The following is a 72,089-nucleotide window of genomic DNA, read 5'->3' as shown; positions in this document are numbered from 1 at the left end:
ACTTGATGGAAGATTCCTGGACACTATGTCCAAATTTCCCAACCAGAAAAGATACATCCGAAGGCTTCTCTCTACAAAGGAGAAGATACCAGATTCTAACAAAATTCCACTGAGTGAAGAATGCTCTGTATTACTAAGGAACTCTCTACCACCAAAGCTAGGAGATACGGGCTGATTCGTTTTCCCTTGTTCAATCTACCAATCTGGAACCATTCATGCGCTAGCAGATTTAGGAGCAAGTATCAATTTAATTCCCTACTCTCTCTACAAGAGATTAAAGTTAGGAGACTTGTCACCAACTAAAATGACAATCCAACTTTCCGATCGGGCATAGTTGAGAACGTCTTGGTGAAAGTCGACAAATTCTTGTATCATACGGATTTATTAGTGATGGATATCAAGGAAGACCTACACACACCAGTAGTGTTAGGAAGACCTTTGATGAATACGGCTAGGACTGTCATTGATGTGTACAATCAAACCTTGATCTTACGATCACATGGGGAGAGTGTTACCTTCAAAATTGACCGACCAACCGATCTTTCTGGACAGGCAGAGATGTTTGCTATTTCCACCAGACTGATCACTTCCGATGACGAGTCTTCACCACCAGCCGATGATATCGAGATGGGTGTCGAATCACAGTCTGTAGATGACCCAGAAATGGAAGAAGAGGACCCAGCGAAGAAATAGAGGAAGAGGAGGAATCTGAAGAGGAAGAGGAAATGGATGACGTAAAAGAAACTGCGACAATACCCGCTCTAAGCGTTAAACGTCATGAAGAATTAATGAGGCTTGAGACAGAAGATCACAGTTTAATCATTCGCTTCAAGAAGAAGACTGACAAGGCTGAGGTTAAGGATATAGAAATTGATCTTGCAAGTATCAAAATGGAGAATCAGAATACTGAAGAAACCCGTTCATCAGACGCATCCTCAGAAGAACAATATACCGATGATGACAAGGAAGAGCAACATGAAGACATTCTGAATAACTCACACTCTCCAACCGAACCAAATCAAGGGGAGCTGGACTCTTCTTCAGATTGGATTCTGGTCATATCCACACACGCAGATATGATAACCTTCATCAATGATACTGATGAATTTGAAGATATTCTCGAAGCCATCCGTAAATCAACAATTGATTTTTCGCTACGCTTAACAGAACGAATCATGGCTATCCGAGAAGAACACAACCTATATCTCCGAAGAGAAGACAATGATGTTGAAATCCTAGAAGAACGCATTTAAGACTTTATCAATTCTCTTCACGATCAAATCTACCAAGAAGAAAGGCAACGAGAGCACAATTCAGTGGTTTGAACTATTCTTGAGACAAGATTCTGCGAGATCAGAAGATCATTTACTCTAAGGTTTATAATGCCTTAGCTGCATCTGCACTTCCGTTCTCAGCAAACCAACGAGCACTACTGACTCTCATCCGGAAGCATATGGATCTTTCCACCGGACGCCCGACTTATCACTCTGATTTACAAATGATCGAGGATATTCACAGCTTTTTTGCTCTCTGGGAAAGAGATAATTTCGAAAGCACACCAGACAGGCTAGTGATTTACGTAACAATTGATCACCTCGCTGATCTGATTATCAAAGAGTTACGAGATGCTGTTACGGAAGAAGTAAGGTGAAACAATCCGTTCTCTCATCTTGAACTAGATCGAGTCAACATTGCCACCTATGTTACGAAGCAGATATCACATATCTTCCACGAATCCACAGATCCTAGTTTCACATTTAAAGCTGGATGTCGGGAGATATACTCAAAGATGGTGAAATTGATGCTCGGATTAGGATTGTTGTTCACTTCTTTTCAGCTTCATATTTTGACAAATCTGTGCAAAGCTACAGACTCTTACTGTGGAGATCACCATTCCGAAGACTTCGAGATTCTAAAGATACAATTTCTAACATTATTTGAAGACCTACGAAATAAGCACCCCATCAGAGAAACAATCACCACCAGCACTGCTTCTATGATTGACATTCATGGGTCAACCAGCAGAGCCGTGGATCATATTCTCATCGGACTTCGAGACTTATCAAGAGTCGAAACTGTGCACTATTTATCTTTCAGAAGATCTTCAAGGCAAGTACCGGATCTTCTACCACTATTGGTTCGACACTTTCTCAGGATTTACCTGCCAAGACTCACATTCCCTCGAGAAGACCAAGATTACAACCATCAGCAAGGAATGTTTGCTTTTTAAAGCATCACTACGATCGAGCCAACGACCTTAAACAAAAGCGCTTCTCGTGAGGCAACCCGTGTAATAAAGTAGAGTAGAAGAATAAAGGATGACAAATGAGCCGATCAATAAAAAATGCAAGGATTGGAAGCTAGTCGAATGAAGGTTTTCTTAAGGGTCTCACTAATAGTCAAAGAACATTTCATACTCTCTTTTCAAAGCAATAATCTTATTTTGCCGAACCTTATCCATGCCTTCATAGGTAACATCAAGATAGTCTATCATAAGCTTAACATTTAGCTTTCCCTTAATCAGTTTGAACAAATGGTTAGGTCAAGTTATAGCTAAAAGGGTTCTGATCTTAGGGTCAAGTCCAACACGACGTTTATCCTCAGCATCCCATTTAGCTGGAGTGAGAACAACTTCTCTGCCAGGAATGAAAGGAGTGTCAGCTGTAGCTGGAACATTATCAATAGTCTCAGTGGGGATAAATGGACCATCTGTGGCAATTCCAGGCATGAGTGAGTCAATAGACTCAAGGTGAAGCATGAACCTTGCTTTCCAAGTTTCATACTCATCATCAAATTTGGGTGGTCTATTGGATGAGCCATTTTCAAGGTAAGGTGTATTTGTGTATGCAGCCATGTGAGAATTCAGATCCAAGATATTAAATTATCAAGACTGAAGCTCTGATACTAGTTGTTGGTCCCTTGATAAACAACGGGTATTGTGGGGGGGGGTGAATACAATTCTTCTATCACACCCCCAAATAGGGCCTGGGTGAATGTGACATTAATATTAAAAATACCAACATATTATATAATGAGAACGACACTATATGATAAAAACAAACTTTATTTAGTACGCAGCGGAAAATAGAATGTCGTTACAAGAATTGAAACTACAAGAATGTAAATAAATGCATAAATAATAAATGTGACTCTTTCTTCAAGTCCTAGAGTCCAAGTAGCATCACATAGATAAGAGCAAGCTGATCAATCGTAACCTGAGACAAAACATGCTAAAGTGTCAACCAAAAAGGTTGAGTGAAGTTCATAGGTTTAACAAAATAGTTGACCGTTGTTTAGACCACAAGATTTTTATTTATAAAAGTAGATCTCACAGGGATCTAAAAGTAGTGTCAAGTTTTTGATATTTAGACTAAATAGTTTCAAAGTTTGCCCCATGACAAGTTGTACTGTCCTTGTCGGTTTGAATCATTATTAAGTAATACAATGACTTGATCAAATGTATCGGGGACGTTACTCCTGATAGGCCTACCCTCAGTAATTAAGAATACGTTATGTAAAAGCAATTAAAAATATCACAGTGGGGACTTGCAGGACATAGCCAGATATAGCACAGTTTAATAGTTGGTACTTGTGTCTAAGTTGTAAATATTAAAAGAAGCATGTGTCTCACCCCAATAAGTATAAATAAATTGCGCAATAGTAAGTGGGGCTATGAAGTTCACCTTAGTAAGTAGGAGAAGAGTTTGTTATTCCACAGAATAGAAGAGTTGGATGAACGTGAGCAGAAAGTCAAGCTAATGACATTTAAAAGTAGTTAAATGTTTGCCCAAGTTTAAGTTAAGTAAGCAAGTGTTTAAGTGTAGTTCATTTTACTAAGTTCCCATTTTTAGTAAGTTTCCACTTTTAGTAAGTTTGTGTTGAACACTAGTGAGTTGTTCTTAATAAGTCCATCACTTATTAAGTGTGTAAGTGACTAGGTGTTGTTCACTTAGTGAGTGTATGATTACTATAGTCGGGTTTGATATTGTGCACCATACCCAAACATCTATGCCACTGCCGAGTCACTTGAATGATCTATTGTTACCTGTTGGCCCAGGATCTCTTGACCAAAATCTAAGTCTTGGCATTCAATATCCACAAGCATCCCATAATGGTACCAAGGATCATCCTAGGCCTTAAGTAGCATTGAGTTCGAGTAATCACACGTTATCGTGAATGAATATTGTAATCGTAGGTCATAATTTTATAATATAAGTATTATAATATAAGTAGTATATTATAAGTGTTAGTAGTAGTATAAGTGTATAAGTGTTAGGTAGTAGTATGTAGTACAAGTAGTAGTATTAGGGTTTAGTAGTAAGTAGTATTAATTAGGTAGATTTAAATTAGGGTTTTAATTAATTAGAGTAGTTAGGTTTTAATAATTAATTAATGATTAGGAAAATATTATTATATAATTAGGGTTATATAATTAATGTTTAGGGTTTAGTAAAGTAATGACTTGATTTAATGATTAAATGATTAGGTTTAGTAATTATTATATGATTAGGGTTTAAGTAATTAATATTTGATAATTAAAAATGAGTAGGTTTTATAAAGTAGGGTTTAGGTAGTTTAGGGTTATATATATATATATATATATATATATATATATATATATATATATATATATATATATATATATATATATATATATATATATATATATATATATATATTTAGCCGTGTATATATATGTATGTATATATAATTTTTTTTATAAATATATATGTATGTGCCGTATGTATATGTATATATACATATATATACTTTTTACAATTAATAAACATGTGTGATAACATAAACATGATTAGGTTTTAGGGTTTTGAAGCTCTAAACATTTTTTTTCTAGCCGTATATGTATGTATATACATATGTTTATTATATTTTTATATGTATATGTATACGTGGTATATGTATATGTATAGATGTTTGTATAATTTTACAAGATCATGAGTCTGAATGAACAAGATCAAGAACATAAATGAATTAAATTATGAATTGAAAGAAAGATTTAAAAGTTTAAGATCTTGGATCATACCTTGTTAATGATGACGAAGATTAACAAGAAAACAAGAGGAAAACTTGAAGATGAAGATTAAAGCACTTGAAAATCAAGAACACGTTTGAAGATCACGAAGAACGCGATGAACATGCTTGAAGATCACCCGGAAAGTACAAGCAATTAACCAAAATATCAAAGTGGTGGTGGTGGTGTTCCTTGGCCAAAATCCTCAAAGAGAGGAGAGGGTTTTAGTGGTTTTTGAGAGATGATTGTAGATGTGATGAATGATGAAAATGAGCTAGACTTCACCTCCTTTTATAGTTGTAATTGGAAGAATCTAGACCTAGGGACAAAATGCTTGGTGCAAAAGTCAAGCTTTAGGGTTAGGTTTATGGTGGTGATTATGGTCGTGACCTAGGAGGGGTAGAATGGTCATTTTGCCCTCCTTTTTATTATTAAAAATTGACTAGGGCATCCCATGAAGGAGTTGGAACTTTTTCATTCTAGTCCTTGCCCTTTTGGTTGTTTAAAATGGCTCCTTTTAAGTTCAAGTTTAATTATTTAAACACCTTAAGTTTTGGGTTATTACTTTTTATTCACAATAGTTCATAAGCTCATCATTTTCATCTTTTATTAACTTTCAATTATTGCACAAAGTTGATTAGTATGTTTTATAACTTTTTATACTTAACAATTGTTGATTAAAGTTTAATCGTTAAATTTTAATTATATTGTTTGGGCATTTAATATTGGAAGAAAATATAGAATGGAAAAATGAGGGTCGTTATATCTTCTTTATTAACTTAATCAGTTAAGACGGTTTAGTATTCAAGCAAGTAAATTAAATAGAATCAAAGGTAATTTTCAACGGTTTATTCTTTATTGATTGAATTACAAAGAATTACAACTATCCTTGGCGGAATGATAGTTGGTTGATACAGATTTACCTAAGTTATAGCTATTGAGGATATTCTAAAGCTATTACAAGTATGGACTCTAAACAAATAAACTCACACCCCTAGTTGTTAAAATAGTAGATACATCAATTTATAGTAGTCCTATTAACCGTGTAATTGTTCTATTGTCTATTGGTACATAAGATGTCTGTACTTGTGGGGACAATTGTGTCAGAGAGTGTGCTCCCTTATTTCCTCTTTGGTAGCTATTTGCAGGAACACCCCAATTCATTTTGGCACCACTATTTGATTAAACAAATAGAATGTTGTGTTCCCTAGGCATTGATAAAGGATAACACATGTCTGCATATGCGTTAAACTTCTGCATTCCCACGTGGTCTTGTAAGGTCACTTGTCAGCCGCCGACGTTTGTCCTTTTTCTGTTCAACTTTGTCTTTGACTTCTGTTGAATAATACAATTGATGTAGACCACTCAGGAAACCACTATGCTTATAATGGAGCATAGCTGTCTTGTGTTGTATGCTGCTTTCCAGCCATGCTGGTTCTTCTATGCTGAGTCACTTGATATTCTTGAATTGCTGGGTACACATCATGTGCTGATCGAAGAATACTGTCTACCTTGTGCTGGTAGACTAGGCAGTATACTAGACACTCGACATAGCAATATTTGATGTCTATACATAAACAAATTTGTGCTGGTTGCACATTACATTTTAGTGCAAATAAATTTCTGTTTTGTCATAATTAAATCCTTGATCACTTTGGGGACTCAACAATTAGAAAATCGGTTTCTAGCAATGTGCCTAATTTATTAAACAATACAAAATTTGAAACTGTGGTTGGTTTTGGGGTTTGTACTCGTACAAATGACCTTAAGCTTGTCAAAATTACTCATATTTCAAGTTCTCAATTCAAGCCGGAAATATGCATCCCTTCGCAAGTTGAGCTTTTTAGTTTAAGTTCAGGGTCTTGGAGGAGTTTGTCTATGAATGTGCCTCGTCAATCAATTACATTGAAACCTAAGCACGTATGTATTGATAAGTTTATTTATTGGGTTACCATTGACAGGACTCATGAAATACAAAAGAAGTATTTGATATTGTCATTTGATATTACAAGTGAAGAATTTGCAGAAATAGACCTCCTGAATAATTTGGCATACTTAGATAGCAATTGCTTGTTACCATATAAGTTACAGACATCTCTTGTCATGCTTGAAACCGAGTATGTCGAGTTATATTTTGAATATTGTGTATGGAGAATGGAGGATGGGGTTCCAAAATCATTTACTAAGCTATTCGATATTAAGTCACTACCTGAATCATTTCAAGTAGTACTTGACTTTAGGAAAACCGGTGAACCTATTATCCGAATGCTTGATGAAAATGAGTCAGGAGAATTCGGAAATGCATTAGTTTGTGTTGGTGCATATTTAGTCCCCGAGTTCATTATGATCAGTTTAAAATGCTTTATTGTTTAACTTTCTCTGTTGGATTGCAACCGCACGGTTGCAGGCATGCAACCTTACGGTTAGACAGGCAACCGAACGGTTGCAAGATGCAACCGAACGGTTGCAAGATGCAACCGCACGATTGCACGTGATGTGTGTATATAATGGGTATTTCGGGTTCATTGTTAGGGTTACGAATCCTAACCTATTCTACACGTACATTCCGATACCCTGGTGTTCTAGCATTCACATTAGTCGATCTTTAACATATCTAAGTCGATTTTGTCATTAAGATCATAGGTTTTCATTGGATTTTGTGAAACAACCCATCCCGTATTCCATACGATAAATTAAATTTTATATATATTTTTTAAATAATACACATTTACGCACCAATTAAATATGTAAACCATTCCACACATTTCGTTAAAACATACAACAAGTTTAGTGTTTACAAAAGGCACAAAAGCCATTAACGAATGTGATACAAGTATGACCAATACAAAAATGATAGTTTTAAACCAAACAACACATCGAGCATGGTTTGGGACTAAACTACCCAAAACGCTAGGCCAACTTCCAAAAGCTCCAACATAACATCATCAAGGGACACCTAGTGCCCAACAACCCCCTTGCCCTTGCCCACACCTGCATCTAAAAAGATAAACAACGAGAGGGGTAAGCTAATGCTTAGTGAGTGCAACAATTATACGTTTACATATACAACCTACTTACTTGCAATCACTTGCACATTTACCGCATACATGCTAGCAATATAAATAATCATACCATCCCAAGTATATTACCAAACCTTCCACCATACAAGCTTGCATAACAATAGCATATAGTTTAAACAATATAATATGCTACAATCCACACACAACCATGGTTAACCAATCGAACGAGGGAATGGTGTTTAAAGACCGTTGGAGTTCATAACAACCATTAGTGCACTTAACACCTCGTACACTAACCCCACGGGTGGCATCTTAACACTTCGATACTTCACCCCGAGTGGCATCTTAACACCTCGATGCTTCACCCATCTATTATACGAAGTGGTGCCTTAACACCTCGACACTTCACCCCTAGGTGGCATCTTAACACCTCGATGCTTCGCCCATCACGTGAGAAGTGGTGTCTTAACACCTTGACACTTCACCACTCATACTACACAAATAAATACATCATATATGCACGCATATAATTATTCCACTCACCTTAACACTTCAGTGGTGATTTAATGCTTCCGTAGGCTTCAAAGCAAAGTACCTATTATATAAGTACACATTCAATTACACAACTAGTGGAATTAACCACATTACACATACTTGAGCATTTAATGACCCGATTCGCATTAAATGACTCAACCACACCAAAACCGCCCTTAAATGGCCAAGACCCGACTTTGATCACTAAAGTTAGTGAATTAAAGTCTACTAACTTCAACTAACACAAACTTATGGCATTTCATACCCATTCCACCCAATTAGGTCAACTAGCACATTTTTGACCCATTTTAATTACTTAGACTAACAATCAAGTCAAACTCACCCATTAACACTTCTTTCATTAATCTAAAAGTGTATTAGTGACTAACAACACCATTTGACACTTACAACCTCAAATCACAAGACCAAAACCCTAGATTGTGACTAGTAGGGTTTCATTACAACAACATAACCCAAATTCACCCATTTTACCCCCAAATGGGTCATACAAGTCTCTAGTAACCAAAACCCTAGCCATTAACCAAATAAAACTTAAAACATAAAGTTAGAACTTACCAAGACTATCCTCTTATAGCTAGTAACAAGGAGAACAACTTTAATTCTTGCTCCTAGGTTTGATTCACAAATCTCCAACTCCAAATCTTAAGTTTAATCTAAATGGGTTTTGTGTTTTGGGAGAGAAATTGGAAAGAAAAGAGAAAAGAAATTAAATGAAATGGATAAGTGGCTGGGATTTAATGCTCCCATCAGATTTATACGCCAAATTACCAATTTGCCCCTTAAAGTCATTTAATTTGAGCTAGAATCGGAGTCTGTCCAGCAGTATTGCCGCGGCGCGGCTTAATTCATCGCGGCGCGACGTACAACGGGAAAATCAACCTTTCTTAACCCACTTTCTGATCCTGGTTTGTTTGATATGCCGCGGCGCGGACCACTTTGTCGCGGCGCGACTTAAGGCTGCATCAGAACAGCTCGACCACTTTAAACAATTTTCGATCTTATTTAATTCGTACACTCCAATCCCGCTTCCTATATTCACCTAGCCTTCAATTATAGTCTCACAAGACTTAACGCTATCGAAACCCCAGTAAAAACTTATAGATGCACACATTATCAAGTATATATATATATATATATATATATATATATATATATATATATATATATATATATATATATATATATATCTACACATATATTCATACATTTACGCATAAGCTAACGAGTTATAACGTACAAATGATTAAGTATGTACCTTTCAATATGTACGAGAAAAACGGGATGTTACATTTTGAGTATAAAACCCAATAACGAGATTTTCCGCACTCATTATTGAATCTAAGATCGTTTAATCATGTTTACATGATCCTACAAGTGGTATCAGAGCTTGTGTGATTGATTGAACGATCGGTTTTTGTCAAACTTTGTTGAGAAATTGTGTTTTTAGTGTTTTTGTCAAAAACCCATTTAAAATCCTAATTTTTCTGTGTTGATTCGTGTTTTTATTAAGTGAACGTGTTAATCTGGTCAATAACTATATTATGGACGTCAAACAAACGTTGGTTTTGTTCCAAATTGAGTGCTAGATTGACCAAAACATTAAACCCTAGTTTCTGTGCAGTTTCATGCCCAGAATCGACCAAGCATACAACCGCACGGTTACATTCTGTAACCGCACGGATACTTCTTGCATCCGTGTAATCTCCATCCGTTTAATCACAACCGTATAACATCACAACCGTATGGATATATCCTGTACCCGTCCGGTTATACCTTTCAACCGTATTACATCATCCGGTTACACTTTGCAACCGTGTAACTTACATCCGTGTCAAACCTTGTATCCGAGTAGTGCAACCGTATAAACTTCTGCAACTGTGTCGTGCAACTGTACAGTTACAATGTTAGATGTTTTTGAATCTCCTGAAATGCAATCAGCTCTTGTCGGTGCTTTGTCGTCAGGTCTTCATCACTTATTGAAGACAAAAAATGAGATTGGTAGTTCTTATCAAGTACCTAGGCTTGAATCTTTGGATGATTTTGCAGAATGGAAACCTAGGTTTTTGATTTCGTTAAATGGAACAGATTCTAAGTTGTATAACTTCTTGAAGGTTGAATATATTTTTCCAACTAAGGATCTTAGGGAAACCAAGACACCCATGGAATTGACTGCAGGTGAACGTAAATATTATAATCTTGAGTGCAAAGCATACAGCCATCTTACTCAAGTGTTGTCTAAGGAGATATTCCATCAGTTTGAAACGCATTTAACAACCTATGCATTGTGGAATGCTCTAGAGAGTGGAAATAAGGGGACAGCTGAGTATAGAAAAACAAAAGGAAAGGTTCTGAAGAAAGAAAGGAAGAACTTTGTTGTTCAGCCCGATGAATCTTTAAAAGATGTTGTAGCTAGATATCGTCACTTGTTAACCGAATTTAAATGTGTTGATATTGTTTTTCCTACCAAGAAGCTAGTACAGTGCTTTTGTGAGGGTCTACCGATTAAGTAGGATACAATGATTGTTGAGATTGAGAAGTCTTTTGCTATCATGGATAATTCATTGAGTGCGTTTGTTACTAAACTACAGGCAAAAGAACTCGAGTTTCAAGAGAGATTGAAGAGGTTAGAGACTGTTCATAATCATGTAAAGTATAAAGCTCCAGAAATTGGTTCAGTCGAGAAGAAACACGCTCAACCACAAACAGCTTTTACTTCAAATACTGAGAAAATAACGTCAAGTTATGTCACTCCTGCACCTCAAAGTGTTCTTTATCAGACAACTTCAAACAAGGAGGTAAGTACCAAGGTTTTGAGAACAGAGAATATTCGCTTGCGTACGATTAAAAGAGTAGAGGATGATATGGTGTTGGTCTCTATGGTGGTGAATTCTTACAACGATCTGTTACATGGTAGAATCGGTAACAGTCATTTGGAACAGGAAGACAACGATCAGATATATGAGAACGAGATGGAGAAAATGGACATTCTCTAGGCTATGGGAAGTGTAATTCGCAGGGTAAAGAGATACATTGAAAAGACTGGGGAGAAAAACTTGGGTGTGAGCAAGAATACCAAGTTTGGCTTTGACATGAACAAAGTAAGGTGTCACAACTGTCACGAGTTAGGTCTTTTCAAGCGAAACTGCACGAAGTCGAAGCAACCAGGATTCCATAATCCATTTCATAATCAAAAGCGTGAATCAAAAAATACTGTCAATGTTCCTATTATGGATGAGTCATCAAAGGCTTTAGAAGTTACATATGATGATGAGTCCTATGACTGGTCTATCGATGTGACTGATGCTTTTGATCGTCATGCAAATGTTGTTAGGATTCAAATGTCTGAGGAAGAGGAAGCAAAAGAAAAGGTTGAAAGAGAAAAGATGGGTTGTGTTGGAAGAGATAAACAATGCAAATGCCTTGGATGTAAAATGGAAGAACGATTGGACATGGCATGGTACTGGGCTAACTATTTGCGTAGAGGGTATGTAAATAAGAGGGTTCTGTAAAAGTTTAAATGGGCAAAGCAAAATGATGGTGATGTATGGACTGACAGCGATTCATCCAGTTCGGACGGTGAATCATGGAAGTCTTATGAGAAAATTCGTCAGAGTTCGGGTAGTGAATCAGAAAGGGTTAAGTTTGAGAAAAAGGGCTCGTCGGATTTTGGTTAGGATAGCTCAAGTTCGGAGTCAGAGTCAGAATCTGAATCAGAGTCTGGTCAAGCTAATGAGAAAGCTCCACGTCTATATGCATTTATGGCTGACTCGTCAAATAAAGCTAAGGTAACACTTGAGACTGATTTTGTTTGTACTAATTGTGTTAGCTTAGATAAGCAGCTTAATGAACTTAGAGAGTCTGTAAAGACATGCAATAGATGTGTAACACTAGAGGATCAGGATAAAAGATTGTCTAATATTTGCTTAAACTGTAATAATTGTGTTGCTTTAGAACAGGAAATAGATGTCCTTAAAAAAGGTAATCAGCTTCTTAAGAAGCAATATGAGGACAATTTGTACTTTAAGAATAAAGAAAAAGAGTTTAGGGAGATAATTAAGACATTAGATGATCAGGTGACCGATTTGAAGTCAAACGTGCTGTTAAATACTCAGACCATAATGAGGAAGATTAATGAAATAGATGAGCTTAAGAGAGATAAAGTATCCTTTAAGATTATTTATGAAACTGAAAAGGATAAGGCTTATATCTACAAGAGATCTGCTTTTGTGCTAGAGTATTGTCAGAATGTAGGAGGAAAAGAAACTAGTGGTGATTATAAACAGTGTCCTCCTCCATTTGAGCATGACTATAGTTTCTCACCTCCTGAGAAAAAGTTTGGTGAAGATTATGTTCCCATTCAACCGACCGAACAAGATAAGGGTAAAGGGATAGGTACATCAGAGGAGGCTCCTGGTGTAGGGGTAGATAAGACTGAGAAAGTAGAAAAACCTAACCCTAAAACCGTTAAAATTTTGAAAACCCTGCAAATCAGAGACCGATAAAGATTAGGAACCGGTCGCCAATTAAATTTGTTAAAGGTCCAAAATTTGAGGAGGAGGACTTCTTAAAACCAGCTTGTAATTCGCAAACAAAGTATGTTCCTCCACCGAAACGGTCTCCTGATAGAACTCCTGAGAGATCCCCTGTGAACAGAAGGTCTCCACCCAGATATTTAAGAAATAGATCTCTACCTGCTCGTAGACCTATCTTCAATTCCTATTTTAGGGATGATAATATAGAAATTGTGCGTTCATGTTTGCATTGCGGGTTGGGAGGTCATAGCGTGGTTCACTGTTCTAAACGATTTATAGCACCCAGAAGGAAGATTGAGTTGAGTCCCCCTAAAAGTTTTCAAAACTTTCGATCAGTGTCTCCTCCTAAGAATCAAATGCCATCTAGACCTAACTCTCAAGGGTCAAGTCAACATGTGATTCATGAGAATCCGTCAAAGACTGAATATAGTAAAAGGATTAAGCAAGATAAAGTTTACTTTAAAAAAACCCTTACATAAAAGCCAAATATGGGTTACAAAGGAGGGTTCTAATGGGGCTTGTGGTTCGGGTACCACTGTCAGGGAAAATGAAATGGTTGTAAATGTAAATGGGAAACCCATTGCCGAAAAGGCATGGGTATCCCCTCAAACAAATCATTTTTCAAATTGTTTGTGCAGGTCGGCTACAGTCCAAACAAAAACACTTGGATTGTTGATAGCGGGGCGTCCAGGCACATGACAGGAAACATGTCTCTACTGAATGATGTTAAATCTATTAAGGGTGGACCTGTTTCTATTGCTGCTGATCAAGGAGTATTTATAACTGCTCAAAGGATGATTTCAAATTCCTCGGTCAGTTTTGACAAAGTGAGTTATGTAAAGGAAATGTCCAATAACCTGTTATCTGTCTCTCAAGTGTGTGATAAGAGGCACAAAGTTTTATTTGACGAACAACAGTGTTACATCATGCGAAAAGATTATAAATTTCTAGAAGATATGATTCTTATGATGGCACCAAGATGTCAAGACTTGTACATTCTGGATATGTCAAAGGCTTATGTGAATGCAGCTACATGACATCAGGCTTTTGTGTCCAAAGCTTCTGAACAAGAGTCTATGTTATGGCATAAAAGGATGGGTCACTTGAGTTTTAGGAAAATGAACCATTTAGTTCACAATGGTTTAGTGGAAGGGGTAAATGTAAAAGGGTTTCTGGCTCCTAATGGTTGTGTGCCGTGTAAGAAAGGGAAGCAATCTAAGAAACCACACAAGGCTAAGAAACATCATTCCATTGATACTCCTCTTGAGATGCTTCATATGGATCTATTCGGTCCAGTTAAGAAGAAGAGCATCACTGGACATTCCTATTGCTTAGTGGTTACTGATGAATACTCATGGGTTACGTGGGTTGTGTTTTTAAAAAGTAAAGCTGATACTTTTGAACAAATCAAGTTGCTGATCATGAGGCTTGAAATGTTGCATAAATTGAGGGTTAGAAGGATCCGAATAGATAATGGGACAGAGTTTAAAAATAAGAAGATGGAAGAGTATTGTAATGAAAGAGGAATCCAACAACAGTGAGTTCACCTTACACTCCGCAGATGAATGGTGTTGCTGAAAGAAAGAATTGTACTCTAATTGAGACTGCTAGGACCATGTTGGCTGACTCAGAATTACCAGTTACCTTTTGGAGTGAAGCAGTTTTGAATGCGTGCTATACTATGAATATAGTGCTTGTTGTGAAACGTCATGGCCAGACATGTTATAAGCTGCTACTGAAAAGAAAACCACACATTAAACATCTCGAACCATTTGGTTCTCTTTGTACTATAATGGTTAGAGATACATGTGAGAAATTCAATCCGATAGCTGTTATAGGTAGGTTCTTAGGTTATGGGAATGTGTGCAAATGGGTTTATAATTTGGAATCACGATGCGTTGAAGAATGTACCGAAATTAATGTTCAAAGACATGCAGCAATTCTAGCCGGTAAAGGGTATATGTGGCAGTTTGATTATGATAAGTTGTTTGAATCATTCAATCTTCCAGAGGATGACTCTGATGATGAAGAGATAGCTACAAAAATGATATATAACATGCATATATCTGCTGAACGTATGTCTGATGTGCGTATGCAATCTCAAGTGCCTAGTGCAACTGATAATAAAGCACCAGTGACATGAACTAATGATGATGACTCATATTCCAGTGATTCAGTTCCGGCATTAGAGGAATCGACTTTACAATCTGAGGGGGAGGATATGTATCTAGATGAAGTTTATGAGGATTTGGTGGATGAGGAACCCACTAGAACTGTGCTAGAGGAACCTATTCAACATGAGGAACCTTTACAAACAGTTACTGTGGATCCTTTACAAACCAATACAGATGACACCACTGAATCAGGCTGACTACGATGGTCTGGCCGATCGGTATCTTTTCCTAAACGTTTTGATGTTTATGTGATTAACCCTGCAGGTGTTTTAGGTGCTAATACAGGTGAATCTTCTGCTTTGGACGAGCATGTAACACCCTCTGCAAATGTTGTTACTGCTTTTTATACTCAATTGAATCAGACCGGAAGAATCTTCATGAATGCGTACTGTGTGAAATGTCCCGTTCTTATTGATTAAAAACGTTCCATATTAATTGATTTCGTTGCGAGGTTTTGACCTCTATATGAGACGTTTTTCAAAGACTGCATTCATTTTAAAACAAACCATAACCTTTATTTCATCAATAAAGGTTTAAAAAGCTTTACGTAGATTATCAAATAATGATAATCTAAAATATCCTGTTTACACACGACCATTACATAATGGTTTACAATACAAATATGTTACAACAAAATAAGTTTCTTGAATGCAGTTTTTACACAATATCATACAAGCATGGACTCCAAATCTCGTCCTTATTTAAGTATGTGACAGCGGAAGCTCTTAATAATCACCTGAGAATAAACATACTTAAAACGTCAACAAAAATGTTGGTGAGTTATAGGTTTAACCTATATATATCATATCATAATAATAGACCACAAGAATTCATATTTCAATACACATCCCATACATAGAGATAAAAAATCATTCATATGGTGAACACACCTGGTAACCGACATTAACAAGATGCATATATAAGAATATCCCCATCATTCCGGGACACCCTTCGGATATGATATAAATTTCGAAGTACTAAAGCATCCGGTACTTTGGATGGGGTTTGTTAGGCCCAATAGATCTATCTTTAGGATTCGCGTCAATTAGGGTGTCTGTTCCCTAATTCCTAGATTACCAGACTTAATAAAAAGGGGCATATTCGATTTCGATAATTCAACCATAGAATGTAGTTTCACGTACTTGTGTCTATTTTGTAAATCATTTATAAAACCTGCATGTATTCTCATCCCAAAAATATTAGATTTTTAAAAGTGGGACTATAACTCACTTTCAGAGATTTTTACTTCGTCGGGAAGTAAGACTTGGCCACTGGTTGATTCACGAACCTATAACAATATATACATATATATCAAAGTATGTTCAAAATATATTTACAACACTTTTAATATATTTTGATGTTTTAAGTTTATTAAGTCAGCTGTCCTCGTTAGTAACCTACAACTAGTTGTCCACAGTTAGATGTACAGAAATAAATCGATAAATATTATCTTGAATCAATCCACGACCCAGTGTATACGTATCTCAGTATTGATCACAACTCAAACTATATATATTTTGGAATCAATCTCAACCCTGTATAGCTAACTCCAACATTCACATATAGAGTGTCTATGGTTGTTCCGAATTATATATAGATGTGTCGACATGATAGGTCAAAACATTGTATACGTGTCTATGGTATCTCAAGATTACATAATATACAATACAAGTTGATTAAGTTATGGTTGGAATAGATTTGTTACCAATTTTCACGTAGCTAAAATGAGAAAAATTATCCAATCTTGTTTTACCCATAACTTCTTCATTTTAAATCCGTTTTGAGTGAATCAAATTGCCATGGTTTCATATTCAACTCTATTTTATGAATCTAAACATAAAAAGTATAGGTTTATAGTCGGAAAAATAAGTTACAAGTCGTTTTTGTAAAGGTAGTCATTTCAGTCGAAAGAACGACGTCTAGATGACCATTTTAGAAAACATACTTCCACTTTGAGTTTAACCATAATTTTTGGATATAGTTTCATGTTCATAATAAAAATCATTTTCTCAGAATAACAACTTTTAAATCAAAGTTTATCATAGTTTTTAATTAACTAACCCAAAACAGCCCGCGGTGTTACTACGACGGCATAAATCCGGTTTTACGGTGTTTTTCGTGTTTCCAGGTTTTAAATCATTAAGTTAGCATATCATATAGATATATAAAATGTGTTTAGTTGATTTTAAAAGTCAAGTTAGAAGGATTAACTTTTGTTTGCGAACAAGTTTTGAATTAACTAAACTATGTTCTAGTGATTACAAGTTTAAACCTTCGAATAAGATAGCTTTATATGTATGAATCGAATGATGTTATGAACATCATTACTACCTTAAGTTCCTTGGATAAACCTACTGGAAAAGTGAAAAATGGATCTAGCTTCAACGGATCCTTGGATGGCTCGAAGTTCTTGAAGCAGAATCATGACACGAAAACAAGTTCAAGTAAGATCATCACTTAAAATAAGATTGTTATAGTTATAGAAATTGAACCAAAGTTTGAATATAATTATTACCTTGTATTAGAATGATAACCTACTGTAAGAAACAAAGATTTCTTGAGGTTGGATGATCACCTTACAAGATTGGAAGTGAGCTAGCAAACTTGAAAGTATTCTTGATTTTATGTAACTAGAACTTGTAGAATTTATGAAGAACACTTAGAACTTGAAGATAGAACTTGAGAGAGACCAATTAGATGAAGAAAATTGAAGAATGAAAGTGTTTTTAGGTGTTTTTGGTCGTTGGTGTATGGATTAGATATAAAGGATATGTAATTTTGTTTTCATGTAAATAAGTCATGAATGATTACTCATATTTTTGTAATTTTTATGAGATATTTCATGCTAGTTGCCAAATGATGGTTCCCACATGTGTTAGGTGACTCACATGGGCTACTAAGAGCTGATCATTGGAGTGTATATACGAATAGTACATACATCTAAAAGTTGTGTATTGTACGAGTACGAATACGGGTGCATACGAGTAGAATTGTTGATGAAACTGAACGAGGATGTAATTGTAAGCATTTTTGTTAAGTAGAAGTATTTTGATAAGTGTATTGAAGTCTTTCAAAAGTTTATAAATACATATTAAAACACTACATGTATATACATTTTAACTGAGTCGTTAAGTCATCGTTAGTCGTTACATGTAAGTGTTGTTTTGAAACCTTTAGGTTAACGATCTTGTTAAATGTTGTTAACCCAATGTTTATAATATCAAATGAGATTTTAAATTATTATATTATCATGATATTATCATGTATGAATATCTCTTAATATGATATATATATATATACATTAAATGTCTTTACAACGATAATCGTTACATATATGTCTCGTTTAAAAATCATTAAGTTAGTAGTCTTGTTTTTACATATGTAGTTCATTGTTAATATACTTAATGATATGTTTACTTATCATAGTATCATGTTAACTATATATATATCCATATATATGTCATCATATAGTTTTTACAAGTTTTAACATTCGTGAATCACCGGTCAACTTGGGTGGTCAATTGTCTATATGAAACATATTTCAATTAATTAAGTCTTAACAAGTTTGATTGCTTAACATGTTGGAAACATTTAATCATGTAAATATCAATCTCAATTAATATATATAAACATGGAAAAGTTCGGGTCACTACACTGTGCTTTTGAGTCGCAAATCGAACCTGATGACATCAAAGATGCATTGCAGTATGATGAGTGGGTATCAGCTATGCAGGAAGAACTTCAACAATTTAATCATTTGGGTGTTTGGAGGTTGTTAATACCACCTACAGGTTGTAAATCGTATGGCCTGAAGTGGGTATTGAAGAATAAGAAAGATGATCAAGGTATCTGATCTGGAACAAAGCAAGATTGGTTGTTTGAGGTTATCAACAAATTCCAGAAGTTGATTATGACGAAGTATATGCTGCGGTTGCCAGACTCGAGGAAATACAGATGTTTTTGGCATTTGCTTCGTGGAAAGGTTTTAAAGTTTATCAGATGGATGTTAAGAGTGCATTTTTATATGGTACTCTCCAAGAGACCGTGTTTGTGACTCAGTCGCCGGGCTTTGTTGATCCACATCATCCAGAGAAAGTGTATCTCTTAGAAAAGGCACTTTATGGTCTTCACCAAGCCCCAAGAGCTTGGTATGCTACTCTGTCAAACTATATGATAGAGAACGGTTTTAGACGAGGGGTCATCGATCAGACTCTATTTATTAAGGAAAAGGGTGACAATATTATGTTGGTACAGGTATATGTGGACGATATCATCTTTGGGTCAATCGATCAGAAAATGGTTGATGAGTTTCAGGATGTAATGCAAAAACGTTTCAAGATGAGTTCACTAGGAGCCATTAATTTCTTCTTGGGGTTGCAGGTTGATCAAACAGAAAAAGGCATTTTCCTACATCAATCGAAGTATGTAGCTGACATCTTAAGCCGGTTCCAGATGGAAGATGAATGAATTTCTAAGAATCTTCTGTCGGTGAATCACGGGATTACACCAGAGAATACAGGGCCAAAAGTCAATCCAACTCTATACAGGGCTATTATTGGTTCTTTAATGTATCTTACGGCGTCTTGCCCAGATACATTGTTCACGACTTGTTTGTGTGCTCGTGATCAGGCACAACCGAATGTGAATCATATGTTAGCAGCAAAGAAGATCATGCGTTATCTGAAGGGAACTCCAAGTTCGGGCTTATGGTATCCAAGAAAGGATGGGTTCGATCTAACGGTATTTAGTGATTCTGATTACCGAGGTTGTAAGAGAGATTTCAAATCAACCTCAGGTGATTGTCAGTTTCTAGGTAGCAGGTTGGTAAGTTGGTAGTGTAAGAAACAAACGAGGTCGCACAATCAACGTGTGAGGCTGAATATATTGCAGCGGCAAGTTGTACTTCTCAGGTTGTCTGGATTCAACAACAACTTCGGGATTACGGTTTGCAAATTTCTAACACTCCTATATATGTTGATAATACTACTGCTATTGCTGTTACGAAAAACTTTGTTAATCATTATAAGACCAAACACATAGGGATCAAGTACCATTTCATTAGGGAATGTTATGAAAAGAAATTAATCGTTGTCCTACAAATAGGTACAACAACCCAAAGGGCTAACTTGTTTATGAAAGCATTTGACCGACCTTGTTTCCTATTCCTGTTAAGTGTGTTAAGAGTGAAAGATAAGGCGGAGGTTGTGTCCGACAGGGAGTTATTGAAGTAACCATCCGATCTGTATCATTTGTATATCTGCATTTGTATTTTGCATCATTTTTGCATGATACTTAGTTTATTTTCATTTTTGCATGATCATTTTATTTTCTGTTATGCATTCTTAAATTGAAAAACCAAAAAGATTGCGTTTATTTGCTTTCTGTTAAGTAGAATAGTTGAGAAAATTGCTTCATCAGAAAATACAAAAACATTGAAAAATGAAAAAGCCATAAAAATCAGTAAAATCAGAAAATGAGAAGTTGCTATGTGAAAATGGGAAATGATTGTATTACTGGACTTGCATGTTAAGCGTTCTGCGTAAAAAGTAAGTAGTACATGATTAGTTAATGAATGTTGATAAATTTTGAAGATTGAATTTTGGAATGAGAGGTTCACTTGTGCATAAAGTAAATAATCTTGACAAGGAAATCGTGGAAAGGTTTACAGCGGTTGATGGTAGTCACCTACCTATCACTGAGAATGTATTGAGAAACGATTGTTCAGAAAATCAACACACGGTTGAGGTTTCCCCTACTACAATTTATACTCTAGTGAAGGATTGCCAAGTAAGTCCACAATGTGAGTTTACTCTGTTCGAACCTATACCAGTTTCTATTTACCTTTATAGCTTGGGCCGAAATGCTTTAGGTTAGTCAGGTATCCAAAGGGGGTGTTCTCACTATGAACGGGTCGAAAAGTGTAATTCTGTATGATGTTATGCGAGGGGTATACGAAATAATATTAATTTTTACAAGGAAATACTATTAAATACGATACAATTTTACACAAGTTATTTATTTATTTATAGAGTGGATATACCTAAACCTTGCTACAACACTTATAGGCAGTGTACCTAATCGTACAGTAGTGTAGTTTTTAGTAAGTCCGGTTCGTCCACAGGGAACTCGCCAAGCTTAATGCTATATTTTTAAAACTATATTTGTATAAATATAAATATATATATAAGTAGTATTATTATTATAAAAGGGGGTTTTTACCGTTTAATGACCGGTTTGTCGATTTTAAAACTTAAGTCGCAGTTAAAACCTAATGTAAAATATTAAATATATAAAAGACTTAATTTAAAGCGTAAAGTAAATAACGATAATGAAATTGCGATAAATAAAAGTGCGATAAATAAAATTGCGATAATTAAAAAGTACGATAATTAAAAGTGCAATTAAATAAAATGACAGTAAATAAAAGTGCGATAATTAAAAGTGCAATTAAATATGAAATAAATGAATTATGCTTATTTAAACTTCCGTAATCATGATGTTCGACGTGTTGTTTTTAGTTTAGTACCATGGGTTAATTGTCCTTTGTCCTGGATTATTTAATATGTCCATACGGTTTTGTCCATAATAGTCCATCAGTCATAAATATAAAGTGCGAGAGTCTTCGTCAAATTATCCTTATACCCAAAGTCAAATATTCCAACTAATTGGGGATTCGAATTGTAACAAGGTCTTAATACTTTGTTTAATGAATACACCAGGTTATCGACTGCGTGTAATCCAAGGTTTTATTACGTTGTTAACAATTACACCAATTACCCTTGAATGTAATCCACCCCTGTTTCAACTAGTCCATTAACTATTAATCCAGTTCTGTGTCCGGTAAAATGAACAATTATTGGTATTTATAGATATCCCGCCCACCGTACCCAGTCAAGCGTATGTGATTATATATAAATACGTCAAATTATAAGTCTATATATTAAATTAACGAGGTATCATTTAGTTAATATAAAGCCCATTAATAGCCTATAGTCTAATTTCCACAAGTGTCGTTCTTTTATCCAAACCCCAATTATGGTACAAAGCCTAATTACCCAATTTTAATATTTAGCCCAACATCACGATTACTTCGGCTTAAATAAGCATAATAATAACTTAGCTACGAGACATTAATTTAAAAAGGTTGAACATAACTTACAATGATTAAAAATAGCGTAGCGTTACACGGACAGAATTTCAACTTACACCCTTACAACATTCGCTAACATTCCCTTATTATTAAAATTAAAATTATAATATATATATATATATATATATATATATATATATATATATATATATATATATATATATATATATATATATATATATATATATATATATAATACGAGTGAGAGATAAGAAGAGAAAAAGATGTGTTTGTTCGATCACCAAACTGCGAATTTATAGGGGTGTGGCCAGAAAAAGTGACCCATGCGATCGCATGGAAATTGCACTTCCAGGCCATGCGATCGCATGGCCTGCTTTTCCAGCTCACATGATTTTGTTTACTTCTTGCCGACGGTTTAATAAATAAATATAATATATAAATAATTTTAAGAATTATTTAAATATTATATTATATTTATGTGCATAGTTGACTTGTAATTTTCGCTCCGTTGCGTCGCGCGTTGAGAGTTGACTCTAGTCCCGGTTCCGGATTTTCGAACGCCTTTTCGTACAATTTAATATCTTGTATTTTGCGTTTTGCGGCTCGTACTCTTGTAACTTTTAGATATTTCTCATCATTAATTTGAACCACTTTGATTGTATTTTGTACTTTTGAGCTTTTTGGTCGTTTGCGTCTTCAATTCGTCGAATCTGTCTTTTGTCTTCACCTTTTATTATTTAAACGAATATCACTTGTAAATAGAACAATTGCAACTAAAAGCTTGTATTTCTTGAGAGATAATGCTATGAAATATATGTTCGTTTTTAGCATTATCAAATATTCCCACACTTGAGCGTTGCTTGTCCTCAAGCAATATAGTCTTGAAATACAAATACAAGAATTACTTCTTTATTCTTCACACTTTGTACATCAGTGATTTCTATACCGCGGTATGAACAATGATAGTAACGTTGTGGTTTACAGTCCCACATGACTATGAAAATTTAGATCCTTAAGGAAATTGGATCTTTATGAAAACATTTGATCTTTTGAAAATACAATCTAGCTTTTACCCTAGATAAGTTTTCCGGAATAACCCTTCACCGGTGTTTGCAAAATTGTTTTTGTAGGTTTTGTGGGTTTCAGATTTGAAAATTTTGGCTTAAAACTTGTGGTTTTGTGTCACCCACTTGCTAACCTTGTATTGAAAAAGCAACACGTCCAGTATACTTGCTCCGTATATTACCTTTCGGTAAACTACCGTCTGGTTGTAAAGGAAAGCGTTGAACAAGCAACTGTTAAGGCAATGTCCCCTGACATGCTTTTAATTATGGTCTATAACGTGTCGGATGCAATTACTATCCTTGGTAGGAGCAATAGTAAAGATCACCCTATAGTTTTTTGGTCTGGCACAAGGTCCTGTCTTTGACCATGCTATGCATCCACCGTTCTTACGGTTGACACCCGATTTGGTTCAGGTGACCTAATGAATTCCAGGTGAATTCCTAGGATTTTACGTTCAATGGTAATGAACGCATTGAAAATAGGGTTTTCAGAAAAAAATCGGTTTGCAATTTTGATCAAAATATTTTCTCGTTCAAGCTCGAGTTTAGATATCATCGAATTCCATGAGTTTGTAATTCTCAATCTTTAAAGTCAATCTCAAGGATTGAGTAATATTAGTTTTAAAAGCTGATTTTTGATCTTTTAAGGAGATTATCCTTTCTGGGGATCTGATTCATTAGTCTTATCAAGCTAATTTGCACGGTGCCCTCCCCATTTTACGAGACAGATCCTCTCATGGTTAGGATAAGTCTGACCACTTGGCGACCCTGTTTGATGCTGAGGTCCGTGGATTTCCAGCTGATTTTTGAGAAAACTTTTCAAGGTTTTTCGTAGACTCTACAACTGGTCTAGACGACAACTTCCTGACCTAAATCAAGAAGCGCGTGTCTTTTTCGAAAGACTTTACTTCCTTTTAATGATGGAATTGATTCATCATGTAGATCCATCTTTTCATTCAAATATATTATAAGAAATTGGGTAAAACTGATAAAATTGTCCAAAACAAAAGTTTCTTCAGTTATTTGTACAAAAATATGTGATATATGTTTTAAATAACTTGGTAAATTTTTCCCACACTTGGCTTTTATTTTCCTTTCTTTGCCTTTTTATTTTCCTCTATTCTATTTTTAATGAATTCTAACATTTTGGGTTGTTTCTCAATTTATGTCCTTTCCGAGGTAACAATAATTTCGGTGTTAACACCTAGTTTTATCGTTCATAAATATGTATAAACATGATTTTGAATTCATTTATTTGAAAATTTTGTAAATTTTTACTACAATTGGGTAGTCAGTATATAAGACTAGGGCTGTTCTTTATTATCAGAGAGCACTAGATTCTAATACAACTACTGCGTTACTAGTATTTTTAATGGTAACAAAGTGTATAAGTTAAAATTTTAAAAATCCGAAAGAATTTAACCCCTTCCCACACTTAAGATCTTGCAATGCCCTCATTTGCAAGAAATCAGTAATAATTTAAATTATTGAGGGTGATTAGCGTAGAAGAATGATTAAATTTTACCAAAGTTTCCAAACATATTGGCGTTTGTTTGCTGAATGATAAAAGGTGCACATCATTTGTTCATTCCGTCTTGTTGATACATCACATTTGTTTTTCGTTTTGTCGTCAAAATTAGTAGCTTTTGCTGAACTTAATGCCAGTCTTTGAAAATGCGATGTTTTACCATGTTGTGTACAATTGACAATATACATACATACAAATAACATGCATGGTAATTTGAAATGGGACTTAAAATCCCACTTTCAAATCAAATATGAAATATTAGTACAACATAATAAAAATATTAAACATTACAATAAAAGTATCAATATTTGTATGTTTAAACATAAATAAATAAAAATAATAAAAATCATAGAAATCATAGAAATCACCAACGGAACTATATCAATCTGGATAGGGGTTCCAGTTCATGTCGTCGGTTAGGTTCCATGGTTGGTGATAGGTGTACTGGTAGGCCTGGTTAGGGTCGTAGAGAGTATATGGTGGTCTCATCTTGGGCTGGTGTGGAGGATAGTAAGCGGGTCGGGTCGGTACGTAGTGATCCTGAGGTGATAGCCGGTTCATGATCTGACGCTGATGATAATCCCATCTATCATGCTGTCGTTGCCTGAAATGCTCGTACTCATTTCGGGCTTGCCACTGCTCGTACCGTCTATGTCTCTCCTCGTTTATCATTTCTACCTCATCTACACGCTGGTAGACGTCAGTCATAGCCTCCCTAATGACATCCCTAATGTCATCTGCTTCCTCCATCTCCTTATCTGAACCTCTTTCTACCTGTGGATGACGACCAACATAGGGTACTGCCTGATTGCGTCTGCTCTTTAATACCTTAGTACCCTGATAGACCCTCAATCCTAAAGGCTCAACCTGTTCCCTACATACCAAAAGTGGACCCCCTTGATCCCTATCTACACCCAAATACTCTCCAATGAGAGTAACAAAAATACCTCCCCCTATTATTCCCCGTTCCTGTATTCCTTCCACCATCTTAGACAAATAAAAACCAACATAGTAAGGGATATTAACAAAGCCTCTTGGGTCTCGAATACACTTTAGGTAAAATAAATCATGTAAGGTCATTTTCTACTTGTTGTGACCTCTCTGTGTAATCGAGTTAGCCAGAAATCTATGAATTATATGAAGCTCGGCTCTTTGAATATGTAAGTAGGTATGTGTTCCTGCCCGCCCAAAAACATTATAATCTGACATACGCCTCCAGACGGCGTTAGCATCAAAATTCCTATCTACCCTTTCACCATGATAAATCAAATTCATACAATCGGGTAGTAGTAATTCAGCGGGCGTATATATCTGTAAAGACCTGGCCATGTCCAGCATGGACATCATGTACATCCTACGGCCAAGTATAAATCTAAGAAAACTTCTATCATCTAACCTATCTACATCCGCATTTAACGCTATAGTACTCATAAGCTCAACACACCATTCCATATATACAGGTCTACGAATGGTGAATAAACGTTCCCAATCGGAAAAAGAAGAGCTGCCATACCTTTGGATCAAATGTTGTCTAACTGAGTTAGCAAGTTGGACCCTTTCCAAAGGCTCCCAATCGATTACCCTCTGCACTTCTACATTTTTCGGTACCAGTTTGAATTTGTTACTTTGATATGTCAGGTAATCTTTCCAGCTTCGATCAAATCTCAAATTGGGATGCAACTGTTCTTCATGAATCGTTGGGTGTTGTACTATCGGATGCATCGGAAATACTATGAAGGCATCAACATATTCTTGTTACGGATCATAATAAGATACGTGTTGATCAGGTTGTTGTTGTTGTTGTTCCTGTTGTTGCTCCTGTTCAGGTTCATATTGCATTTCTGGTTCAGGTTCTGGAGCAGGTTGTCTAGATGATGATGATGCACCATCAGTATTAGAAAATCTCTGCAAAACACATTAAACACAAATTTTGTGCATCCAAATATGCATTAGTGTTAGCAAAATAACAACTTGAAACAATTACAATAACATGTTCAATCAAAATTAAACTTATACACATTTTCACAATTTTTACAATTCTACACTTTTTCAAATAAGCATATATGAAAATGTTTACAAAGTTCATAAGCATTTAACTCAAATAACATGTTAAAATAACCATTACTAGTAATTAAACAAGTTTCAAATGGCATTTACATCAATTTAATCAAGTTCATGGATTTTATACCTAAAAAGTCCACTTTAATTCTCAAAAATCATGTTTAGGATCAAAGTTTGGATCATTTAGCTACCTAAACATGTTACATTAGTTAATTTAGCAATAATTCATGACAAAAATCGGTCATAACCTGTTTATATCAAAACGCCCCAAATTGCTCAAGAACACAAACCCTAGATTCATAAAATTTTTGAAGTTTTTGGCTTCAAATCATGTTAAATAGCATCAATCTAGGTTATACATGCATAAAATATTAACAATTTAACTCTAATTACACTAGAAATTAACAAAATCAAATTAGGGAAAATATAGCTCAAGAACACTAAAAATCAAATTTAAAGAGGTTTAGGGGTGAAATTGTTACCCTTCTTGATAAACTTCTTATCAAATTCATGATTAGAGCGGATTGTAGAAAGAAATTTGGTTGATTTTGGTGAAAAACTGATGAAATTAGGGGTGTTTTTGAGTGAATGTTCGTATGTGTTTATGTGTGTGAAGTGAGATAGAAGCAGCAGCTCGATGAACTTGTAACCTGACTAGTTTTTTTGACACCATGCGACCACATGGTTTTGAAGGCCAAACCCCATGCGATCGCATGGGGTCCGATTTTTTTTTTTTTTTTTTTTTATAAAAAACCTTTACTAATAAAACATATAATTAATTAAAAATTAAAATTTTGTTTCTTTTTACTAATAAAACATATAATTAAAATTTTGTCCTAGTCCGTCTCTCAATAAAATTTTAAAATTTGTCAATTCAAAGCGTTGTTTTAAAAGCAAAGATTTTTGAGTTTTTTAAATGTTTTTGGCTTACTTTAATTCAATAAGATTAAAAATAATGATAATAAAAATTCTCGTCCCTCCCTTGAGTAAAGCAATTTTGGTTCAACGACCTAGTTTTCAACTCACGACGAATTTTAAAAATCATATTTTTAACTTAGTTAAATAAAGAAAATTTTTGTTTTAAAATTCACACCAAACTTATATTATATTTTTGTTTTTATACATACAAACTTATATTAAAAATATTAATTTTTTAAATATTTACAAACTTAAATATATTGATTTTAAAAAGTTTACAATAATAATTTAATATTAATTTTAAAAACAAAGTAAAAATAAAATTAAAAATCTTTTTGGTCTTTTATCCCACTTTAATCAATCAAATATTATCAAAAATATACGCCCCTCTTTTCGGTAAAGTAATTTCGGTTCAACGATCTAGTTTTACTCCTGACGAATTTCTGAAATATTTTGGGTTGATTGATTAAAGATATTTATACCTTAAGAATAAACGGTAAATTTCGCAGTGATGTAATAAATTTTTGTATGATATCAATAATTTCGGTTACGCATACCTAATTTTATTGAATGCCAATTTAATACTTTATAGCGAACGATTCAGCGTTTATTATCAAAAGGTTAAAAGCAATAAAAATAAAAATAAAAACTGTACATACTTACCTGTGAGAAAGAATTCTCAAAGACCCGCTTTAGCCGACTCATAGGAGAGTCGTGTGATTTGGTTCTCCATTGCTATGTAAGCATAACCTCGAATCTTCAATATCTTTTCTTCTAAACATATAAACGGTCCTTCTCTGCATAGAGTAACAAATTCGGTATTTGAATATGTTTGATTATTTGAACATTTACCTTCGTGTGACCATTTTCCGCATTTATAACATCTTTCAAGGTGTCGTGCTCTTCTTTTCGTTGCGGATTTTGATTTTCCTTTACCAAAATGTATCTTGTGATGATCTTTCATGAGTTCTTTTCTTACTCCGTCCATTTTATCTCTTATGAATGATACCAGTTCACTCGGAAGTGTGTCATTATTACGTTTAGTAATCATAGCATGTAGCATTAGACCATGGTTCCGATCAAAGGAATTCTTCATCTCGTAAAACCTAAAAATAATAAAAATTCAGAATGGGGGGAGAAGACTAGTTCTTTAGGGTCTGCTAGGGAAAGACCATTCGAATTCCATTCTCGAGAACTACACGAAAACAGAAAATCTAACTCTAACAGAAATATATATTACCCTAAAAAGATTCGATTCTCCCCACACTTAGTTAGCTGTGGTATCGAATTTGTGATTAACTTCATTGTCAATGGGTTCATCAACAACTTGTATATCTCTGACTTTTGCTTCAATCCATTTGTTGATTTCCTCCGTAACTTTCACAAATTCAACTAACATCGCCTTTTCTTTTGGCGATAAATTGGATACTAATCGGTTACAAAACTTAAAGTTTCCCTTAATCCTAGCATCGTGAATCTATTTATAAAGTTAGGGTCGTAGAGAGTATATGGTTAGGTTAGGTTCCATACAAAATATCTGGATAGGGGTTCCAGTTCATGTCGTCGGTTAGGTTCCATGGTTGGTGATAGGTGTACTGGTAGGCCTGGTTAGGGTCGTAGAGAGTATATGGTGGTCTCATCTCGGGCTGGTGTGGAGGATAGTAAGCGGGTCGGGTCGGTACGTAGTGATCCTGAGGTGATAGCCGGTTCATGATCTGACGCTGATGATAATCCCATCTATCATGCTGTCATTGCCTGAAATGCTCGTACTCATTTCGGGCTTGCCACTGCTCGTACCGTCTATGTCTCTCCTCGTTTGTCATTTCTACCTCATCTACACGCTGGTAGACGTCAATCATAGCCTCCCTAATGACATCCCTAATGTCATCTGCTTCCTCTATCTCCTTATCTGAACCTCTCTCTACCTGTGGATGACGACCAACATAGGGTACTGCCTGATTGCGTCTGCTCTTTAATACCTTAGCACCCTGATAGACCCTCAATCCTAAAGGCTCAACCTATTCCCTACATACCAAAAGTGGACCCCCTTGATCCCTATCTACACCCAAATACTCTCCAATGAGAGTAACAAAAATACCTCCCCCTATTATTCCCCGTTCCTGTATTCCTTCCACCATCTTAGACAAATAAAAACCAACATAGTAAGGGATATTAACAAAGCCTCTTGGTTCTCGAATACACTTTAGGTAAAATAAATCATGTAAGGTCATTTTCTCCTTGTTGTGACCTCTCTGTGTAATCGAGTTAGCCAGAAATCTATGAATTATATGAAGCTCGGCTCTTTGAATATGTAAGTAGGTATGTGTTCCTGCCCGCCCAAAAACATTATAATCTGACATACGCCTCCAGACGGCGTTAGCATTAAAATTCCTATCTACCCTTTCACCATGATAAATCAAATTCATACAATCGGGTAGTAGTAATTCAGCGGGCGTATATATCTGTAAAGCCCTGGCCATGTCCAGCATGGACATCCTGTACATCCTACGGCCAAGTATAAATCTAAGAAAACTTCTATCATCTAACCTATCTACATCCGCATTTAACGCTATAGTACTCATAAGCGTAACACACCATTCCATATATACAGGTCTACGAATGGTGAATAAACGTTCCCAATCGGAAAAAGAAGAGCTGCCATACCTTTGGATCAAATGTTGTCTAACTGAGTTAGCAAGTTGGACCCTTTCCAAAGGCTCCCAATCGATTACCCTCGGCACTTCTACATTTTTCGGTACCAGTTTGAATTTGTTACTTTGATATGTCGGGTAATCTTTCCAGCTTCGATCAAATCTCAAATTGGGATGCAACTGTTCTTCATGAATCGTTGGGTGTTGTACTATCGGATGCATCGGAAATACTATGAAGGCATCAACATATTCTTGTTACGGATCATAATAAGATACGTGTTGATCAGGTTGTTGTTGTTGTTGTTCCTGTTGTTGCTCCTGTTCAGGTTCATATTGCATTTCTGGTTCAGGTTCTGGAGCAGGTTGTCTAGATGATGATGATGCACCATCAGTATTAGAAAATCTCTGCAAAACACATTAAACACAAATTTTTTGCATCTAAATATGCATTAGTGTTAGCAAAATAACAACTTGAAACAATTACAATAACATGTTCAATCAAAATTAAACTTATACACATTTTCACAATTTTTACAATTCTACACTTTTTCAAATAAGCATATATGAAAATGTTTACAAAGTTCATAAGCATTTAACTCAAATAACATGTTAAAATAACCATTACTAGTAATTAAACAAGTTTCAAATGGCATTTACATCAATTTAATCAAGTTCATGGATTTTATACCTAAAAAGTCCACTTTAATTCTCAAAAATCATGTTTAGGATCAAAGCTTGGATCATTTAGCTACCTAAACATGTTACATTAGTTAATTTAGCAATAATTCATGACAAAAATCGGTCATAACCTGTTTATATCAAAAAGCCCCAAATTGCTCAAGAACACAAACCCTAGATTCATAAAATTTTTGAAGTTTTTGGCTTCAAATCATGTTAAATAGCATCAATCTAGGTTATACATGCATAAAATATTAACAATTTAACTCTAATTACACTAGAAATTAACAAAATCAAATTAGGGAAAATATAGCTCAAGAACACTAAAAATCAAATTTAAAGAGGTTTAGGGGTGAAATTGTTACCCTTCTTGATAAACTTCTTATCAAATTCATGATTAGAGCGGATTGTAGCAAGAAATTTGGTTGATTTTGGTGAAAAATTGATGAAATTAGGGGTGTTTTTGAGTGTATGTCCGTATGTGTTTATGTGTGTGAAGTGAGATAGAAGCAGCAGCTCGATGAACTTGTAACCTGACTAGTTTTTTTGACACCATGCGACCGCATGGTTTTGAAGGCCAAACCCCATGCGATCGCATGGGGTCCGATTTTTTTATTTTTTTTTTATAAAAAACCTTTACTAATAAAACATATAATTAATTAAAAATTAAAATTTTGTTTCTTTTTACTAATAAAACATATAATTAAAATTTTGTCCTAGTCCGTCTCTCAATAAAATTTTAAAATTTGTCAATTCAAAGCGTTGTTTTAAAAGCAAAGATTTTTGAGTTTTTTAAATGTTTTTGGCTTACTTTAATTCAATAAGATTAAAAATAATGATAATAAAAATTCTCGTCCCTCCCTTGGGTAAAGCAATTTTGGTTCAACGACCTAGTTTTCAACTCACGACGAATTTTAAAAATCATATTTTTAACTTAGTTAAATAAAGAAAATTTTTGTTTTTAAATTCACACCAAACTTATATTATATTTTTGTTTTTATACATACAAACTTATATTAAAAATATTAATTTTTTAAATATTTACAAACTTAAATATATTGATTTTAAAAAGTTTACAATAATAATTTAATATTAATTTTAAAAACAAAGTAAAAATAAAATTAAAAATCTTTTTGGTCTTTTATCCCACTTTAATCAATCAAATATTATCAAAAATATACGCCCCTCTTTTCGGTAAAGTAATTTCGGTTCAACGATCTAGTTTTACTCCAGACGAATTTCTGAAATATTTTGGGTTGATTGATTAAAGATATTTATACCTTAAGAATAAACGGTAAATTTCGCAGTGATGTAATAAATTTTTGTATGATATCAATAATTTCGGTTACGCATACCTAATTTTATTGAATGCCAATTTAATACTTTATAGCGAACGATTCAGCGTTTATTATCAAAAGGTTAAAAGCAATAAAAATAAAAATAAAAATAAAAACTGTACATACTTACCTGTGAGAAAGAATTCTCAAAGACCCGCTTTAGCCGACTCATAGGAGAGTCGTGTGATTTGGTTCTCCATAGCTACGTAAGCATAACCTCGAATCTTCAATATCTTTTCTTCTAAACATATAAACAGTCCTTCTCTGCATAGAGTAACAAATTCGGTATTTGAATATGTTTGATTATTTGAACATTTACCTTCGTGTGACCATTTTCCGCATTTATAACATCTTTCAAGGTGTCGTGCTCTTCTTTTCGTTGCGGATTTTGATTTTCCTTTACCAAAATGTATCTTATGATGATCTTTCATGAGTTCTTTTCTTACTCCGTCCATTTTATCTCTTATGAATGATACCAGTTCACTCGGAAGTGTGTCATTATTACGTTTAGTAATCATAGCATGTAGCATTAGACCATGGTTCAGATCAAAGGAATTCTTCATCTCGTAAAACCTAAAAATAATAAAAATTCAGAATGGGGGGAGAAGACTAGTTCTTTAGGGTCTGCTAGGAAAAGACCATTCGAATTCCATTCTCGAGAACTACATGAAAACAGAAAATCTAACTCTAACAGAAATATATATTACCCTAAAAAGATTCGATTCTCCCCACACTTAGTTAGCTGTGATATCAAATTTGTGATTAACTTCATTGTCAATTGGTTCATCAACAACTTGTATATCTCTGACTTTTGCTTCAATCCATTTGTTGATTTCCTCCGTAACTTTCACAAATTCAACTAACATCGCCTTTTCTTTTGGCGATAAATTGGATACTAATCGGTTACAAAACTTAAAGTTTCCCTTAATCCTAGCATCGTGAATCTATTTATAAAGTTTCTTCGTTGAACTGTTAAAAATGGGTTCATCTAATTTCGTATCATCAACGGGGTTCTTTGTTATCGGATCATCATTAAGTGTTTCTTCATCTTCCCCACACTTATGCGTTTTTATTGGTTTAACAGTTTTGGTTGGTGGAGGTCTAGACTTTCGGTTCACAAAGGTGATCGATTTATCACCATCCCTAAGTGTCATTCTACCTTCTCTTACATCAATGAATGCTTCGGTGGTTGCTAAAAATGGGCGACCTAAAATTAGAGGAATATCAAGGTTTTCCTCCATATTAATAACTATGAAGGTTACAACAAAGGTCAAACTTCCCACGTTAACAAGTAAATTATTTGCTATTCCAACCGGGTGTTTAATGGTTAGGTCAAATGATTGAACACCTATTTTGGTTGGTTTTAATTTACCCATACCTAATCTTTTGTATAAGGAAAGAGGCATAATATTTGCACTTGCTCCAAAATCTGCGAGTTCATTATATATAGCACTATCATTAAGCAAGCAAGAAATGATAAATTCACCCGGGTCTCCTACTTTAGTAAGTCGAGTTGGTTTGTAAACCTTTTTCGGGTGTTCTTTTCTTGGTTCTTTCACTCTTATTTGAACTTCTTGTTCACATTTTTCTTCATTTCTTGGAATGGGAGGTTTGTATAAGAATTCTTCTTCATCACTCTAATTTGAATCCTCCCTATTTTCCAATTTTGATTTTTCATATGTTGTTGATAACATATTTATGTTTTCATTTTGAGGGTTTTCTTGAGTGGTGAAATTATGATTGACTTCATTGTCAACTTCCATCGGACCATGTATGTAATGTTTAACTCTGTGACCATTAACTTTAAATTCAATCCCATTTGAATTTATTAATTCTACTGTTCCGTACGGGAAAACTCTTTTAACTATGAATGGTCCAGACCATCTTGATTTCAATTTTCCAGGAAATAGCTTGAATCGTGAATTGAAAAGAAGAACTCTGTCTCATTCTTTAAATTCTTTTGAACTTCTGATTCTTTTATCATGCCATTTCTTCATTCTTTCCTTATAGATTAACGAATTTTTGTATGCTTCATGTCTTAATTATTCTAATTCGATTAGTTGACTTAACCGTAGACGTCTGACTTCATGTAAATCAAGATTACACGTCTTCAAAGCCCAAAATGCTTTGTGTTCAATTTCTACTGGAAGATGACATGCTTTTCCGTAAATGAGTCTAAAAGGTGTGGTTCCAATTGGAGTTTTGTAGGCTGTTCTAAAAGCCCAGAGTGCATCCTCTAATTTCATGGACCATTCCTTCAGATTTGATCCTACAGTTTTCTCTAGAATACGTTTTAATGCTCGGTTGGTATTTTCAACTTGTCCACTTTTTTGTGGATGATAAGTAGTAGAGATTTTATGAGTTACTCCATATCTTTTAAGAACTTTCTCAAGTTGATTATTACAAAAATGAGTACCCCGATCACTTATTAAAGCTTTCGGTGTTCCAAACCTAGCAAAAAGACGTTTTAAGAAGTTGACTACAACTCGTGCATCGTTAGTTGGGAGAGCTTGTGTTTTCGCCCATTTAGATACATAATCAATGGCAACGAGAATGTAGAGATTATTATGAGACTTTGGAAATGGACCCATAAAGTCAATACCTCAAATGTCAAATACTTCACATACTTGAATGACATTTTGTGGCATTTCATCACGTTGACTTATTTTTCCGGCCCTTTGACAAGTATCACAGGATTTGCAAAGAAGGTGTACGTCTTTGAAAATTGTAGGCCAATAGAATCCAGCGTCGTAAACTTTTCTTGCTGTGAGTTGAGGCCTATAATGCCCTCCTGTTGGTCCTGTGTGACAATGGTTTAAGATTTGACTAGCTTCATCCTCGAATACACATCGGCGTATTATTCCATCAGGACAACTTTTAAAAAAATGTGGATCTTCCCAGAAATAGTGTTTTATCTCACTAAAGAATTTCTTTCGTTTTTGGTACGACAATCCTTTTTCAAGGAATCCACATACTAAGTAGTTTGCATAGTCTGCAAACCATGGAATTTCACTATAATCTATCTTCAATAGATATTCATCAGGAAAGTTGTCTTGTATGGCTGATTTATTTAGAACTTCTAATTCGGGATTTTCAAGACGAGAAAGATGATCAGCGACGAGATTTTTTGCTCCCTTTTTATCTCGGATTTCAATATCGAACTCTTGTAAGAGTAAGATCCAACAGATTAATCTTGGTTTGGCATCTTGTTTTGAAAATAGGTATGTAAGAGCAGAATGATCGATATAGACCACCGTTTTAGCTAGAACGAGATATGAACGAAATTTGTCAAAAGCAAAGACAATTGCAAGGAGTTCTTTTTCAGTAGTTGTGTAATTCGTTTGTTCTCCTTATAACGTCTTACTAGCATAATAAATAGGTTGAAATTGTTTTTCAATCCTTTGTCCTAAAACGGCTCCCATTGCAAAATCACTTGCATCGCACATTAATTCAAATGGTAGATTCCAATTTGGAGTTATCATGATCGGCGCATTAGTGAGTTTTTCTTTAAGAATATTAAAAGATTTGATGCATTCATCTGAAAAGATGAATGGAGCATCCTTTTCTAGGAGTTTATTCATAGGAGTGGCAATTTTAGAAAAATCTTTTATGAAATGTCGGTAAAAACCGGCATGCCCTAGAAAACTCCTAACTCCTCTAACATTGGTAGGATGTGGAAGTTTAGCAATTACATCTACTTTAGCTATATCCACTTCCATTCCTTCCTTTGAAATTTTATGACCAAGAACGATGCCTTCTTTAACCATGAAATGGCATTTCTCCCAATTAAGTACTAGATTTTATTGTTCGCATCTAATAAGCATTCGTTCAAGATTAACTAGACATGTTTCAAATGTATCACCGAAGACTGAAAAGTCATCCATGAAAACTTCCATGCATTCTTCTATCATGTCGTGAAAAATCGCCATCATGCACCTTTGAAAGGTTGCAGTGGCGTTGCAAAGTCCAAATGGCATGCGTTTGTAAGCAAAAGTACCATAAGGGCACGTGAGTGTGGTTTTCTCTTGATCCTCGGGTGCTATTGGAATTTGAAAGTATCCGAAAAAACCATCAAGAAAACAATAGTAACTATTTCCTGCTAATCTTTCCAACATTTGATCAATGAAAGGTAAGGAAAAGTGATCTTTTCTGGTGGCGTCATTTAATTTTCTATAATCAATACAAACACACCATCATGTTACAGTCCTAGTAGGAATAAGCTCATTTTTCTCATTTGTGATGACAGTCATGTGTGATGACCCGGAGATTTCCGAGCAAATTTAAACTTAATCTTTATATGATTTCGATACGATAAGCAAAGTCTATTAAACTGAGTCTCGAAAACCCTAAACTGTTTACATAGAATCATTTAACCTTTGACTATTCCCGACGATTCACGAACAACTATTTGCAAATAGATACATATATATAATAATTTGAAATATTATTTGAAATAATATATGAGTTAATTGTTGGAAATAAATATGTAAAATAATATGCGATATAATAAAAACTACTATTATATATATATATATATATATATATATATATATATATATATATATATATATATATATATATATATATATATGTGTGTGTGTGTGTGTGTGTGTGTGTGTGTGTGTGTGTGTGTATAAATATGTATATAAATACTACTTTGATATATATAAAATAATATTAAATCTATTTGTTTAAAAATATAATATATATTTATGTGATAAAACTTGTTATTTAAAACTGATTATATTTAGAGAGAGAGTAAATGGAAAATGAATGATTTCGAGCTTAATTAGTAAACATCAGTAACACTCGATTGATGTTTTGTTAGTTTAATATAGATATTGTACATGTTCATGAAGGATTGAAATAAAAGTTGGACTGTAAATTGATTACGAAGATTTTAGGTTTGATAAAAATATTTTTACATTTTTAAGTTTAAAATATTAGTACTCCGTACATATAAATTGGAACAGAAAATAAATAATTATCGAACCTTTTTGATCAGGTTTCAAACAGTTAATGAGTGAAATAATTAAATATATTTAATCTAAAAATTTGGGATTTTTAGGAACACTTTTATACGTTAACTGTTTAGCAATGGACACGCTCCGAGAAATCGTCGGTAGAAAAAGCCAAATCACTCGATGGCTTTGCTATTGAGATACCTGCTCCATCCTTTTTATCACATGTTGAACTTTTATTTAGATTATAATAATAATATTATTATTATTATATATTATATATTACATATCTAATTATATATGTATATATATTCGTTATATATTTACAAAAAGAGAGAAAAACCACTATTCTGGAACTAACACTGAGAACACTCATTCCTATCTTCTACAACAAACCATCACCATAACCATAACAAAAAAACACACACCCTATCACCATGTATCACTCGACACATCGTCTTCTTTCTCTTCCTCTTGCAATACATCTTCTTCACTCGATCATCACTTTCTACAACCCAATACCCATCACCACCATCGGCCTCTTAACAACTAACATCAAACCATATAACCATAACATCACCATTCATCTCCACCATAACCTTCGCTATCTCTCTTTCTATTCACGATCAGAGAAACCACACCCAGCAAAAAATCATGCTCGGGAACTCAAACCCATGACCACCATCGAGCTATGTCACGACCACCGGCACCTTCATCTCATCATCACCACCGCAAACCCATGAAAAAGATCACCATCATTAAACCACTGTCCATTTCTGTTTTGATGTTTTAATCGAGCCATAAGTAGACCACCTTCTTCACCCTTCTTCCTTGTAAAACCCACCATCATCATCAAGACCATCTTCACAACCTACAAGTGTTTTTTTTTTTCTTCTTCTTTCTTTTCCATCTGAAACGAACCACTTGATAATTCTTTCTCTTTTCTGTAATCGAACATAGAAACTGCTTCTGCTCAGCTATAATCGCTGTTTAAATTCGACAACCCACACAACCGTCATCTAAACCATTTATTTATTTAATTCTCTCTTTTCCACTTCTGCTACTCAGGATATTTTTTCTGTTTAAACGTATTCGGCTGCAGCTGCTACACACTCGTCAACAGCTACTACTGCAGCCTATTGTCTTAGGTACTTCGATTGATGTTTCAGACTATGATCAATCAAAGACCATCACCCTAAAACTCCACTCATTTAATCGCTACTGCTACATATTTCCTATTTCCTATTCGCTGTTCAAAAACCCAACAAAAACCCATTGATCGATCTTATTAAAACATGATATTGGATTGTTACCTGGACTGCATAATCTTTTGAGCTGCTACTCGATGAAGGATGATGTTTAATAGAATAAAGGATTGATAATGACAGTTAAAATGATGTGATAAAGGTTAATGACAATATGGATGATGAGGTGATCATGATGAGAGCATACGTGTAATATTTTTGTTTTGCATCTGCCGTTTGAATTCTTGTCATCAGACCCAAATTTCATATCATGACTACTGGATCCAAATAAATAAATAGATGGGGCATTTAAGTCATAATGGGCTCTCAAATTAGTTTGGGCTACTAAATGGGTAATGGACTACACCATAGTTAATGTTGATATGAATAAATGATATTATGATAATAATAGTAAGCGAGATGATTATGACCATGATATGATTAAGAATGATGTAGGATGATTTATGGTGACAATGGTGAGGATAATGAGTATGATAATTATGATGACGATTACGTATTTGACGAGATGATGGTGGTGATAATAAGTATGGTGATGTTTAAGTTAAAGATGATGAGGAAGATATTATGATATGCTAATAATGGATCAAAAGAATAAATGGTATGAATTAGAACAGAAAAACAGTTACGGACGATTGGTTAAGGATGTTATCGCGTTAGCGGGACGTCGCGGGTCCAAATCCGGACTTGGGCATTTTTTTTTAGGGATACTTCTCTGAGGTAGTATTACTATTACCATTATTATTATTATTATTATTATTATTATTATTATCATCATCATCATCATTATTATTTTATTATTATCATAAGTACTAGTATTATTATTATTTGTAAAATCATTATTTTTATAGTTATTATTATTAGTAGTATTATCGTTATAATCAAAAACAACTTTTATTACTATTATTGATATCATATTATCAAATAAACATTTCGTATATAAAAGTATATTTTTAGTAATATTACATATAAAGTAGGTATTAATCACATTAACATTTTTATATAGATATTCATATATAACAAATTAAGTATTTTTAATATAATATTAACCAAATATATATATTAATATAACTATATAAATGTTAATCATTTTAAATATATATACACAAATTAAATATAAATAATATGTAAAATAAGTTATAATATATGAATTTGTTCAAATACAACTATATGTGTTAATATATATATATATATATATATATATATATATATATATATATATATATATATATATATATATATATAAATGATATAGGTTCGTGAATCTGAGGCCAACCCTACATTGTTCAATGTCGTTATATGTATTTTTACTACAAAATACAATATGTGAGTTTCATTTACCTTTTTACCCTTTATATTTTTGGGCTGAGAATACATGCGCAATTTTTATAACAGTTTTACGAAATAGACACAAGTAATCGAAATTACGTTCTATGGTTGAATGATCGAAACTAAATATGCCCCTTTTTAGTCTGGTAATCTAAGAATTAGGGAACAGACACCCTAATTGACGCGAACTCTAAAGATAGATCTATTGGGCCCAACAAGCCCCATCCAAAGTACCGGATGCTTTAGTACTTCGAAATTTATATCATGTCCGAAGGAGGATCCCGGAATGATGGGGATATTCTTATATGCATATTGTGAATGTCGGTTACCAGGTGTTCAATACATTTGAATGATATTTTTGTCTCTATGCATGGGACGTATGTTTATGAGAAATGGAAATATGAAATCTTGTGGTCTATTAGAATTATGAAATGATTATTTATGTTAAACTAATGAACTCACCAACCTTTTGGTTGACACTTTAAAGCATGTTTATTCTCAGGTACGAAAGAAATATTCCGCTGTGCATTAACTCATATTAGAGACATTACTTGGAGTCATTCATGGCATATTTCAAAAGACATTGCATTCAAGTCGTTGAGTTCATCAATATTATTATTAAGTCAATTATAGTTAGATATATTATGAAATGGTATGCCTGCTGACAACTTTCGATGTAATGAAAGTTTTTCTTTTCAAAAATGAATGCAATGTTTGTAAAATGTATCATATAGGGGTCAAGTACCTCGCGATGTAATCAACTGTTGTGAATCGTTTATAATCGATATGGACTTCGTCCGGATGGATTAGGACGGGTCTTCACATCATGCCACCCTTCTTAGGTACGCATTGAAATGGGGCTTACCCATGGACTATCAGAGATTGGATAAATTAAATCTGCATCAAATAGTTTAATAATTTCTTTCTTAACAACATCTTGCATATTAGGATTTAGTCTTCGTTGGCGTTGCACATACATTTTATGACCTTCTTCCATAAGGATTTTATGTGTGCAATACGAAGGGCTTATACCTTTAATATCATGAATCTTCCATGCAATAGCTGGTTTATGAGCATTTAGCACAGAAATGAGTTGAGATTTTTCATTTTCCGTAAGAGAAGATGATATTATTACAGGTAATTCAGATTCACCATGTAAATAAGCGTATTCCAAATGATTTGGAAGTGATTTTAACTCTAATGTCGGTGGTTCTTCTATTGATGATTTATATCAATATCTGTCTTCTTCTTTTAGCATTTGAATTTCTTCTGTTGTTGGTTCATATCCATTAGCCATAAGTGTAGCTAACATTTCAGTTTCATCAATTGGTTCAGTTCCTTCTCCTAAAGAACATTCTCCTGTTCCTTGTAATTCTGGAAATTCTTCTAACAATTCTGCATGTGAATCTATAGTTTGAATATAATAACATGTATCATCTGCAGATTGCGGTTGTTGCATTGCTCTATCAACTGAAAAGGTAACACTCTCTTCCTCTATACTTAGGGTCAGTTTCTTAGCAAACACGTCTATTATTGCTTTAGCCGTGTTTAAGAATGGTCTTCCTAATATGAGAGGAACTCGAGAATCTTCTTCCATGTCCAGAATAACAAAATCTGCTGGAAATACTAAAGTACCAACTTTAACTAGCATGTTCTCTATTATCCCTCTAGGATATTTTACTGATCGATCGGCTAGTTGTATGCTTATTCGTGTTGGTTTCAAATCTCCGAGGTCTAGTTTAGCGTATAGTGAATATGGCATTAAATTTATACTAGCACCTAAATCTGCCAATGCTTCTATTGAACTAAGACTACCCAGAAAACATGGAATCGTGAAACTTCCTGGATCAGAGAGTTTTTCTGGTATCTTATTCAACAGCACTGCAGAATAATTAGCATTCATAGTAACAGCTGAGAGTTCTTCCATTTTCTTTCTATTTGTGATTAGATCTTTCAAGAATTTAGCATATCTTGGCATTCCTGAAATTACATCAATGAAAGGAAGGATGATATTTATTTGTTTAAACATATCCAAGAATTTGGATTGCTCGGCTTCAAGTCTCTCTTTTCTCATTTTACTCAGGTAAGGAAGCAGTGGTTGGTATGGTTTAACATAAGGTTTAGCCTTAACTGTGTTATCTTCATTAACCTTTTCAACTACCGGTTATGTTTACTTATCTTGCTCAGATTGTGGTTCTTGTGGAATAGGAATAGTGTCCTCAGAAATTACAGGTATTTCAGGTAGTTTAAGTGTAATACCACTTCTCGTGGTAATGGCTTTAGCTGTTTCATTCCGGGGGTTAGCATTTGTATCGCTAGGTAAACTTCCCGATTTTCTTTCACCTATCAACCTTGCTAGGTTGCTTACTTCTTGTTCCAAATTTTGAATAGAAGCTTGTTGATTTCTAAATGCTTGAGCATTTTGTTCATTGGTTTGTTTCTGAGATGTGAAAAACTGCGTTTGAGATTCAACTATCTTCGACATCATATCTTCTAAATTTGGCTTTTTATCATCGGTTTGTGGTGGTTTGTTTTGAAAAATAGGTCTTTGCTGATTGTAAGTATTATTGGATACTTGTTGATTGCTAGGACCTTGTTGGTTGTTGTATGGAACATTTCGGTTATAGTTCTGATTTTGATTGTAGATTGGTCTTGGCGGTTGATAATTATTCTGATAATTATTTCCAGGCCAATGGTTCATGTATGAAACATTCTCTCTTTGTTCCATTGTTGGTTCAATACTGAGACAATCTTTTGTTAAATGTGGTCCTCCACACTGCTCACAACTAATTCGTATTGAGTGAATATCTTTAGTCATCTTTTCCATTCGTCTCTCGACAGCATCTATCTTTGCTGAAATGGAATCTAAGTCATGGCTAGAATCGGCTCTAGCTACTTTAGATGATCTAACGATATCTTTTTCTTGATGCCACTCATGTGAGTGGGAAGCAGTGTTATCAATAATTTTGTAAGCGTCAGTTGCAGTTTTCTTCATAATGGAACCACCGGCTGCTATATCGATGTCTTTTTGTGTAGTGATGTCGCATCCTTGGTAGAATATTTATACTATTTGACAAGTGTCTAAACCATGTTGCGGACATCCTCTTAATAACTTTCCAAATCTTGTCCACGCTTCATATAGAGTTTCATTTGGATTTTGCGTGAACGTAATAATTTCTTCTTGAAGTCTCACGGCTTTAGATGCCGGAAAGAATTGTTTAAGAAAATTTTCAACTAAGACATCCCATGTATCAATCGCCCCTTCAGGTAAAGATTCTAACCAATCTTTGGCTTCTCCCTTTAAAGTCCAGGGAAATAACATGAGATAAATCTGTTCATCCTCCACTTCTCTTATTTTAAATAGAGTACAGATCCAATTAAAGGTTCGAAGATGTTCATTTGGATCTTCCTACGGCGCACCACTAAATTGGCATTGATTTGTTACAATGTGTAAGATTTGTCCTTTGATTTCATAATCTGGCGCATTAATGTCAGGTTGAGTAATTGCGTCACCTTGGCCAGTGCGTTTAGCTCTCATTCAGTCTTCCATACTTAGAGGTTCCAGATTTTCCATGATTGAATTTGTTGAGTCTGAATCACTAGAGGATTCTGATTTAATGGTTTGTTCTTCGACAATCTCCGTTTGAATGATTGGTGGTTCTGGAGGAAAGATTAATGGTTCAGGATCTCTGAATTGTCCCTGAATATTCTCCGAATTCTCAATTGTGGGGTCGGGTTCAAAAAATGGATTATCGGAAATTTGAATTGGAGTACTTGGTTGACTAGATGACGATTCTAAAGAAAAATCAACGGCGACAATATTAGCTAGATGTCTTGATCGAGTTACAGGTGGTGAACGTTTTGCTCGGTGCATTCACTGAATTTCCTATTAGTTATAAAAGATAAAAATTATATAAGCTATCAAATTAATAGACTTTTCTGCTTTTGCCCACATTTCGAATAGCCAAAAGATGTAGCAGGGAGCCAGAACCCTTTAAATCGGAAGCCCACAATTCGCCACTAACAAATCCAACTATTACTACGAACCAGAAAATTTTGGATGTCTATCAATTTAACCGCTTAAAATAATTTTTCGTCGAAATTTAAAGAAATTTTAGAGAAGAAATAGAAAATTCTATGTCCTAAAAACTAGAGCGTCGAGAAATAAGAAAGAAAAAGAATGCGTCGAAAAACGTCGAAAAATAAAAGGTCGAAAAATAATAAAAAGAACGTAGCGTGTCGAAACTTAAAAGTCTAAAAACTAAGAATTAAAAGTTGCGTCTAAAGGTATTAAAGCTTAAAAGGAATTCTATATCCAAAACGGCAATAACTTAAAAAGATACTAAAATTTATAAAACGGCGTCGCAAAATTCTAAAGCACCTAAATCTTAGTCTAAAGAAAAAGCACTTAAGGGATTTTACGGCAAAGCCTAAAAATCTAGAAATAAAAATAACTATGGCAAAAACTATGACTTAAAACTAAATACGAACGAAAAATACAAATATTACGCTAAAACAAATAAAAAGATACAAAATATAAAAATAAACTTAAAGTTGTAAAAAGTACAATTTTTATAAAAATATTATTTTTATATTTTTATTTTATAAAAGTATTAATTTTTATAACTAATAAAACAAATTAAAACTAGAAATATAAATTAAATCTAAAAACTAAATTAATTAATTAATTAATTAACCCTAATTAGGGTTTATAATCATAATAATAATTCATTATCCGTAATTATTGCTGTTGGAAGTCAAACTGTGGTGTGTCAGATCAGGCCATGCGATCGCATGGTCTTTGTGTTATAAATCCATGCGGTCGCATGGAGTAGGGTTTCGGGCCAAATGTTGGGCTTCAACAGTGATTGGTCCGTTTAAGTTTTTAATTAATTTTTTTTAATTTTTCTGTTTTTAGATTATATAAAATATATATATAACTTAAATAAAAATTTAATTTTAAAAACTAAAATAAAAATACTTTTTAACTTTATATATATTTAACAACTCTTAAAAACAAATATATAGATTTTTTTATATTTTCTTTTTATATTTTTGTATATTTAATATTTATAAAAAATATTTTTACAAAAGCGTATTTTTTACAAAAGTAAACTAAGAATCTTTTTTTTATAGCGTTGCGCTTTCGGCGTTTTAGTGTCCCCGGCAGTGGCGCTAAAAATACTTGATGTTATGCGAGGGGTATATGATATAATATTAATTTTTACAAGGAAATACTATTAAATACGATACAATTTTACACAAGTTATTTATTTATTTATAGAGTGGATATACCTAAACCTTGCTACAACACTTATAGGTAGTGTACCTAATCGTACAGTAGTGTAGTTTTTAGTAAGTACGGTTCGTCCACAGGGAACTCGCCAAGCTTAACGCTATATTTTTAAAACTATATTTGTATAAATATAAATATATATATATATAAGTAGTATTATTATTATAAAAGGGGGTTTTTACCGTTTAATGACCTGTTTGTCGATTTTAAAACTTAAGTCGCAGTTAAAACCTAATGTAAAATATTAAATATATAAAAGACTTAATTTAAAACGTAAAGTAAATAACGATAATGAAATTGCGATAAATAAAAGTGCGATAAATAAAATAGCGATAATTAAAAAGTACGATAATTAAAAGTGCAATTAAATAAAATGACAGTAAATAAAAGTACGATAATTAAAAGTGCAATTAAATATGAAATAAAGGAATTATGCTTATTTAAACTTTCGTAATCATGATGTTCGACGTGTTGTTTTTAGTTTAGTACCATGGGTTAATTGTCCTTTGTCCTGAATTATTTGATATGTCCATACGGTTTTGTCCATAATAGTCCATCAGTCATAAATATAAAGTGCGAGAGTCTTCGTCAAATTATCCTTATACCCGAAGTCAAATATTCCAACTAATTGGGGATTCGAATTGTAACAAGGTCTTAATACTTTGTTTAATGAATACACTAGGTTATCGACTGCGTGTAATCCAAGGTTTTATTACTTTGTTAACAATTACACCAATTACCCTTGAATGTAATTCACCCCTGTTTTAACTAGTCCATTAACTATTAATCCAGTTCCGTGTCCGGTAAAATGAACAATTATTGGTATTTATAGATATCCCGTCCACCGTACCCAGTCAAGCGTATGTGGTTATATATAAATACGTCAAATTATAAGTCTATATATTAAATTAACGAGGTATCATTTAGTTAATATAAAGCCCATTTATAGCCCATAGTCTAATTTCCACAAGTGTCTTTCTTTTATCCAAACCCCAATTATGGTACAAAGCCCAATTACCCAATTTTAATATTTAGCTCAACATCAAGATTACTTCGGCTTAAATAAGCATAATAATAACTTAGCTACGAGACATTAATTTAAAAAGGTTGAACATAACTTACAATGATTAAAAATAGCGTAGCGTTACACGGACATAATTTCGACTTACACCCTTACAACATTCGCTAACATACCCTTATTATTAAAATTAAAATTAAAATTAAAATTAAAATTATAATATATATATATATATATATATATATATATATATATATATATATATATATATATATATATATATATATATATATATATATATATATATATATATATATATATAAAATACGAGTGAGAGATAAAAAGAGAAAAAGATGTGTTTGTTCGATCACCAAACTGCGAATTTATAGGGGTGTGGCCAGAAAAAGTGACCCATGCGATCGCATGGAAATTGCACTTCCAGGCCATGCGATCGGATGGCCTGCTTTTCCAGCTCACATGATTTTGTTTACTTCTTGCCGACGGTTTAATAAATAAATATAATATATAAATAATTTTAAGAATTATTTAAATATTATATTATATTTATGTGCATAGTTGACTTGTAATTTTCGCTCCGTTGCGTCGCGCGTTGAGAGTTGACTCTAGTCCCGGTTTTGGATTTTCGAATGCCTTTTCGTACAATTTAATATCTTGTATTTTGCGTTTTGCGGCTCGTACTCTTGTAACTTTTAGACGTTTCTCATCATTAATTTGAACCACTTTGATTGTATTTTGTACTTTTGAGCTTTTTGGTCGTTTGCGTCTTCAATTCGTCAAATCTGTCTTTTGTCTTTACCTTTTATTATTTAAACGAATATCACTTGTAAATAGAACAATTGCAACTAAAAGCTTGTCTTTCTTGAGGGATAATGCTATGAAATATATGTTCATTTTTAGCATTATCACTGTATCACAGACATTTCATCGGTTTGAGAAAGTTATTGAAGGAGACTGCTTCAACGCCAAAGATTAAAGTTACAGTGTGGTTCATCTCTAAGTGTGGTGCATCATCATCAAAGTTGTATTTGTTATTTCATTGCAAGTTTATTTTCATTTATGGTTAAGTTTGCAAAAGCAAAAGAGCAACATCAGAAAATCAAAAAAAAAAAAAAAATTGCAATTATGTTATTGGTTATGTATTCAATGTATATTATATGTTTTAGAAGGAGTAAAGATGGTGCACCACATCAACTACAAAGAATTCGTGCTATAAAAGTTTAGACTTTGTGTCTATCAGAAATATAAGTCTACATGTGAAAGATGATCAAACATTATGCTGATCAGAATAATTTAAGTTATCTATATCCGGGGGGAAAAGTGTCAGATCTAGAAAACTCAAATCATTCTGTTGTCTTGGAAATTATAATTTTAGCAGGATTTTGCTTATCATTTAAAAGGACGTTTCATCTATTGTCTGTGATATGGATTATGCCGATTGATCTAGATAGCTGGGGACATCTTCTAGGGGGTATTCTGATTTAGAGTTTCATCACCCCCAAAATCATCATATCATTCCATCATTATTAGCTTTCTGCTCAAGCATGGGGTTTATAGCAACCGGTAACTGTATTCTTACGGAGTATGCAATAAAATTGAGATAAACAAAGCCATCTGAATTGAAAGGTATAAGTTTAAGGTAGAAGCTCATGGCTGACAGGGTTGCTAGAAACATCGTGAGATGTTCATGTTCAATCAAATCGAAAGTACATCAAGGTGATAGCGGACAGTGTCAATTTATTATGCTCAATTGACTACCTAATAAATGTGACGACCAGAAAATTTCTGACCAAATTTAAACTTAATCTTTATATGATTTCGATACGACAAGCAAAGTCTGTAATGTTGAGTCTCAAAAATTTTGAACTGTTTCATATATTCAATTGACCATTGACTGCTCTCGATGATTCACGAACAATTAATTGTAAATAGATATGTGTGTATATATGTATATAAATTTATAATACTTCATTCTATGTAAATAATTATGTGTAAATGTTATATTAATATTATGATCATTGTTTTCATTATTAATGTAAATATTAATCTTAATATTCATATAATATCATTGGTACATATGAAATTTGATATGTATAAGTTGTCGTATTAATATTATTGTAAGTAGTGTTATTATTAGCATCATTAATATTATTGTTATCATTTTCATTTTGATTATTATTATTAAACTTATTAAAAATTTTCATTTATTATTATCATTAATAATATGATCATTATTATATTTACAAATGTAATCATCATTAGTTATTATCATTAGTATTATTGATATTATTATCATTATTAATTCTGTTATTATTAGTATTAGTTTCATTATTATTAATAAAATTAATATTAAATATTAATGTTTACATATAATTAATATTATTATATTCCTTAATATAAATAGCATACAAAGATATATATATATATATATATATATATATATATATATATATATATATATATATACATATATATATATATATATATATATATATATATATATATATATATATATATATATATATATATATTATTAATAATTTTATACATAAATATATTGTAAGATGTTAAAATGCATAAATGATAAATATTCAATATATGTATTATATATTAGTGCATAAATAAAAATGGTGATATTAATATATGAAATTATTAGTTAAAATATAGTTAATACATTATAATAGCACTTTCATTATTATCAATAAAACAAATATCAATATGATGAATATTATTAATTTAAATAAAATAGATACATTTAATTTGTTATATTATTATTACTAATATGTTTATTATCATTATTAATATTATTATTATTATTAATATTTAACATTAATATTAACATAATGAAATACCATTATTACTAATATATTATTAATAATAAGTTTAATTATAATTTATAAATATAAATAATGCAAATAAAAGAATATATAAATGAAAATATAATTATACCTAGATACTATACGGATATATATATATGCATAAACTATTACATACAAATATATATAAAAAAATCAGTATTTATATTATAAAGGTAATTATTATTAGTATTTCTATGTATTATTATTATTAATAAATATCAAATAATTAAAATAAAGAGTATATATATACAATTAGATAAACCAAAATTTATTCCCATCGTGATCCCTTTATGACCGAAATTTTTGTTTCTGTCTATCCAGTTGTTAAACATCACATTCGATCGTACCACTCAGCTCTCAATCAAGTTCCCTTTTTATTTTATTTTTTATTATTTTATCAATTTTCTGTAACTGATAAAAAAATGTGTCGACTATGGGATAATATAAAATACAGTCATATTCAGTATTGTGGAATCCAATTGACTTTACAATAACTTGTATCAATCCCAAAAACCCTTTTCATCTTTTATTTTATCGAATTCAAATCAGAGAAGTAAAGAAAATGGGTCATGTACCCTGTTCTTGTGTCAATTTTCAAACAGAACGATTTTTAAACGAATTTCAAAAACAACAAATGCAGTTCTGTTAGGAATGTACTAGTTGATCTATATGCAAAGTTTGGGTTTTCAATTCTTCGTATTAAATTCGAATTCAAAGAGTCAAAGTTTACCAAATAAAAGTTAACAGGTTTGTTTATAATGAAATTCGAATTAGTTTTCAAGTTTCTGAATCAATTAATGATTTAGGAAGTTTCTATGGACGATTTATTACATATTTCATGTATTAATTTTTTGCTTCAAAATGTTCGGATTTCATAATCAAGTATTGAGTTCATCGTTATACATTTTTTTATTTTTTTTAGCTTACGTACCAGTTACTGCCTGTTTTAATTTTTTTTTTTTTGTGTCTGTTGATTTGAAATCCCAATTACAAGAGGTAAATATATCTTTCAATACCCAATCCCAATTCAAAATATTTGATAGCTGTTAATCTGCTTTGGTTCGTATGGATTTAAGATTGGTGAGGAAGAAGATGAAAATGTATAAACAGAATAAGGATTATAATAAATTCTGGGGGATTATAAAACAGATAAACGGGCCACAGCCCACTGGTTCAAAGTGTTAGCGTGTATTCGAGAGGTCACGGGTTCGATTCCGGTTCGGGACAATATTTATTTTAAGAGCTATTTGAGGTAGTTTTCATTACCAAAGTATTATTATTATTTTTGTTATTATTTTTATAATTATTATTATTAGTATCATTATTATTAAAATCATTACTATTATTTTTTCACTAAAAATTATCATTAGTACTATTATTACAACTATATCATTATTATTATTATAAAAGTTAGTAATATAAAAATATACTTCATAAAACTATATTAATATGTTATAAATTACTTACTTAAAGTATACAAGATAGATATAGATAACATATAATTCAAAATATAAAATATAAATAAAACATATATACTTTAATTAAGATTTAGTATAAATTTCATATATAATTACAACACTAATATATAAATATTATATAATTAATAGATAGAACTATTTGATTCTATGAGTTAATATATATAAATGATATAGGTTCGTGAATCCGAGGCCAACCCTGCATTGTTCAGTTTTGTAATATGTATTTTTACTACAAAATACAGTATGGTGAGTTTTATTTGAATCCCTTTTACTATTTACATTTTTGGGCTGAGAATACATGCAAATGCTTTATTAACTGTTTTACAATATTTATAAGCGTGAGTTTCATTTGCCTTTTTACCCTTTATATTTTTAGGCTGAGAATACATGCGCAATTTTTTATAAATGTTTTACGAAATAGACACAAGTACGTGAAACTGCATTCTATGGTTGAATTATCGAAATCGAATATTCCCTTTTTATTAAGTCTGGTAATCTAAGAATTAGGGAACAGATACCCTAATTGACGCGAACTCTAAAGATAGATCTATCGGGCCCAACAAGCCCCATCCAAAGTACCGGATGCTTTAGTACTTCGAAATTTATATCATGTTCGAAGGAGGATCCCGGAATGATGGGGATATTCTTATATGCATATTGTGAATGTCGGTTACCAGGTGTTCAATCCATATGAATGATATTTTTTTCTCTATGCATGGGACGTTTATTTATGAGAATTTGGAATATGAAATCTTGTGGTCTATTAAAATATTGAAATGATTATTTATGTTAAACTAATGAACTCACCAACCTTTTGGTTGACACTTGAAAGCATGTTTATTCTCAGGTACGAAAGAAATCTTCCGCTGTGCATTTGCTCATTTTAAAGATATTACTTGGAGTCATTCATGGCATATTTCAAAAGACGTTGCATTCGAGTCGTTGAGTTCATCAAGATTATTATTAAGTCAATTATAGTTAGATATATTATGAAATGATATGCATGCCGTCAAATTTCGATGTAATGAAAGATTGTATTTTCAAAAACGAATGCAATGTTTGTAAAATGTATCATATAGAGGTCAAGTACCTCGCGATGTAATCAACTGATGTGAATCGTTTATAATCGATATGGACTTCGTCCGGATGGATTAGGACGGGTCCTTTCAGTTGGTATCAGAACGGTGGTCTTAGCGAACCAGGTTTTGCACTAGTGTGTCTAACTAGTAGTCGTTAGGATGCATTAGTGAGTCTGGACTTCGACCTGGTCTGCATGTCAAAAAGTTTTGCTTATCATTTGTGTCGAAAATTATCTGCTTATCATTTGTGTCGAAAATTATCTGCTTATCATTCTTAGTCTAGACACGTTTTGCTGCATTGATTGCATGAATAGTGTATAGACAAGATTCATATCTTAGCGTATCTGTTACTGTAAACCTTACCTGGCGTATCTCGTAAATTCCTCCGTAATCTACGAAACCTTTTGTTCTATATATATGGATATTCTATGTAATTTTTGAATACCATCCGTTAGCCAGAAAATCATTTCATATCTAAAAATTCTTTATTCAATCGTACGAAATGGAATTCGTCATTAGTTCAAGTCACTCGGATTCCGAAATGGAATCCCACTCAAGCTCCGAAAGCAGTGTGACCGGAATGGATCAACCAATCAGTCATCATCTATTCTGGATGAATTGGGGATGGGTTCGTAGCCTCCTCAATCATTGGAGACAAGAAGAAGGTGATCCTTTCCATCCACCACATTGCCCTATTGGCGAAGAACCTGAAGCACTTACCGGTGAACCTGTTCGAAACACCATCTTTTCTCTCATTTCCAGAGTATCTCGCCATGATTATATACTATATCAAATTCTAGATTATATTTATCCGCTAGTCCGAACCGAAAATCACCCCGGTGTAATAGAAGAAGTCAACGAGCTTCGCGCTCGGGTAGTGGCTTTAGAGAATATGGTGCGAAGGTTACAAACACCAGCAGCAGCACCAACAGCATAACCAGTACCACCACCAATGTCAACAGTACCATCACCACCACCAACATCAACATCCGCATCCCACACCTCAACATCTTAATCTATACCTCGAACATCAACGTCATACGCACCATGGATACCAAGGAGTACCAACAACAACAACATCATCACAAGTCTCAACCTCGCAATCTATACCTCAAGCATAATCATTGTTCTACGAATCATTTTACGAATCGTTCTGCATAAACTATCTTCGTCCTTCATGGTGATTATGTAATCTCTAATATTTTAGAGATTATGTACTCTAGTTCTAGCCGTAAATCTGATGAGTTTAATATCGCATTGACTCATTAAATCCATAATTACGTCTGAAGAAAATATATATGTATATATGTTTTCATAAAGATTGTAATTAAAAATTTTATTGTACAAACTGTTAATGGTGAAAATATTTTAACGGGTAGGTAATACCCGAGGAATATTTAGATTTCGCATTAATAAGTTACACTGTACATTCTTCGAATCTGATTCAACAGTCATTTACTATCCTACTTGCAACCACAGCTATACGAATCCGTTCATCACAGAATAACCATTTTTATTCAATTTCATATTTGGATTTTGACCTATCAGAATCCGACAAGTGGCATAATAAAGAAAACATTGGACAAAATAAAATTTGTTAGAAAAAAATAAATTAGCTATGAGAAATTTTGTTAAGATTCCACGCTAACAAAATCCTAGCTAACTGTTCCTAGCTAACTGATTACATTTTATTTATCGCAATTTATTTTATCGCAATTTACATTCTCGCAATTTTATTTATCGTCATTAAATTTCTGTTATTTACTTTACGCACTTTATTTATCGTTATTTAATTTTCTGTTATTTATTTTACGCACTTTAAATATCGGGACACGTATACAAGGTTTTGACATATCATATCGACGCATCTATATATATTATTTGGAATAACCATAGACACTCTATATGCAGTAATGCGAGAGTTAGCTATACAGGGTTGAGGTTGATTCTACAATAATATATATAGTTTGAGTTGTGATTGAGTCTGAGACGAATAAGGGTCACGATACGTATTAATTAATTCGAATATTATATATTTAACTATATATGAATTATTGAATTGCTAACTATGGACTATCAACTGAGGACTACCAACATTGGACAATTAAAATGAATTAAAATATTGATTATAATATATGAAACTAAACAATTCTTCAAGTTTGCCACTTGATTTCACCTTAAACCTCATTTGTATCTCGACGATTATAATCTGCGTTCAAACCTTTCATGATTCTTGAAAACACCTCAATCGAGAGGATGAACTAACCACACTGCATCTACGAAAGAAAAGATTGATGCACCTGAAAACACTCAGAACCTGAGTAAACGTTTAATACGTATCTGCGCTAGCTCCTTTGGCGTTGTTATTACCGAAAATAGCTTTGCGATCCCTTTTCAAAGTAGCCAATTTTGTCACAGCTCCAGCAAGTCAACTTCGACTTTTCATTTGAAGTAGCCTTACTATAATCCTGATATATATGATTACCCTTTTGATACCGAAGAATTCTTTTATATTCCACTATATTACCAGCAGATGTACCAGCAACCTCGTCGCTCCTTGGCATAAATCTCTTTGACAAATCACTATATTTATCTATTGAAGTCTCATCATGTACTCACCCGTATCTTGTAACAAGAATTACCATACCAATTACCGGGAATCAGCAAATCTGTATTGTGAATCTCGCAACGTTTCTACTTCAACAGTTATATGTATAACATTTATCTTTTAGAATTATGGTCTTTTATTCTGAAATTCTGAACAGTACTCAGTCTACAAATCAATACTCTGAATGTTGAAAAAGCTGAATGAAGCAGCAGAAACTGTAGACAACGGTAAACGACCTTAATCATCTTAAGTTTAATGATAAAGAACAGTATGTTGGAAAAGTTCAGAAAAGTTGGAACTGGAAAACGGATTTAGCTAACTACGAAGGAGACCAAGGACAAATACAAGAACCAAACTCTGTATTTAAAGAATCTGATGATTCTGTTTCTGATGAAATCTTTAGCGAATACCTTGCTTCCGAATCTAAACCCTTACGGATAAATCTTCTTCATCATCCATCGATATTAGAAATTCCAAGATATCATCGTATCTTTCATTATAAATATCCTCTATATTTCTGAAGATATTTTCATAACTATTCTTATCTAAAATCATTAATCTCTTCGTGATATCAGTGTTACATCATATAGAAACTGTTAGTTTCTATATTCTGTAAACTTTCGAGCTTAAAATATGAATGTTATTGAAGTAATGTTGGGAACTGATGCATGAGTTAGTATAATATAATGACACTTGATCAACGTGATTGTATTACAGTAAATCATGCCGAGTTTCTAAATGAGACATGATGATTCACAGATTATAACATCAACATGTGCCATGTTACACGACTCTTACATTTTATCTGATATATAAACATATCAAGAACACATTTTCTTGATAGTTCTATCTTTCCCGGATATTCTGGTAATTTGACGAATCAAGATCATGTTATTACCATTTCTTTCTTAGAACATTAACTATGTTCATTTCGAAATTCATATCTATGAATTCTGTACCCTTGCTCGCTTTAATAGAGGTCGAGAGGATAATAAAAAGGCAAAGAGATCCAAAATATAAGAGAAAATATAAAGCCCAATGACAACACCGAAATTACAAACCGTGGATATCAGTACGTATAGCAATATAAAGACACAGGAGGATTATCAATACAATAATCCCTAGAGCATAATAGAAATAAATAGATTCTTCAGGTGGGAGTTGGAAAAGAAGAACGATCATTGCGATAGTTAGAATAAGAACAAGGATCAGAATAGGGTTAAGCATTTTCATAAATCTTTTAAATTTGGGAATTGAGTATAGAAGTGATGAAAACAAATGGAACGAAAAAGCTAAATTTATAAAGGAAATATCAGACGTAGTAATCAGGGCAGATCACCGTATTTAATTAAAGAGATCTTAATTTCCATAAATCCCGAAGAATCAGATCTTATAGATCTTCAAGATTTTCTTTTAAATCCCTTGAATTCCAGAATTCAAACCTGACTACGTCAAAAGTTAAAAACAAATCTTTGTTTCTCATTTCATTCTTTTGTGAATAGCTTCACTCGTGCTCTTCGAATAATCGAATTGTTTTATCCATATTACTCAATGATCATAAAACTCTATTTATCAACTTATATTCGTCATAAAAATATTTTTATTGTTAGCCATGACCACCTCACTCAAATTTCGGGACGAAATTTCTTTAACGGGTAGGTACTCTGACGACCCGAAAATTTCTGACCAAATTTAAACTTAATCTTTATATGATTTCGATACGACAAGCAAAGTCTGTAATGTTGAGTCTCAAAAATTTTGAACTATTTCATATATTCAATTGACCCTCGACTGCTCTCGATGATTCACGAACAATTAATTGTAAATAGATATGTGTGTATATATGTATATAAATTTATAATACTTCATTCTATGTAAATAATTATGTATAAATGTTATATTAATATTATGATCATTGTTTTCATTATTAATGTAAATATTAATCTTAATATTCGTATAATATCATAGGTACATATGAAATTTGATATGTATAAGTTGTCGTATTAATATTATTGTAAGTAGTGTTATTATTAGCATCATTAATATTATTGTTATCATTTTTATTTTGATTATTATTATTAAATTTATTAAAAATTTTCATTTATTATTATCATTAATAATGTGATCATTATTATATTTACAAATGTAATCATCATTAGTTATTATCATTAGTATTATTGATATTATTATCATTATTAATTCTGTTATTATTAGTATTAGTTTCATTATTATTAATAAAATTAATATTAAACATTAATGTTTACATATAATTAATATTATTATATTCCTTAATATAAATAGCATACAAAGATATATATATATATATATATATATATATATATATATATATATATATATATATATATATATATATATATATATATATATATATATATTAATAATAATTTTATACATAAATATATGGTAAGATGTTAAAATGCATAATTGATAAATATTCAATATATGTATTATATATTAGTGAATAAATAAAAATGGTGATATTAATATATGAAATTATTAGTTAAAATATAGTTAATACATTATAATAGCACTTTCATTATTATCAATAAAACAAATATCAATATGATGAATATTATTAATTTAAATAAAATAGATACATTTAATTTGTTATATTATTATTACTAATATGTTTATTATCATTATTAATATTATTATTATTATTAATATTTAAAATTAATATTAACATAATGAAATACCATTATTACTAATATATTATTAATAATAAGTTTAATTATAATCTATAAATATAAATAATGCAAATAAAAGAATATATAAATGAAAATATAATTATAACTAGATACTATACGGATATATATATGCATAAACTATTACATACAAATATATATACAAAAAAATCAGTATTTATATTATAAAGGTAATTATTATTAGTATTTCTATGTATTATTATTATTAATAAATATCAAATAATTAAAATAAAGAGTATATATATATACAATTAGATAAACCAAAATTTATTCCCATCGTGATCCCTTTATGACCGAAATTTTTGTTTCTGTCTATCCAGTTGTTAAACATCACATTCGATCGTACCACTCAGCTCTCAATCAAGTTCCCTTTTTATTTTATTTTTTATTTTTTTATCAATTTTCTGTAACTGATAAAAAAAATGTGTCGACTATGGGATAATATAAAATACAGTCATATTCAGTATTGTGGAATCCAATTAACTTTACAATAACTTGTATCAATCCCAAAAACCCTTTTCATCTTTTATTTTATCGAATTTAAATCAGAGAAGTAAAGAAAATGGGTCATGTACCCTGTTCTTGTGTCAATTTTCAAACAAAACGATTTTTAAACGAATTTCAAAAATGATAAATGCAGTTCTGTTAGGAATGTACTAGTTGATCTATCTGCAAAGTTTGGGTTTTCAATTCTTCGTATTAAATTCGAATTCAAAGAGTCAAAGTTTACCAAATAAAAGTCAACAGGTTTGTTTATAATGAAATTCGAATTAGTTTTCAAGTTTCTGGATCAATTAATGATTTAGGAAGTTTCTATGGACGATTTATTACATATTTCATGTATTAATTTTTGCTTCAAAATGTTTGGATTTCATAATCAAGTATTGAGTTCATCGTTATACATTTTTTTATTTTTTTAGCTTACGTACCAGTTACTGCCTGTTTTAATTTTTTTTTTGTCTGTTGATTTGAAATCCCAATTACAAGAGGTAAATATATCTTTCAATATCCAATCCCAATTCAAAATATTTGATAGCTGTTAATCTGCTTTGGTTCGTATGGATTTAAGATTGGTGAGGAAGAAGATGAAAATGTATAAACAGAATAAGGATTATAATAAATTCTGGGGGATTATAAAACAGATAAATGGGCCACAGCCCACTGGTTCAAAGTGTTAGCGTGTATCTGAGAGGTCACGGGTTCGATTCCGGTTCGGGACAATATTTATTTTAAGAGCTATTTGAGGTAGTTTTCATTACCAAAGTATTATTATTATTTTTGTTATTATTTTTATAATTATTATTATTAGTATCATTATTATTAAAATCATTATTATTATTATTTCACTAAAAATTATCATTAGTACTATTATTACAACTATATCATTATTATTATCATAAAAGTTAGTAATATAAAAATATACTTCTTAAAACTATATTAATATGTTATAAATTACTTACTTAAAGTATACAAGATAGATATAGATAACATATAATTCAAAATATAAAAGATAAATAAAACATATATACTTTAATTAAGATTTAGTATAAATTTCATATATAATTACAACACTAATATATAAATATTATATAATTAATAGATAGAACTATTTGATTCTATGAGTTAATATATATCAATGATATAGGTTCGTGAATCCGAGGCCAACCCTGCATTGTTCAGTTTTGTAATATGTATTTTTACTACAAAATACAGTATGGTGAGTTTCATTTGAATCCCTTTTACTCTTTACATTTTTGGGCTGAGAATACATGCAAATGCTTTATTAACTGTTTTACAATATTTATATGCGTGAGTTTCATTTGCCTTCTTACCCTTTATATTTTTGGGCTGAGAATACATGCACAATTTTTTATAAATGTTTTACGAAATAGACACAAGTACGTGAAACTGTATTCTATGGTTGAATTATCGAAATCGAATATGCCCTTTTTATTAAGTCTGGTAATCTAAGAATTAGGGAACAGACACCCTAATTGACGCGAACTCTAAAGATAGATCTATCGGGCCCAACAAGCCCCATCCAAAGTACCGGATGCTTTAGTACTTCGAAATTTATATCATGTCTGAAGGAGGATCCCGGAATGATGGGGATATTCTTATATGCATATTGTGAATGTCGGTTACCAGGTGTTCAATCCATATGAATGATATTTTTGTCTCTATACATGGGACGTTTATTTATGAGAATTTGGAATATGAAATCTTGTGGTCTATTAAAATATTGAAATGATTATTTATGTTAAACTAATGAACTCATCAACCTTTTGGTTGACACTTGAAAGCATGTTTATTCTCAGGTACGAAAGAAATCTTCCGCTGTGCATTTGTTCATTTTAAAGATATTACTTGGAGTCATTCATGGCATATATCAAAAGACGTTGCATTCGAGTCGTTGAGTTCATCAAGATTATTATTAAGTCAATTATAGTTAGATATATTATGAAATGATATGCATGCCGTCAAATTTCGATGTAATGAAATATTGTCTTTTCAAAAACGAATGCAATGTTTGTAAAATGTATCATATAGATGTCAAGTACCTCGCGATGTAATCAACTGATGTGAATCGTTTATAATCGATATGGACTTCATCCGGATGGATTAGGACGGGTCCTTTCAATAAATTTGTGCGATCTCAAGTGAGAACTAAGTTTAAGATTATTTACCCATGTGTGCAAGTGATTTTCAAAAAGTCTGGGAGGAAAGTCTGATAAGTTTATTGATATTCAAAGACTGAAAATGTAAGTACTTGAAAATCTAAAATGGAACAAAAAGTTCTGAATGAAAGAAATTAACAATGTTAAAACTACATAATATAGTTCAGTTCTGATCCCAGGAAAATGTTGATTAATTTATCTTCTCACAAAAATATGAAGTGATGCTATGTTAGCTGTATAGTTTGTTATTGATAGTTTAATCTGTTTTCATGCTTGTGATATTCGCTATGCGGTTAGTTTAATGATTTAATTCATCATAATGTATATGCTTTCATTAATTTATTTTTCAATAGTTTGCATTATAAACTGAAAAAACAAAAAGAATTAGTGTGTTTTTAATAATTTTGCATGTTACATACTGTATATTATTGCATATCATTTGGTGGTTACTTCATAAACTCCGTATGTGTGGACCAGGGGGAGTAAGCATGTGTGAAAGAGATAGTGAAAGAGATCCGTTAAACGAAATGTTAATTAAGTCGAGTATTAATTTATTTGACTTAGGTTAAAATGCTTTTGGATCTGGTAAAGATTGGTATAAGTTGAGATTTTATAGATTAGTTAAAGTAAGTGAGATGAATTGATTGAGAAATAAAGTTAGGAAAAACGAGAATGAAAAGTTAAATTTTTAATGGTTAATTTGCAACCGGACGGTTACTCAATGCAACCGCACGGTTACAACATGTAACCGCCCGGATACGTGTAATTAAAGGGTTTTTGGACTTCATGTACAATCGTACGGGTACACCCTGCACTCGCACAGTTTCATAATTTTTGGTCGGATACAACCCTGCAACCGCACGGTTGCAGGATGAGTATAAATACCCAAACTCAGAACCGTGGGTTGTTTGTGCTCACAATTGGCTAAGTCTAAAATTCTTCAAAAATCGCAAAGTGCTAAGGGGAGTTTTTGATCTCGTTTTTCTGATTCTACTCGTGTTACTGATCAATTTCATCTACAACAGGTTCCTTTTCTTCCATTAAATCTCTTGTTTTAATTAGTTTTTATTTTTTATGAACTTAAGATCAATACAGGGATTGTTGATGTGTTTTAACTAAAATTGTTATTTTAAACATGCTAATCGGAGGTATTTGTTGCTATTACAATGATTTATTTGATGATCAATCCTCGTTTTGGTGGATTTGGGTTTTGAAAACCCTAACGGTCCGGATGAATGCAACCGAACGGTTTGCACCCTGCAACCGCATGGTTGTGCTTGCAACCGGATACTATTCTGTGCATCCGCCCAGTTGCACAGCAGATTCAAAAACTAAACAGGCATTGGTGCATCCGTGTAAAATAGGCCATACCCGTACGGTTACACCTGCAACCGTATTTGTCTTCATTGCAATCGTATAGATACACATCAGAAACCCTAATTTTGCTTTTTGGCTAATAATTGTTGTGTTTGCAATATTGTGGCTGTGTATTTCAGATATGTCTGGGACTCCTGATTCAAATGTTCCTACTGCCAAGGCTACCGGTTCAGGTTTCGGTCAGACACGTGCTGAAAAGAAGTCTAAACCATGAAGGGTTACAAAGTCTCGATATAAGAAAGTTGCCGAGCATAACAATGAATTGCAGGTAGGACCCAACAACAACATGCTTGCAAACTTGAATAAGATTGATTCTTTAGCTGACTATCATGGGATTATGGAGTTTCTTGAGCGATCTCGTATCTACACGGCTATCACTATTGATGTGCCAGCTTATGTTTCTCATCAGCATGAGTTTTGGAAGAATGTTACTTTGTCTAAGGCCATGGATGGTGAACGGAGGGTTGATGTGCTAAACAGTGTTGTTCAGGGTAAGCCTATTGTTGTTACTGAAGGGCATATCAGGAGGCTGTTAAACTTTAATGATGCAGCGAATATGAAAACTAGACTAAATTTAGGACTAGTCAAAGGCTGTTTCTAGAGATGCAAGTATTCTGGGGATTTGACAAAGTCAAAAGTGTTGAAGTCAGGTTTCTGTCCAACTTTTAAGTACTTGGCTCATGTTATTGTTCACTTTCTGAGCTCGAGAAGGGAAGGTCATGATGATTTAAATTTCGTGATGCAATCTATGATGGTGGATTTAACTCTGAATCTTCCATTTAACTTCTCTAGGGTTATTTTTGATTATATGATCGAGAGCAGCAAGTTTAAGTCTGATCCTTATCTACTTTATCCTCGATTTCTCCAGCTTGTTATCAATTCTCAGCATACCGAGCTTGTCAAGGAGGATAAGGACCTCATTAAGCTGAATGTTATGACAAATTAATTGGTGAGGCGTATGATTTATTACAAGGGTAAAGTGGCACCACGAAACCGTCCTTTGTTTTGTCATTTGAAAAAGGCTGACTATGTGGCAAGGAACCCAAGGATGTAGAGGAATGAGGATAGTGATTCTGACTAAGAGGATATTGTTCCTGATCTTGCTGAAACGAAAGATGAAGATGAGGTTGTCGAGGTTGGTTCTCACTCAGGTCGAACAGCTGATGATTTAGAGAACTTCAGTTTGGAAGTTGAGGTGGCTGAAGGTGGTGAGTTATTGATGTCTTTAAAAAGAAAATAAATTCAGTTGGATGAACATATGAGAAGGCTGAAAAGAAAGAGAGGTCATGTGAGACGGGATGTTGATCCTTCAGGAGGGGCTTCTGTTACTCAAAGAGCTGAGGTGCCTCCTACTCAACATGCTCAGGCACCTCCAATACCATTTACTCAACCTACTCAACAAGTCACAACATCTCCAGCTGCTTCTACACAGGAGGGCAGTTCTTTGGCTCTTGCAAATGCTAATCCTGCATTTGTTACTCCCCAGGCTACTGTGTTCAATCTAGTTAATAAGGTTGATGATGTGATAAAGAAGAATAAAGACAAAAAGAAGGAGGTGAGCGAGTTACAAGCTAAAGTGGACTCTCTGACCTCTGAACTTGAGAAATCATAGAAGTTAGCCACTGACCTAAAACAGTTAACAGAAAAACAGGCTAAGAGGATCAGACGGTTGGATCGTCGTGATAGGAGGTTCAAGGATAAGTTAGAGGCTGATCCTCAAGATGGGTTAATTTGTTTGAAGATGGAGCATATTAATGATGATCTCCTGTCTACCGAAAGTGAATACTCTTCAGACTCTTCATCCGAGGGGACTGAGAACGTAAGTCAGATACAGGAGGTACATTTTCCCAAACCCGTGTCTGTTGATATTCACAAGTTAACATATTTTTTGGACCATCAAGGTACAGTGAATAGCTCGCTAGACTATGATGTGGAGGAGGGGGAAATTGTACAGACAATGACAGATGAAGAGGTAGCTAGTATGTTTGGTAGAGAGGTAGATAAGTTGATTACTGCTGAAAAGGCTCAAATACTGCTGGTACACGTGAGAATAGGCATTCAGGTGATGATAGTGCTGAAGAAGTTATTGTTGAAGATGCTTCAGATGATGAGAATGTTGCTGACAGTGTTAATGAAGATGACTTACCAGAGTTTGCTGATCTTTTTAATCAATAAAGTGATGATGTTTTAAATCAAAAAGTGGATGAGAAGCGAACTGCTGAGGAAGGTGAGTCATCTGGTGTAAACAAAGAAGGTGAGAATCTTGATACTGTAAACAAATAGAAAAACAAAGAATGGGGGGGGGGGGGTATCTAAGATCCTGCACCAAAGCATGGTTTAAGAAAGTACCATTGGAACTAAAATACAAGTTATATTATGATCGTATGGGAAAGGTTACAGGGGGAAAGATTCTCAGTTGGGCGTATTTGAAAGATTTGAATTGCTTTGCAATACGTAGAGAGAATGGGGTGGATTACTTTATGCATGCTGCTGATATAAAAACACTCCCATACCCTGAGATGATGGAACTTGCAAGATTGACACTGCTCTATCATGAATGTGATGGATGGGGGCAGTGGATGCAGTTTAAGATTAGAAAAGAATTCAAGTACGGCTGGTCTGTGTAACGACCCTGGTTTTACCAACATTTACTTATTAATATTTATTATTAATACTTGTGTTTTAATGAATGTATTGTTTATATACATTTACTTGTTACCGCGATTGACTATTATTTGCCTGACACGTCTTTGTGACACATGAACTTTTCACGAATAATATTTCGGATATTATTTACATTCATTATTAAGTTTTATTAATCATTTTTAATTAACTAAGGTTACTAGTTAAATACTTGGGCTTTGTTGGATTTATTTGTTAATTACTTGAACTTGGGCTTTTATTAATGTTAATGAACTTAGAAGCCCACCCTACTTCCTTAATGGACTAGTTAGCCCAACTTATTATGTAAGTATTACACTTAAGGCTTAACTAGAGTAATTAGTTTGTAAGGAGACTAGTTACGTATACACTTACACACCTTTCCCATGCAAACTAGCTTTATTACCATTTTTGGAGAGCATCTTCATCTTTACATGCATGAAACTATTGGATTTTTCCTTCCCCCCTTTCTTGTAAACCGTCGGCCACCTAGGGACTATGAGGGAGTTCAAAAATCTTTTTTTTATTACTTATTCACTTGTAAACTTCACTCATTTCTCACACACAAACTTACACTTTCTTTCTCTCATCTCATTTGCTCTCTAATGTGTAAGTATCAAGTTTATTTTCCTTTCTTTTCCTCCCATGAAAACCGTAGCAAACACTCTCATCATCATCATCTTTTACTTGTTTGTTACTTGTTCTTGTTTGTGGTTTACTTACTTGTTATTGTAGTTGTTACTTACTAGTAATTAAGAATCAAACTCTCTAGTTTGTTCTTCATTTTATCTTGTTCATACAAGAACATACAAGGACCTAAACTTCCTAGTTTATGGTTCAACAATTAAAGTTTTAAAAGTTTAAAGTTCATGTGTTATAATCATACTTGAATTCACGTTGTAAACTTAAAGTTTACTTTCTTAAAGTTCAAAGCCTTGGCTTTAATCTTTAAAAGTATGAACAATTATGAACTTGTTACTTATTTAATTAGTTTATTTCTTCATTTTCTTGCACATACAATTCGTGATTCATGTTATTGTTGGTCAAGTGTTACTAGTTAACTTTGATCTCATTTTTCTTGAACTAAAGTTAACTTTATAAGTTCAAGAACATAGAAGTATAACTTTCTAGTTATAACTTCATATACTTATGAAAGATCTAAGTTTCTATAGCTTATGGTCTACTTATTTTGTCATAATCAAGAGCTCATAAGCTTACATACACTTTACAAGATGAAAATCTAAGTTTCATAACTTATGGTTTCATGAAAGTAAAGATTTGTGTCTTATAACTTAGGATTTAACTTAATAACTTTAGATCTAGACTTTTGGGTCTTGAATCTTCAATATCTAACTAGGAACTATGTTCTACAACTTAAGATCTTGATTAGTTAGTTTACTTTCAAGTTTGTAGTTCAATATTACTTTTATAGTTCATGTATGTGTCGGATCTAAGATTTTGATGTAACTTTGGTTCATCAAGCTACTTGCAACACTTAAATGAGTTGTGCTATATGTCTTAGACTGACACAAGTGTTATGATGGTCAAACCTTGGTTAAGATGATGCAAACACATCAACGAGTTGTACACTTGAAGCTATATGCATCAAGGATGAGAACCGTGATGAGCTTCGAGCACCAAGAACCCACCGGAACACTAAACCTACTGTTTTTCGGGTCTGAACAGAATACCTGGGCTACTGTAAAGTTGATTTTCAGTTAGCTCTGTTCGAGTAGATAATTTTTCATTTAAGACTCGTCTTAATCCGAGTTACGGTTTAGGATCTATGGCCCTCCGAACGTCACTATGTCCTTTTAACGTTGTGCTGAAAATTCTGACCTACTCGCACTTAAACCGTCACCACGGTCAAACGAAGAGGAGTTTACTTCTGGAATTTTTACAGCAACTAAAGCACTCATATACGGAGCCATGGCCACTGGTCTCACCTCATTTCAGTAGGTATAGAGGCCGTGGTGACTGATCGAAGTCAGCCTTTGATTTAAACTCTTTTCTAGAATGAAACTTGCTTTATACGCTTTTGTTTGATGATGAATGATGATGATACTTAAGACCTAATTTACATACATTTAAACCTATTGGTACGATTTACTGACTTAGTAACTTTTGACTTAGGTTGAGGACTTTCCGGACCTACATACTTGCTTACTTTTCCCGAGTCAACTTTACTACTACTTTTCCACTGTGAGTTATAGCATCTCTTTTTACTTTAACTATTTTGGGAACTGAGAATACATGCAAATTTTATGTTTTACATACTAGGCACGAGTACTTAAACTTATATATGTGTGGGTTATACAACGGCATAAACATTCCCTTTAGTTCGGTAACGTTTAGTCATTGGTTTTTTAACCGGTGAACGCGAATCTTAGATATGGATCCATAGGGTTTGACATCCCCATTCGGGCTAGTAGCGCTAGCATTTAATAGGTGTTTAATACTTTGTAAACATATGCACTCGCCAAGTGTACTTTCAGGGGGTTATAAATGTTAATTTAGTTACCAAGTGCTTACTGTTAAACATATACTTTATCATACTGTTTTGAAATGCTCTTTGTAGCACTGAAATCTCGTGGCCTACCTTACATTACTGTTATACTTAAACTATAGCTCACCAACCTTTGTGTTGACATTTTTAAGTATATTTTTCTCAGGTGCTTAAGGTTGCTTGCTTCCGCTGTTGTACTAGTCATGCCTCGTAGACTTCCGTTGTGCTTTACTAGAGATGTCATCGCATGAAACACTTTATCTTGCATTCAAACTTTAATACTTTTGAAACAATGATTTGTAACGCCCTAAGGGTCACGCACTATTATCTTTGCTTCTATTCATAGAAGCATACTTTTGATGTAAAACATTCGATGTTAGTTATGACGTCACCCTTTTATCATGAATGCAAACTTGTTTTGAAAACACATATAGTGTTTGACCTTGTAATGATCCTGTTGTTGATGGTCCGTACATGTTGCTTTAGTACGGGGTGTCACATTTGGTATCAGAGCATTGGTTGTAGGGAATTAGGTTGCATTAGTGAGTCTGGACCGACCCGAGTAGGATTCACTAATAGGACTAATGTACAACTTGCTAGTTTACTTGTTTCTGCAGAACTTGCCGTATGCTACTTGTTTTCACTACTGCATGCTATTATTTGATTTCGATTGCATGCTACTTCTGTACGATTCGTTATTATTGCCATGTTATTTACTGCTATACATGATTTAGACTGTCATAGTTACTTTGCCTAATACGTGCTTGCTTTATGACTTACTGACGTGGAAAAAGTTATTTTTCCTTGTTCAGATGTCGGATATTCCACCTGTCATCATTTTGGACAGTGACTCAGACTCGTCCGCCACTTCACCGACCATTGTTGCCGATTCCCAGATGCCGTTGTCGACACCCACCAGTGACCCTGGCGCTTCATCCTCTGGTGTCAGTAGTCATGCACCTGCCCCAGTGGTTACCTCTGACGGAGCCGAGGACCTCCAGGAGATTCCAGCTCCACTTGCCCCCGGACCCTCGGAGCTACAGCACCATCCCGGTGGTGCTGTGATTCCCGCAGATCTTGGGGAAGGTCCAGTCCGTAATGAGCATAACCATTGGTGCCGACGCGCTCCTGATGGACGTCTCGTGCCGATCGGACCCGCCAGATACTGACAGATGATGGTCGCCTGAGGAGAGCCAGTACAGCCATCCGTGCAGCCACCTCCACATGATTCGGATGACCCATCCTCCGCTGACTCTTTATCCGACAACACCTCCTCAGACGACTCCAGTGACGATGATTCTGATGAGGACCCTAATGATGCACCTGTATAGCCACCCTCCACCCCGTCGAAGAAGCGGTACCGTTTCGATGGTACCAACATTCCAGGGATTAACGGAGGTCGAGCATTCACTGACGCATATGGTCAGCGTCGTAGGGTTACCGCCCATAAGCGGATTGTGCCGTATCCTGCTGATCCCTTCATCCGTAAGCCTTACCGCTTCGCAGACTCTACTTCTGGAGCCGGACAGTCTGCACCACCAGCTCCACCAGCACCACCCGTACTGACTGCACCGCCTGCCCCACCATCTCCCTCTGTCGAGGAACTGATGAGGGAGGTGGAGATCCTCCGTGCTAGGGTAACTGAGCTCGAGGACCAGATGTCCCACGTATTGGACATCCTACACCCACCATCACCATAGGACATTTGTAGTAGATTTCATTATGTAATCTCATTTGTAGTTTTATGTTTTACTTATGTATTGTACGAACCTATGCAGATGTATGCAACTTATTATTAATGAATGGAACTCTGTGTTGCTTAATTCTTGCACAGTGTTCTATTTATGTTACTGTATGATGACTTTATGGTATCTGAATCTATTTGCGTTACTTAATTAGCATGTGTTGTGTTGATTCCATGCTGGTTACCATATACTGTATTATTACTATTTGAATACTGGATTTTGACTTGAGTCAAAATTTTTGTTTAGAACATCATGGCCAACGGAAGATCAACACCGACCACAGCCCAAATCGACGAAATGATTGCTGAAAGGGTAGCCGCAGCCATTGCGAAAATGCAACCCCAAGCCCCACCGCCACCGGTTATTCAGCCCATTCGTAATGGGTGCACGTACAAAGAGTTCCAAAGCTGCAAGCCCCATAACTTTAGTGGAACAGAGGGGCCAGTTGGTCTCACTAGGTGGTTTGAAAAAGTAGAATCTGTATTCCGAGTTAGCAACTGCTCAGAGGCAAACAAGACAAAATATGCCTCTTGTACACTGGCGGATGGCACCCTCACTTGGTGGAACACAATGGCTCAAGCCAAGGGTATTGATGAGGCGTATGCCACGCCATGGGAAGAATTCAAAGCGGCCATGATTGAAGAGTATTGTCTGAGAAATGAGATACAGAAAATGGAGATTGAGTTTATGCAGTTGAAGGTTGTAGGGAATGATCTCGATGGGTACAATCGTAGGTATTTGGAACTAGCCCTGATGTGTCCTACCATGGTCACCCCGGAATTCAAGCGTATGAAGAGATACTTGTGGGGACTTCCTAAGTCCATTAAGGGAAATGTCACCTCGTCTAAGCCACCCAATGTCCCGAAAGCAATGCGCATGGCCCATACCTTAATGAACCAAATCATCATCGATGAACCGAAGAAGGCTAAATCCGAAGCAGGTAGTAGTGATAAGCATAAGTGGGATAACAACAAGGGTAGAGCCTATGATCAAAACCCGGAGAAGCGACATAAGGGTTTCAAAGGAAACAACAATGGTGGAAATCCCAATCCGAATACCAACTCGAACCCCAACTACAAGGGTACTCTACCACAGTGCAAGAGGTGCTACAAGCACCATACCGGGTATTGTAACGTTGTTTGTGAAAAGTGAAAAAAGACCGGGCATATTGGCAGGGACTGCAAGATCGCCACCATGACTGGAAGCCTAACCCCAATGGACCGAGAAAGTGTTATGAATGCGGACAAACGGGCCACTTCAGAAATGAGTGTCCCAACAAGCGAAAGGACGGCGGACCACCGCGTGGACGAGCTTTCAATGTAAATGCAAGGGATGCTCGTGAGAACCCCGACTTGGTGACAGGTATATTCACTATCAATAATCTATTAGCTTCAGTCCTATTTGATACTGGTGCCGATAGAAGTTATGTATGTAGACACTTTTGCGATAAGATAAATTGGTCGTTAGTTCCTTTAAAGGAGAGTATGCTTGTAGAGGTAGCCAATGGAAAACTTGAGAAAGTTGACCATATTAGTCGAGGAGCTATTATCAACATAGCTGGTGTGGATTTCAAGATTAACTTGATACCCATTAAGTTGGGAAGCTTTGATGTTATTGTCGGTATGGACTGGTTGACCAAGATAAGGGTCGACATTATCTGTGGAGATAAAGCTCTTCGTATACCACACGGAGACGATGAGCCACTGATCATTTACGGAGAGAGATGTACCTCGAAGCTGAACCTCATTAGTTGCGTGAAAGCATAAATGATCATGAAGAAAGGACGTCTTGCCGTGCTAGCACATGTGAAAACATTAGAAACCGAGATGAAGAGTGTGAACGATGTTCGAATTGTGAACGAGTTTTCTGATGTCTTTCTAGAAGAATTGCCTGGATTACTGAAAGGACCCGTTCATATACATTATAAACGATTCACAATAGTTGATTACATTGCGAGGTATTTGACCTCTATATGATATATTTTACAAACATTGCATTCGTTTTTAAAAGACAATCTTTCTTTACATCGAAAATTGACAGGCATGCATACCATTTCATAATATCCACTATCCAACTATAAATTGATTTAATAATAATCTTTGATGAACTCAATGACTCGAATGCAACGTTCTTCGAAATATGCTATGAAAGACTCCAAGTAATATCTTTAAAATGAGCAAATGCAGAGCGGAAGATTTCTTTAACACCTGAGAATAAACATGCTTTAAAGTGTCAACCAAAAGGTTGGTGAGTTCATTAGTTTATCATAATCATTTATTTCCATCATTTTAATAGACCACAAGAATTTCATTTCCAGTTCTCATAAATATATGTCCCATGCATAGAGACAAAAATAATCATTCATATGGTGAACACCTGGTAACCGACATTAACTAGATACATATAAGAATATCCCCTATCATTCCGGGATCCTCCTTCGGACATGATATAAATTTCGAAGTACTAAAGCATCCGATACTTTGGATGGGGTTTGTTAGGCCCAATAGATCTATCTTTAGGATTCGCGTCAATTAGGGTGTCTGTTCCCTAATTCTTAGATTACCAGACTTTAATAAAAATGGGTATATTCGATTTCGATAATTCAACCATAGAATGTAGTTTCAATTACTTGTGTCTATTTCGTTAAACATTTATAAAAGCGCATGTATTCTCAGTCCCAAAAATATAAAGGGTAAAAAGGCAAATGAAACTCACCATACTGTATTTCGTAGTAAAAATAAATATAACGTCATTGAACAAGTGCAAGGTTGGCCTCGGATTCACGAACCTAAATTAATTATATATAATTATGTGTTGGTCAATATTTGTCTAACAAATTAGGTCAAGTCATAGTGTACCACAATCCTAATGCTCGAGACTAATATGCAAAAGTCAACAAAAGTAAATTTGACTCAAAATAATTTCCAAAAAATCTATACATGATTAATATATAGTTTAAATATCGTCGTTTTATATTTTTAAATATTTTTAAAAGATTTATTAGAGTAATAATATAATTTATTTATTAATAAATAAAATTTTATATTAAATTTATGTAATAAAATATACTTTTATATATATTAAGTAATAAAATTTATAGGGTTCATTTAATATCATAAAGATAATATGATAGGTATTATTAAAGTAAATTATTACACGTAGTAAAATATGTTTGTATCACATATTTATTTGATAAAATAATATCTATAATGATAGTAAGTAAAAGTTGTATTATTTTGTAATAATAATTATTATTATAAAAATATCAATATTTATAATTACTAAGATGACATTATGATAAAACGATAATTCTAATTATGATAACTTTAATATTTACGATAATTTTTAATATTATCTTTAAAATAATAATTCTATTTAAAATAATAATTCTATTTAAAATAATAATAATAATAATAATATTTTATAGTAACAATGACATTTCTATTAAAATGATAATTTTTGTTAAAATGATAGTTTTAATACTAACGATACTTTTAATAATAATAGTAATGATAAAAATAATAAGAACGATAATTTTATCTAAATCAATATCTTATAATATTTTAATTTCATCATGATACTCTTACCCATTATTTCCTAATCGTTTCGTTTAATAGCTTTTAATCGTCTTTTATATCGTGTTCATAATAATGATAATAATAGTAATCAAAATAATTAGGTGTTACAAATATTTGTTTTAATTACACTAATATTAATAATGATAGTTACTATAACATTATTAACGATAATACTAATAATTATCTTAATGATAATATAGTAATAATAATAATAACAATAACAATAACCATTTTTAAATAATGATATATATAT

Source organism: Rutidosis leptorrhynchoides, chromosome 1, assembly GCF_046630445.1.
Source record: "Rutidosis leptorrhynchoides isolate AG116_Rl617_1_P2 chromosome 1, CSIRO_AGI_Rlap_v1, whole genome shotgun sequence".
Taxonomy (NCBI): Eukaryota; Viridiplantae; Streptophyta; class Magnoliopsida; order Asterales; family Asteraceae; genus Rutidosis; species Rutidosis leptorrhynchoides.
The sequence above is the reverse complement of the archived record's forward strand: the minus strand, read 5'-3'. Positions refer to the sequence as shown.